Genomic DNA, 72,089 nt, shown 5'->3' with positions numbered 1-72,089 from the left:
TCTGATGCCAATTCACTATATTTTATAGTATTTTTATTCATTCATTCAATCGAATTAAGCCCTTACTGTGTGCAAAGCACAGTACTAAGTGGCATGGAAAGTACAATTCAGCAATAAGCGCTTGCTATGTGCCAGGCACAGTTCTAAATTTTGGAGTCTGTACACGTTAATCAGGTTGGAACAGTCCAAGTCCCACAAAGGACTCGCAGTCTTAACCCCCGTTTTCCAGAGAAATGAGGTCCAGAGAAGTAAAGAGACTGGCCCAAGGTCACACAGCACACAAGTGGTAGAGCTGGGACTAGAACCCAGGTCCTGCAGACTCCCAGGCCTGTGATCTAGCTATTAGGCCCTGCTGCTTTACTTTTTAGCCAGCTCTTGATGCAGTGGAAAGAGCACTGCTCCAGGAATCAGGAATCCTGGGATCCAGTCTTGGCTTTGCCCGCAACTGACTCAAAGCATGTACTACATGAAACATGCTGGACTCCTCCCTGCCTATTAGCTCTTTGCGTTCAGTGTCCCAGAGGGAAAATGAGTGGCAGGGATGAGAAACTGTGAATATCACTGTAAAATCAATTAATAAATTGTATTTATTGTGCACTTACTGTGCGAAGAGCACTGTAGTAAGCATTTGGGAGAGTACAACACAGAGTTAGTACAGTATAACAAAGTAAATCGTAACTAGTACTAAGATCAACCAGAAGTAAACAACTAGAAACAAATACTTGCATTGGGGGAAGCGGGAAAAACGAAGCATCGGTGCTTAGCTGTTCAGGTGACTTGAACAAATGGAAAGAAAACTGATAACTTCCCAGATCATTTTTCTGAACAAAAAGTTCAGTCCATTTCTTCCCTCACCTCTAAAACCTCCAGGGGTTGCTCATTCACCTCTGCATTAAACAGAACTTTGACTTTAAGGCACTCAGTCAGCTCTCCCCTCCACTGCCTTTTTTTTTTTCCCCAAGTGGTATTTGTTAAGTGCTTAACATGTATGTGCCAGGCTCTGTACTAAGCGCTGGGGAAAATATAAAATAATCAAATTGGACACAGATGATGTCCCACATGGAACTTAGAGTCTTAATACCCATTTTACACATGAGATAAGTGAGGCATAGAGAAGTGAAATGACTTGCCAAAGGTCACACACCAGACAAGAGGAGGCGCCCCACCCCACCCTCAATAATAATAATTGTGGTATTAGTTATGCACTAATTCCATGCCAAACACTATGTCAAGCATTGGAAAGAGCCCGGGCTTTGGAGTCAGATGTCATGGGTTCGAATCCCGGCTCTGCCACTTGTCAGCTGTGTGACTGTGGGCAAGTCACTTAACTTCTCGGTGCCTCAGTTACCTCATCTGGAAAATGGGGATTAACTGTGAGCCTCATGTGGGACAACCTGATTATCCTGTATCTACCCCAGCACTTAGAACAGTGCTCTGCACATAGTAAGTGCTTAGCAAATACCAACATCATTATTATTATTATAGATACAAGATAATCACATCAGCCATGTGGACTCAAAATCTTGGCCACTTGAGGAGCTTAATTCCATGAAATTTCAAGAAGGATACAAAGACATATATATATATATATGATTCAGTGAGGTGTGGCCAAGTGGAAAGAGCACAGGCCTGGGTGTCAGAGGATCTGGCTTCTAATCTTGGCTCTGCCACTTGTCTGCTTTGTGATCTTGGGCAAGTCACTTAACTTCTCTGTGTCTCAATTACCTCATCTGAAAAATGGGAAATCAATATGTGTTATCCCTCCTGCTTAGACTATGAACACCAAGTGGGACCTGAGTATCTTGTACCTACCTTAGTGCTTAGTTCAGTTCTTGGCACATAATATGCACTAAACAAATACCACAATTATTATTAAAGTATGTAAAATATATACAAAAGTGCTTGGGGGTGTTGTGAGCACATTGGTGGTTAGGTGTTTCCGCATATAATAGCAAAGGCCAAAATGTTAACTGTTATAGCTAGGACATAAAAGATAAGGAAAATGATAAATAGAAATGTATCTGAACAGTATGGGAATAAGATACCAGATATCAAACACAGTCGCTGCCTAAACAGGGCTCAAGTCAAAGGATACTAGTAATTGAATTCCACAGTCCATGTCTCACTTGGGGCTCACAGTGTTAATCCAGATTTTACAGATGAGGTAACTGAAGCACTAAGAAGTCAAGTGACCTTCCCAAGGTCACCCAGCAAGCAAGTGGTGGAGCCAGGATTAGAATCTGATTAAGAAACAATGGATAAAACTTGGATCTGTGGGTCAAAAGGACCTGCGTTTCAATACTGGCTGTGTAACCTTGCACAAGTCATTTGATTTTTCTGGGCCTCAGTTACCTCATCTATAAAATAGGAATTAGTACTGCGAGCGCCAAGTGAGACATGGGCTGTGGAATTCAGTTCCTAGTCTCCTTTGGGGATTAAGACTATAAACCCCATGTGGGACATGGGCTGTGTCCCCCCTGTTAGCTTATATGTACCCCAGCACTGATCACAATGCCTGGCATATAGTAAGAGCATAACACATACCATTAAAAAGAAAACAAAAATAAGATCTTGCTGGTTGCAAAGGAAAACGTTGGCACGAGTGGCTAACACACATCCTTGTGCCTAGTGGCAGTCTCTCCAAGGGGCATGAAATAATTTATCTTTTTAAAAATGGCAGTATTCTTGCATTGGGGCGAGCGGGAAAAACGAAGCATCGGTGCTTAGCTGTTCAGGTGACTTGAACAAATGGAAAGAAAACTGGTAACTTCCCAGTTATTACACAAGGTGGCAGATGAGAACAGACCAGTTTCCAATGACTGAACGGCTACAAACTCCTTTTCAGTCCGTTACCCGATAAAGCGTCACTTTGGTGTCTAGTTGGTGATTTGCATAAGATACCTTCATAATGCTCCCTATGACTTATAAATAAACATTGCTCATTATTCTCCTTTATAAATAAACACCATTTCTGGAAAAAAAAAAGAGAAACCCAGGAGTTAACGGCTTTACTCAAATGTACTTGTCTCTGAGAAGTGGGTATGAACCACACTTGAGAGATTCCTCAATTGTACTTCACAGAGGAAATCAACTTTCTTGTTTGTGCTGCTCATATCCTTCTGCTTTCTTCTTTGGAAAGACATTTGGGTGATACGGATGGTAAAGCTAAATAGATCAGTAGTGTTATATTAAAAGAGAACTGGAAATCCGCAGATTAAATTCTTTTTAGGCAGAATCTAGGCAGACGGGGGAGTGGAGAAATGAGATAAATTCCAGGAACATTCAGGGGGTAAAGCCTTGATGCTTTCTCCAAATAAACTATCTGCAAGGATAAAATTAACTCAATAAGAATGCAACCTTGAAACATCCTGACTTTTCGAGATAGGTTGATGCCAAATTCACATCATGGAAGACAAGACAACTAAGGTCCTTCATTGAATTTTGATCTTCACTTTCCAAATATTTCAGGTCAGAGCAACCTTTTCCTGAAAGGCCTGGAGAAATCCATCAATCAATTGAATTTATTGAGTCCTTACTGTGGACTCAATAAATGATGATTGGTGCCAAAGTTCATTTTTCATCCCTTCTTTTAAAATGGTATTTGTTAAGACAGTTTAGTCCAAAATCTTCTTTTCTTGATGAGTATCAATTAATAGCCCCTACTTCCTCCCTTAATTATTTGGGTAATAGCCAATGGTTTCTAATTTTCATCAGGTGATAATTTGGCGGTAGAAGGATAGAAAGTAGCTAACTGAACTAGGCGTTGGGGTAGGTACAAGCTAATCAGGTTGGACTCAAACCATGTCCCAAATGGGGTTCACAGGTGCAATTGTCAGTTTACAGATGAGTTAACTTAGGCACAGAAGTGAAGTGACTTTCCCAAGATCACACAGTGGAGCTGGGATTAGAATTCAGGTCCTTCTGACTCCTAGCCCTATGTTCTATCCCCTAGGCCATGGTACTGATCCTGACTTGCCTTTATTCATCCCCACTTCCAGCCCCACAGCACTTATGTACATATCTGTAATTTATTTATTTATAATTATGTCTATCCCCCCCGGTAGAATAAAAGCTCATTGTGGGCAGGGAATGTGTCTGTTTTTTGTTACATTGTGTTTGCCCAAGTGCTTAGTACAGTGTTCTGTGTCCCGTGAGTGCTCAGTAAATGCGACTGAAGGATCAAATGAATGAATATCATTAATATTTATTGAGCAAACACTGAGTACTGAGTGCTTGAGAGAATGCAATATGGTTAGTCCACACAATTCCTTGTCTGCAAGGAACTTACAGTCAACCTGGACAGATATCTGGGAAACCTGTGTGTGCGTATCTAGTCAGAGGAAAAAGGAAGAAATATGTCTAATGAGTGAATTTCTTCCCTGACTAAGTCCTCCTCTCTTCTCCCACTCCCTTCTGTGCTGCTCTTACTTGCGCCTTCATTCATCCTCCCTCCCATCCCCACAGCACAAATGAATATATCTGTAATCCTCCAGTGGTTGCCTATCAACCTCCACACTAAACAAATAACTTCTCACTCTGGGCTTCAGAGCTCTCCATCAACTTGGCCCCTCCTTCCTCTCCTCCCTTCTCTCCTTCTACTGCCCACCCCACACACTCTGCTCCTCTGCTGCTCACCTCCTCACCGTCCCCCATTCACCCCATCCCACTGTCGACCCCTGGCCCACATCCTCTCTGGCTGTCCTGGAATGCCCTCCCTCCTCACCTCCACCAAACTAACTCTCTTCCCCTCTTCAAAGCCCTACTTAGAGCTCACCTCCTCCATGAGGCCTTCCCAGACTGAGCTACCCCTTTTCCCTCTGCTCCCTCTGCTGCCTCTCTACCCCCTGCTTCACCTCTCCTCAGCTAAGTCCCCTTTCCCCCTTTTCCTCTGCTCCTCTCCCTCTCCCTTCCCCTCCCCTCAGCACTGTGCTCATTTGTATATATTTTATTACCCTATTTATTTTGTTAATGAGGTGTACATCTCCTTGATTCTATTTATTGCGATTAAGTTGTCTGGTTTTTGTCCATTTGTCTCCCCTGATTAGACTGTAAACCCATCAATGGGCAGGGATTGTCTCTATCTGTTGCCAAATTGTACATTCCAAGCGCTTAGTACAGTGCTCTGCACATAGTAAGTGCTCAGTAAATGCTATTGAATGAATAATGTATTTATTTATCATAATAATAATAATAATGGCATTTGTTAAGCACTTACTATGTGCCAAGCACTGTTCTAAGCACTGGGAGGGATACAAGGTAATCAGGTTGTCCCCCATGGGGCTCACAGTCTTAATCTCCATCGTACAGATGAGGTAACTAAGGCTCAGAGAAGTGAAGTGACTTGCCCAAAGTCACACAGCTGACAAGTGGCGGGGCCAGAATTAGAACCCACAACCTCTGACTCCTAAGCCTGGGCTCTTTCCACTGAGTCACGCTGCTTCTCTATTTATCTAGAGCTATTTATTTAGCTATTTATTTACTTATATTAATGCCTATCATCTGCTCTAGACTGTGAGCTTTTTGTGGGCAGGAACCTGTCTGTTTGTAATTATTGTGTACTCTCCCAAGCATTTAGTACAGTGCTTTGCATACAGTAAGCACTCAATAAATATGATTGAATGAATGAATCAATGAATGGAAAATGGGATTAGAACCCTTGTCCTCTGACTCCTAGGCTCATGTTTTTTCTCCTAAGCCACACTGCTTCTAACCTACTAAGTACTTGTTGGAGGGCCTTGAATCTAATGTCTTTTTCTCGTAAAATTAAGGAATTTCAGTTCAAATTTCTCAACATGGTCCACAGCCAAACTGTCTCTCCAGGCAAAGGGACCAACACACTTCTATGCCACCAAAGTGACTTCATCCTGTTCTGCCTTCCACCACAGAGGAAAGAAAGAGACAAGCCGTTGGAAAGACATCATGTCGACTTTGGTACTAAAAATTTCATGGGACCCATCCTTTCTCTCCTTTGAAAATGTGTATTTTGTTTTCTCTTTCACACTCATCTGGATGGACACAATTTATCATTCTGTGCCTCCAATTCACTGATTGTTTGAATGGCAGGGGTTAAATATTCATATCCAAACATAGTTTTCTCATTTTAGCCTTTTGTGTATCATAGAAAAAGAGGACAAAATGAAGGTCACAGAAAACATCTATTTCCAGACAAGAGGATTAGGGAATGAAAAGGAAATGTAAGTGCAAGTATCAAAGAATGTTGTCTGAAGTCAGGATTGCTGTAAGAGAAGGTTTTTATTGGCAAAAAAAGGACAAACAGTAAGAGACCAGTGCTGGGAAAGCAGCAGGGAAGCATGCTGGGAGGGATGAAACACATTCTCTCAAAGGTGGGTCTAGGCCTAATTTGAACTCTATTGCTTCCATGCTGCCCATGAATTAGATATTGCTTGCAGGTGGGCTCAGTACTCACGACTGTAGACATTTCTGAGGGGATTTCTTAGTAGGCCTGGGCCAACCTCACAGGCTTTTTGCCTTCCTTTCCCTCACACCCAGGGTTTTTTGGGTAGGGCAGCCCCTTTTCCTCCATTTTCTTCACTTCCTGAGAAGCAGCAGCTACAGTGAGTCTTTGGAGAGCAACTACTATAGGCAGGTAAGTTTTGTTTTCAGGTTCAGTGGCTATCACCTGTACTATTCTCCTTCAAACTAAGCATGGTGTAATTAGTGCCTGTGTAAGGAATCAGATAACAGTTCCTGTGTAAGGAATTTAGACTGTATTCTTTATTTGGATTTAGTGGAGCAGGAATCCTGATGTTGATGGGCACCTAGTGGCTCAGGTTTTTTTTTTGTTGTTGCTTCAGAGAACTTAGATAATGAAATTAGGAATTTGTCAGAATCAGCAAATACACTTTGATTGCATTTATATCTATGGTTCTTTCCTTCCAATCACTTTACAAGTGAGAAGAGAGCTCTTTAAATGCACTTTGTAACTGCATTAGTTCCTGACTTACAGGACTGTTTCAATGTGTGGCATTTGAATAAGTTGACACTGAAATGGAATTTAAATTTAAAGGAGAGGCAAGTGTTCCTTTGTTGTTTAAGAGAAAACAATCTGTGGGAAAGATATTATTCTAACTTAAAGTCCAGGTTTATGGGAAAAAAAAGTCAAGCCATACTTATTGTAGTTATCTGTTTGGGCTTTATTTGGATTGAATATTCTTTTGAGTTGTAGCAAAAACTGTCTAAATTACTAGAACTCTCTCAAAATGACCAGAAGAAAAGTACACTTTTGATTTTTATTTACACTGGCTAAGAAAGAAAAGATGTTGTAGAAATTGTCCAGGAAATTTAGAGAAATATAAACTGCTACTCTGAGGAAATATAGTTTGTCTAAGCACTAAAATATTAAGGATTGAAACAGTGTGGCCTAATAGAGCACAGGCCTGGGCATCATTAGATCTGGGTTCTAATCCTGGCTCTTCCACTTTTCCGCTGTGTGATCTTGGGCAAGTTATTTCACTTCTTTCTGACTCAGTTACCTCATCTGTAAAATAAGGATTAAGACTGTGAACTCCATGTGGGAAAGGGATAGTGTCCAATGTGATTTGCTTGTTTCCACCCTAGTTCTTAACATAATGCCTGGGACGTATTAAGTCCTTAACAAATACCACAGTTATCATTGGTATTATGACTATTTTTCTTATCATGGCTCGGCCACTTGTCCGCTATGTGACTTGGAGCAAGTCATTTAATTGCTTAAGGTCATAAAGCAGACTCTAGCAGAGCCAGAATTAGAATCCAGGTCCACTGACGCTTAGGCTCACGCTCCATCTACTGGTCCATGCCACTCCTAATGCCTATATGTTTTTATTCAAGGATGTTTGCTATTTCCTGTAAATATGAAAATTTTTAAAGCCCACATTTGTGGAGCTCTATGAGGTTAAAAATATCCAATTCGATCTTTATTTTGGTTATGTGAAGGCTAAATAATCTCCAAATTGGAAAGCGTTTCCCTGAGACACTTGTAGAAATAATAAAAATTTTGGTATTTGTTAAGCGCTTACTAGGTGCCGAGCACTGTTCTTAGCACTGGGGGAGATACAGCGTAATCAGGTTGGCCCACGTGGGGCTCACCCACTTTTAATCCCCATTTTACAGATGAGGGAACTGAGGAACAGAGAAGTTAAGTGACGATTGGTAAGAGCCAGAAATTAAATGCCATAGTGGCAGGATTTAGACAGACCAGTGAAATTGCGACTTGAGGAATTATCTGGCTGATTCGACCAATGGTTGACCATCTTGGTTTGCTGTCTCACACTCCTAGGAGAATATTTTGGTTAGCAAGATGACTAGGTTGCCTCCAAGAGCAAATCAACATATTGAGCGCTTACTATTGTGCAGAGCATTGTACCAATTACTTGGGAGACTATTACTTAGGGAGAATACATCACAGGCGGGAGAAACAGCCGACAAGTGTCAGAATCAGGACTAGAACTCAGATCCTCTGCCTTTCAGGCCCATGCACTATCCACCTGCTCCTGTGTGACCCTGGATGAGTCACCTCTCTGTGCCTTGGTTCCCTTATCTGGAAAATGGGAATTTAGACTGTGAGCCCCATGTGGGCCATGGACTGTGTCCAACCTGATTAGCTGGTATTTAAGTCAGCGCTTAGTACAGGGCCTGGCACAGAATATGTGCTTAAGCACCATTAGAAAAATTAAGAAGTCTGACTATAGTGGATGGTGGATTTAGGTGGGTGGGTGGCAGTATCTCGATTTAAAGTTATAGGAAGCCTGAGGTCTTTACATCATTTCGTATATTCCTTTTAGCAAAGGTATTCAAAAATAGAGAAGCTGTGAGGCCTAGTTGACAAAGCATAGGCCTGGGGCTTAGATGATGATCACAATTTGCTTGTACCAAGCATTTAATATTGTAAATCAACACGTGAGAAAGTGTACATGTGCCACTAAAAACAGTCTGAGTGAAAATGTGTTTATTTCTGACTTTGCTTTAGTTCTACATAACACACCATAAATGACAGCCAAAGTACTCTGAGTCTATGAGAAACTTGGACCCAACAGTTTGATATTAGTTAGACCCAACAGTTATAGAAGCAGCGTGGCTCAGTGGAAAGAACACGGGCTTGGGAGTCAGAGGTCATGAGTTCGAATCCCAGCTCTGCAACTTGTCAGCTGTGTGACTGTGGGCAAGTCATTTAATTTCTCTGTGCCTCATTTACCTCATCTGTCAAATGGGGATTAACTGTGAGCCTCACGTGGGACAACCAGATTACCCTGTATCTACCCCAGCGCTTAGAACAGTGCTCTGCACATAGTAAGCGCTTAACAAATACCAACATTATTATTATTATATCATGTCTGCATTAATTATTTCTCAATTATAACATTAATTAACCACTGTGTTCCCAGAACTAGGAAGCAGCATAGCCTAGTGAAAGATCATGGACTTGGGAGTCAGAGGACCTGGATTCTAATCCCTGTTTTTCCACTTGCCTGCTATATGGATGCTCACCTCCTCATGGTGCCCTTGACCCCTGGCCCACGTCCTACCTCTGGCCTGGAATGCCCTCATTCATTCATTCAATAGTATTTATTGAGCGCTTACTATGTGCAGAGCACTGTACTAAGTGCTTGGAATGTAGAATTCGGCAACAGATAGAGGCAGTCCCTGTCCTTTGACGGGCATATGGTCTAATCGGGGGAGACAGGCAGACAAGAACCCTCCCTCCTCACATCCGCCAAACTAACTCTCTTCCCCTCTTCAAAGCCCTTCTGAACTCTCCAGAAGGTCTTCCCAAACTGAGCCCTCCCTTTCTCTCTGCCCCTCCTCCCCTCCCCATTGCTCCTACTCTCTCCCTCTGCTCTACCCCCTTCCCCTCCGCACAGCACTTGTGCATATTTGTATATATTATTTATTATTCTATTTTATTAATGATGTTTATATATCTATGATTCTATTTATCTTGATGGTATTGATGCCTGACTACTTGCTTTGTTTTGTTGTCTGTCTCCCCCTTTTAGACTGTGAGCCCGTTGTTGGGCAGGAATTGTCTCTGTTGCCGAATTGCACATTCCAAGCTCTTAGTACGGTGCTCTGGACACAGTAAGCGCTCAATAAATATGATTGAATGAATGAATAGTAAAAACTCACTATTATTAGGTAGGTGCAAGATGATTGTGGTGAGCCCACCACAAGCTGCCTTTTCAGTGACTGTGATCCCGTGAACAACAACAAGAAGGTACTGGAGAAGGCACTGATGGAATCTACCTGAGGAGAGGTGACTGTGGGCCTCTGGGGGTGAAGCATGAAGGGAGGTGGGGATTTCTCTCCCTGCTCTACCTGGTAAGGGGTCTGGACCCATCAATGACTGCCACATAGAGCCCCAGCTGCCACGCCTAAGGCAGATAAAAGGTGGTTGCTTTGAATCGTGATGGGTCATCTGGAGTCAGCACAGAAGTGCAGCAGCGGTGAAGCAGAAGCATGCAGAGAAGAAAGGAAGCTCGCTGAAAGCAACAGAAACAGCAGAAGATAGCAGCATTTGGCCAACAGAAAAAAGAAGCATTCATTCATTCAATAGTATTTATTGAGCGCTTACTATGTGCAGAGCACTGCACTAAGTGCTTGGAATGTACAAATCGGTAACAGATAGAGACAGTCTCTGCCCTTTGATGGGCTTACAGTCTAATCGGGGGAGATGGACAGACAAGAACAGTGACAATAAATAGAATCGAGGGGATGAACATCTCATTAAAACAATAGCAAATAAATAGAATCAAGGTGATCTACATCTCATTAACAAAATAAATAGGGTAATGAAAATATATACAGTTGAGTGGATGAGTACAGTGCTGAGGGGATGGGAAGGGAGAGGGGGAGGAGCAGAGGGAAAAGGGGGAAAAGAGGGCTTAGCTGAGGAGAGGTGAAGGGGGGTAGAGGGGGAGCAGAGGGAGCAGAGGGAAAGGGCAGCTGGGGGGAGGATTGGCAGAATGGGCTCCTTTGACCAGAGCCTGGTATTAGACCCTTGGTGGAATGGAGTGAGTGAGTGTCCCTTGCACAGTGGTAAGACTAAGTAACAAACTCTTCACAGTAGCCTGGTGATCAGAGGTGTGGTTTGAACTCTACTACTTGTCACTGAGGCTCCCCTGGTCCACTTAGGTCCTGGATGGTACAAACCGGGGGCTCGCAACAATGATCAGATCTGACCTTGGAAAGAGCAAGGGCTTGGGAGTCAGAGGTTATGGGTTCGAATCCCAGTTCTGCCACTTCTCAGCTGTGTGACTTTGGGCAAGCCCTTAACTTCTCAGTGCCTCAGTTCCCTCATCTGTAAAATGGGGATTAAGACTGTGAGCCCCAAGTGGGACAACCTGATGACCTTGTATCCCCAAAGCACTTAGAACAGTGCTTTGCACATAGTAAGTGCTTACCAAATACCATTATTATTATTATTATTATTATGTGACACAGTAGACCAGTGGCACAACCAGGTGTGCAATCTTAACTCCAAGTCCTGTGTCTCTTCCATTCATTCAGTTGTACTCATTGAGTGCTTTTTTTTGCAGAGTACTATGCTAAGCACTTGGGAGAGTACAGTATAACAATCAATGGACAGATTCCCTGTCCCTATTCCACCTTGCATTGCACCTTGAGAAGCAGCATGATGCAGTCATTAGAGCAGAAGATTGGAACTCAGAAGGTCATGGGTTCTAATCCCCTCTCCATTATATGCCTCCTGTGTGACCGTGGGCAAGTCACTTCACTTCTCTGTGACTCAGTTACCTCCTCTGTAAAATGGGGATTCAGACTATGAGTCCCCCCTTTGAGCAGAAACTGTGTCCAATCTGATTAGCTTGCATTCCCCCCCAACACTTTGTAATAATAATAATAATGTTGGTATTTATTAAGCGCTTACTATGTGCCGAGCACTGTTCTAAGCGCTGGGGTAGACACAGGGGAATCGGGTTGTCCCACGTGGGGCTCACAGTCTTAATCCCCATTTTACAGATGAGGGAACTGAGGCACAGAGAAGTTAAGTGACTTGCCCACAGTCACACAGCCGAAAAGTGGCAGAGCTGGGATTCAAACTCATGAGCCCTGACTCCAAAGCCCGTGCTCTTTCCACTGAGCCACGCTGCTTCTCAGTGTAGTACAGTACAGTAGTGTAGTACAGTACTTCTCAGCCTAGTACAGCGCTTGGCACATAGTAAGTGCTTCACAAATACCATCATCACTACTATTATTTATGCACTTCCCTTTTTCTTTAAGCAGCTTTAATTTAGTGACCTATTATTAGTGTGATGAAGTTTATCACTTTGGTCTGACCTTCAATTTGCTATTAAGGAGAATTTAGTGGCTGAATTTACTTTAGATATTTGTATTTTATGCTCATGTTTAGAGGAAGAGTGGAGTAATAGGCCCATTTTAAAGAAGAAGAAAAAAAGCCCCAATCTCATAGCTAAGCTAAATTTCCTCAAGATCTTTTATTCTTTGGGGCCATTTACAGATTCCTAACGAGAGCCACAGTTGTCACTAATGAGACAGATCATCTACTGGCAAAATAATTACTTTTTAGAGTAAATGAAAGCTAAGCTTTTCCTATTAAGGGGAAAATAAAGGGAAATAAAACCCAAGCTTTTAAAATTCCACTTTAGCCTCCGCCTTTCATTTTGCCAGCAAAAGCAATTAAAACACCACCTCATCTTCCAAGAAGTCACGAACAGTCTGCATGTTGTTAAATAATGTCGATAAAATAAATGTGAGGGATGGAAGATAATGGCTCAGTAACTATTGTGGAAATTTAAAAAATGGTCAATAGCTGTCTATTTCCAACACAGGTCCAAGAAGCGTTCACATCAGTGAGATCTTTTGAGGCCCCCATAATCCCACGTTTGCTTTATATTAACCCTTATTTGTTCCATCGCTCTCCTTCTCCCACTTTGGCACCCTTGCGCACTAAGCCCTTTCCCCTTCTCTCCCTAAGCAATTGTGGTATTTAAGTCTTTACTATAACTCTTAGGGTTTTTTTTTTGTTTTTATTTCTGTTTTTATGGTATTTAAGTGCTTACTATGTGCCAGGTAATAATGATAATAATGATAATTGGAGAAGCAACATGGAGTAGTAGATAGAGCACAGGCCTGGGAGTCTGAAGGTCACTGGTTCTAATCCTGACTCCGCCACTTGTCTGCTTGGTGTCCTTGGGCAAGTTACTTCACTTCTCTGGGCCTCAGTTACCTCATCTGTAAAAAGGGGATTGAGACTGTGAGCCTCGCATGGAACAGGGATTGTGTTCAACCCTATTTGCTTGTATCTACCCCAGCACTTTGTTTAGCACCAACACAAAGTGCTTTACAAATACCATAATAATAATAATGATGATGATAATTTGTGGTATTTAAGTGCTTACTATGTGCCAGGCACTAGTCTAAGCACTGGGGTAGATACAAGCTAAACAAGGTTCATTCACTTGTATTTACTGAGCACTTACTAGGTTAGACAGTGTCCCTGCCCATATGGGGCTCAGATTCTTAATCCCCATTTTACAGATGAGGGATTTGAGGCACAGTGAAGTGACTTATCAAGGTCACTGTTCTAACTGTTGAGGATGAAACAGGATAAACAGGTCAGACACAGCCCCTGTCTCACATAGGGCTCACAAACTAAGTAGGAAGGAGGACAGATATGGAATCCTTATTTTACTGATAATAATAATAATAATAATGTTGGTATTTGTTAAGCACTTACTATGTGCAGAGCACTGTTCTAAGCACTGGGGTAGGTACAGGGTAATCAGGTTGTCCCACGTGAGGCTCACAGTCTTAATCCCCATTTTACAGATGAGGTAACTGAGGCACAGAGAAGTTAAGTGACTAGCCCACAGTCACACAGCTGACAAGTGGCAGAGCCGAGATTCGATCCCATGACCTCTGACTCCCAAGCCCGTGCTCTTTCCACTGAGCCACGCTACTGATGAGAAAACTGAGGTACAGAATAGTTAAGTGACTTGCCTAAGGTCTCTTAGGTACAGGGTGGAGCTGGGATTAGAATCCAGTGCTCGGAATAGAATCCTCTTCCTCTGACTCCCAGGCCCATGTTTTTTCCACTAGGCTGCTCTGCTCCCCTAAGGCTGGGCTTACGGTTTGCGCTTCAGATGCACAAAGTGTTTAAGAAAAATCTTTGTCAAATTTCATAGTTGTTTTGAAGGGTAATACTATAAGAGAAAATCTCTCAGATGTCTGTAAATCTCATCAAATTCCATAAATTTGATACAAGGTAGTCAGGTTGGATACAATCCCTGTCCCACATAGGGCTCACATTCTTATTCCCCATTTTACAGATGAGGTAATGGAGGCCCATAGAATTGAGGTAACTTGCTCAAGGCCACACAGCAGACAAGTGGCAGAGCTGGAATTAGAACCTAGGTCCTTTGACTCTCCAGGTGCACTTTCCACTAGGTCATGTTGCTCTTCTTCTCAATTAGCCCTCTCCCTTGGGGAACTTCATCCTCTCTGAATGCTTTTTTTCCCTATAGGTGGGTGATTACCAATCCACCTCAAAATCAGTTAACAGAGTTTATTAAGTGCTTGCCCTGTATGGAGCAAGGTCAAGGAGCTTACGGTCTTATCCTGATGTCTTTTCTTCTCCACAATCTCACATTTCCTCCTGACTCCAGGACATGACCGTTGAATGAGCTGCTGCAGTCTGAAGCTCAAAGTGTTTAAAACTGAACTCGCCATCTTCCTACGATGCAATACTGACTCCCAAAATAGAGTTCCTGTGGAATCAAAATAGAGTTGAACTTCTTTGAATTAAATTATTAATTTATATTAAAAATTAATTATATTAATGTCTGTCTCCCCTTCCAGACTGTAAATTCATTGTGAGCAGAGACTGTTTACCAATTCCATTGTATTGTAGTCTCCCAACTACTTAGTACATAGCTCTGCACACAGTAAGTACTCAATGAATACCACTGATTAATACTTTATCGGTTCAGTCAAACTTATTTATTGAGTACTTACTTTGTGCAGAACAATGTATCAATTCCTCCTTTGGCAGTGTCCAGGCTAGGGCCATATTTTTGGGTCTTTTCTGCAGACTCTGGAGGGCAGGAGAGCTCGCTGGGGGCAGGAAATGTTTTGGTTCAGTCTTATACTCTCCCAACCACTTAGTACAGTGCTCTGCCCAGAGTAAATGCTCAATAAATATGACTGACTGAGGGCAGTGAACAACTCTGTGAATCTTTCTGGTTTCTTCCAAAGATAAATCCTAATGTAAAAGGAAGAACTGGCAGCAGTCCTTCCAGAATGTCGTTCCATATTTAGGACAGAGTTCCATATTTTTCTGTGCCAAATTACCTTGCAACATTTTGTAAGTTCTTTGAGTTGGAGAGGGCATTTTGCATGAGAATCTCTGCTATTTGTCATCTCCCCTGGAGGTTTAAATAGCAAATTGCATCAGATATTATCCTGCATCCGGTATTATCCTGAATGGTTTGGCAATGAGGTGCTCGAAGTTCATAGCGAATGCTTTTACACTGGCCTACCTTTGACATAAGACTGATATCATCTCTCTGAAATGAAAGTAGGTTTAATATCCTGGCATTCTCTCCACTTACTACAGTCAGAACTCCTTAAAGCCATCTATATCTTAAAGAAACTATTGAGAGAATAAAGCTGCTTTCTCTAATAAAGCTGCCCAGATTTAGAGTTATGCTCAGGCCATTCAATTGTTCTTTTCAGAACACTAATCTTTAATCAAGAGAGGGAGAGTGAAGAATATCTGGACCTCTATTGGCTGTATATCACCAGTAATGAAAACCTCTTTTTACCACACTTATCTCCTCCTCTTCTTATTGGTAAAGACTTAGTGTCAGTTGCTCTGTTGCATTAGTAGCCAAATGTGCTTGGTGGAAAGGGCCTCAGATTCTTCCAGCTGAATTTATTTGGACCTTAATTGTGATAAACCAGAGTGATAAAATAAAAAATACTGTTGGTTAGAGAGGAGGATCAAGATTTGTGTCCAACCTGATTAGCTTGTATCTTCCCAAGCACTTAGAAAAGTGCTTGACACATTTTAAGTGCTTAACAAATACCACAATCATTATTTTTATTCTTATTCGAACTTTAGCTACTTAACTTACAAAGCAAATTATTCATTTTTTTGAATAATTCCAAAGTGAACAAAATGCTTTACCTTGATGAGACAGCAGTTTTCCATTTCTAAATTCCAGCCAATAGTATTTGAGTATTAACTCTGCTTTGCACTATTAAAGCACTTGGGAGCGATCAATAATTTGATCGCCCTACACTTAAGGAGATTGCAATCTAGTTACAGGGGATAGACACTGAACTAAAATAATAATAATGATGGCATTTGTTAAGTGGTACCATGTGCAAAACACTGTTCTAACCACTGGGGAGGATACAAGGTGCTCAGGTTTTCCCACGTGGGGCTCACAGTCTTAATGCCCATTTTACAGATTAGTTAACTGAGGCCTAGAGAAGTGAAGTGACTTGCCCAAAGTCACACAGCTGACAAGCGGCTGAGCTGGGATTTGAACCCATGATTTCTGACTCCCCAGTCTGTGCTCTTTCCACTGAGTCACGCTGATTCTCTTAAAGCTTGGGAAAGTGCAATACATCAATAAACAGTGACATTTCCTGCCCACAACGAGCTCACAGTCTAGAGAGGGGGAGACAGTTATCCATAAACATAAATAAAATTTAAAATATATAGATAAGTGCTGTAGAGCTGTGGTGTGGAGAGCCAAGGAAGCAAGCCAAGTGGCAAAGAAGGGAGTGGGAGATGAGGAAAAGTAGAGCTTAGTCTAGGAAGGCTTCTTGGAGGAGATGTGCCTTCAGTAAGGCTTTCAAGAGAGGGAGAGTTATTGTCTGGTGGATTTGAGGAATGAGGGTGTTCCAGGCCAGAGGCAGGATGTGGGCCAGGTGTAGGTGGTGAGACATTCGAGATTGAGGTTGGCAGTGAGAAGCTTTGAACTAGAGGAGTGAAGTGCACGGGGTAGGTTGTAGAAGGAGAGAAATGAGGTGAGGTAGGAGTGGGCAACATGATGGAGTGCTTTAAAGCCAGTGATGAGGAGTTTTGGTTTGATAGGTTTTGTTTTGTTTGTTTTATTTGATAGGTAGATAGGCAACCACTGGAGATTTTTAAAGGGGGGAGCTGACATGTTTTGAATGTTTCTATAGAAAGGTGATCTGGACAGTGGAGTGAAGTATGGGCTGAAGTGGGGAGAGGCAGGAGGTTGGGGGAAGGAGACTGATGCAGCAATCTAGGTGGAGTAGGATGAGTGATTGTATTAACATGGTAGCTGTTTGGATGGAGAGGAAAGGGTGGATTTTAGTGATGTCGTGAAGGCGGGACAGGATTTTGTGATGGATTGAATATGTGGGTTGAATGAGAGAGAGAAGCGCCAAGAATAATGCCAATATTACGGACTTGTGCGAAGGGAAGGATGGTGGTGCCATTTACAGTGATAGAAAAGTGAGCGAGAGGACAGGGTTGGGGTGAGAAAATAAGGAGCATCTGTTTTGGATATGTGAGTTTGAGGTGTCGGAGTACATCCAAGTACAGAGATCTTGAAGGCAGGAGGAGATGCAAGCCTGGAGAGTGGGAGAGAGATCAGGGGAGGAGTTGTAGATTTGGATATCATCTGAACAGAGATGGTAGTTGAAGTCATGGGAGAGAAATCAGTTTTCCAAGGGAGTGAGTGTAGATGGAGAATAGAATGGGACCAAGAACTGAACCAATTACCCCTGTCCCACATAACCTTCTCAGCCTTAATTCACATTTTACTGATGAGGTAATTGAGGCCCAGAAAACCGAAGTGACTTGCCCAAGGTTACACAGCAGACAAGTGGGGAAGCCAGGCTTAGAATCCAGGTCCTTCTGACTCCAAGGCCTGTACTCTATCCACTAAGCTATGCTGCTATCGAGCTTAGGAGAGTGCAATGTAAGAGTTCTTAGAAAAGATCCCTGCCCTCAAGAAGCTTATCGCCTAGCCGTTTTCATGGGTCACATTCCTCCAAAGTGAATTCTCCCTTAAGGCCTCATCTGCTCATAAGTCTTGGCCCTTGCCGTAGTTTAGTGACCAACGTCTGGTCCCTAGTTGCCAGAGTCTATTCCCTAAGTTTCACCTATCCAGGACTCCAAGGGTCAGGTGAGCTGACCCCTCCTCTTCCATGATCTGCTGATGTACCACTAATCAGTCAATCAGCCTAGCATGCACGCTTTGGTCTTACTATGCTAACCTACTCAGTGTATCTCCATCTTATCTATCTTGCTGCTGACCTTTCACCCAAGTCATGTCTCTGGCTTGGAATGCCCTTCTTCTTCATATCCGACAAGCAATTACTCTCCCCCATTTCGAAGCCTTATTGAAGGCACGTCTCCTCCAAGAGGCTTTCCCTGACTGAGCCCTCTTCTTTTTCTTCTGCTTCTGTTCTGCATCACCCTAACTTGCTCCCTTATTCATCCCCTTTTCAGCCCCACAGAACTTGTGTCCATATCACTAATTTATTTAAATTAATGTCTCTCCTTCTAGACTGTAAACTTATTGTGGGCACACAGTAAGGGCTCAGTAATTATCATTGGTGATAGTACTCTCCATAATAATAATAATAATTATGATATTTGTTAAGCGCTTACTATGTGCCAAGCACTGTTCTAAGTAATGACGTAATCAGGCAACACTTGAGTGACAGACAACAAGGTAATCAGGTTGTTCTACATGGGGTTCCACAGTGTCAATCCCCATTTTACAGATGAGGTAACAGAGGCCCAGAGAAGTAAAGTGGCTTGCCCACGGTCACACAGCAGACAACTGTCAGGGCCGGGATTACTGCTTAGTAACGTGATCTGCACACATTAAGTGCTCAATAAATGCCTTCGGTTGATTGCTATCCTGGGGAAGAATGGCCTAGTTAATAGAGCACATTTCTTGAAACCTGAGGTCCAGACCTCATCCATCATTCTTGATGATATGACTTGGACTTCACCATCTTTGGACTTGAATAACCATAAATGTGGTGAACAGGAAAAACACAGGCCAAAGTTGTGGGTTCCATAGGTTTTCTCAATTTATCCCTTGTCTTTATTATTGGAAGGTGAAAACTTGGATATTTTCCCTCAGTTCTACTAATATAGAAAACAAAAGAATGGAGATGAAAAGGAGGAATTTCTTCCTCCAGTGTTGGAGGAAATGAGGATATATCTCGGTGTGGATATGGATGTTACTTTCTTTTCTATGAGGATTTTGTAAACCTAAGAATTAATAAATATGAAGTTGATAAAAAGTATTAATTATGAAGATAGTTATTTTTTAAAATCATAAATCGAGATGTCCATTAATGATGTGTTCTGCACAATCTTCTTCCTTGTCATCTTTGGAGTGATAGTAATTTGGTTGGCAGTAGAAGTGTATAAAATAATTACTGAACTTATCGCAAGAATAATTCAATTCAGTGAACATGCAGGGCATCCACTGATTGATTATCTGAGCAAGTTCCACTAAGACTGTTCCCAGCAGCAAGTATTCAAACTCACCTACATAGGCTCATTGTACTAAATTCTGCCTCTCTTTAAATCCTCTCCTCCACCTCTTGCATTCCCCTAAAGGCTCATTCATTTAATTTCCCACCTCCTACCTCTTATCTGCTAAATATGTGATGTCATCAGTGGAATTAATTAAACATTCCCTGAGGAGAAGTGGCATGGTCTAGGGGAAAGAGCAGAGGCCTGGAAGTCAGAGGGCCTGTGTTCTAGTACTGGCTCCACGATTTGCTTGGTGTGTGACCTTGGGGAATTCACTTTTTTGGACAACAGTTTCCTCATCTGTAAAATGGTGATTCCTGTTCTTCTTCCTTTTTAGACTGTGAGCCCCAGAAGGGATGGGGATGGTGTCTGCTCTGATCGCATTTTATGTCTTTTAATTTTTTTTAATGCTACTTAAGTGCTTCCTTTATGTCAAGCCATCTTTGATTTACAGAGCTTAACAGATACCATAAAAAAACACTGTTCTATGTGCTGGGTTAGATGCAAAATAATGAGGTTGGACACAGTCCCTGTCCTTCCAGGGGCTTATATTTTAAGTTGGAGGGAGAGCAGGTATTGATTTCCCCATTTTACAAGTGAGGAAACCGAGGCACAGAGAGGTTATGTAACTTACCCAAGGTCACATGGCAGACAAATAATAATGTTGGTATTTGTTAAGCGCTTACTATGTGCAGAGCACTGTTCTAAGCGCTGGAGTAGATTTACAGGGTAATCAAGTTGTCCCACGTGAGGCTCACAGTCTTAGTCCCCATTTTACAGAGGGGGTAACTGAGGCATAGAGAAGTTAATTGACTTGTCCACAGTCACACACCTGACAAGTGGCAGAGCTGGGATTTGAACCCAGGACCTCTGACTCCTAAACCCACGCTCTTTCCACCAAGCCATGCTGCAAATAGCAGAGCCAGTATTAGAATCTAGGTCTTCTGACTCCTTGACCTGCACTTTTATACACTAAAACATGCAGCTTATATTGATGTCTATCTCCCCACCTCTAGACTGTGACCTCGTTGTGGGCAGAGATTGTCACTGTTTATCGTTGTACTGCACACGGTAAACATTTACGAAATACGACTGAATGAATGAATGGTGCTTATTTCAGTGCTAGACACATAGAAAGTACTTAACAAATTACACTATTATTGTTAGTAGTTATAGTATATTAACAATTTGGGGAAAGTATAATGGAAGAAAAGCATCTAAGCATTGTGGTCCAGGAGCTAACTAGATCCTTCTTCTCCATTCCACTTGAGTTGCCCAGTGTCAAAAAAAAAAAAGCCCTAAGCTTTCGTGGATGAGACATCATCCTTCCTGTCCAGATGCTCGTTTCAGGCGTGAGCACTGGCTAAGAGCCAGTAACAGGTGTAAGTGGAGGGAGGAATCTGCATTGCTATAAAATCCATTTATTGCAGCCTGGAAGGGGTAGTCAGAAGACAGTGGGGAAGGGATGTTTTGGTGCAGAAATCCCACCTGTCTTCTTGGAGGATATAATGAGTTCAAGTCTCAGTCCTCCCCAACCTGCCCGGAGTTATGAGTCAGTGACCTGTTTCCTGCTCCTGATGTGAAAGCAGGTGTCAGGCATCACACCCTCAGTTTAACCACACTCTCCGTAGCTTCACTTCCGGGTGGGGAAATCAAAGCTAACTCCATTTATCAACAAATTCATCGCACTGACTGGAGAGCTAGGTATTCAAGGGCACAATGATCTGGTCTTTCAGACTCAAGATGGCATCTGGGCTAACCCCCTCCCAGGGCATTTAAAGATCTGAATTATTCAGAACGGATAGGTTATCTTCAACCACAAAAAAAAATAAAAATTATTTCACAGTGTCCCTCAGCCCACTCCAATGCCCGATCAACCTTCCAGTCAAGAAATTCTAGATTCTGTTTAATTTAACCTTCACTTGATGTAATTTGAATTAATTTTCTCTTCTTTCCTGAAACCTGTGACAGATGCCAGGGATAATGGGTCCCAGACAGTTTTTAGTAGAAATTTATTATCACAAACAACGTAGGGCTGGAATGTAGTCGATCTCGGGATCAAAGTTATGCTACCCTTAACTCAGACGGGATGGGATTTGTGAGAAGATTGAGTGACAGCCATAGACCCAAACAACTGCTGAAAGGAAGGCTTGAAACCGGGGAAACTCAATGCTGGGACAAAACAAGCACTTTAAGGACACAGTGAAACAGTCTCCGACAACGCCACATCCCAACTGAAAACCAGCATGGCCTAGTGGATGGTGTACAGGCCTGAGAATCAGAAGGACCTGGGTTCTAATCCCAGCTCCGCTACTTATCTGCTGTTGGTCCTTGGGCAAGTCACTTTTCTTCTGTGTGCCTGTTGCCTAATCTGAAAAATGGGGATTAAGACTTGAATCCCACGTGGGACATGGATGGTGTCCAACCTGATTAGCTTGTATCCTCCAGTGCTCAATACTGTGCCTGGCACATAGTAAATGCTCAACGAATACCATGAAAAAAACATGGAAAGACGATTTATGAGGACACATCAGCACAGTGCACTGCCGTAAGGAAGGCAGTGGCTCTTTGAGCAAAAGCTTTCCAAAATGCATCGTGCTTCACCCAATTGTATTTCTACATTTTGCTCCAATTTTCTTGGATTAAAAAGCTAATATGATATCTATCTTAACACAAATTCCCTCTGGACTGTAAGCTCACTGTGGACATGAATGCGTCTTCCAACTCTATTATATTCTTATGTTGTCCTTCCCCAAGTGCTTACTACAGTGCTCTGCACAATAAGCTCTCAGTAAGTACCTCTGATCTCTTGATTGAAGAGAAGAGGGAGCAGGGAGCAAAGAGAGAAAACCCCAAGCACTACTAGTATAAAGCACAACAAAACAAACAATCTTTCTGTGGCCAGGAATGTGGAACTTGCCTTGACCTTTTGAGTTAACTCATGGTTTAACCTATAATAATAATTGTGATTTGTTAGGCACTTACTATGTGCCAAGCACTGTTCTAAGTACTGGGGTAGTTACAAGATAATCAGGTTCCAGATGGGGCTCACAGTGTAAGAAAAAGAGAAAAGTATTGATTCTCCCTTTATCACTGAGGGAACAGCATTCATTCATTCAATCACATTTATTGAGTGCTTACTGTATGCAAATCATTGTACTAAGTGCTTGGAAAGTACAATACAGCAATGAAGAAAGACAATCCCTGTCCACTCTGGGCTTACAGTCTAGAAGTGGGAAGATAGACATCAAAACAAGAAAGCAGGCATCAATATAAATAAATACAATTATAGATATATATAAAATAAAATAAAATGTGGTATTTGTTACGTGCTTACTATGTGCAAAGTACCGTTCTAAGCGCTGGGGGATTCAAGGTGATCAGGTTGTCCCACATGGGGCTCACAGTTTTAATCCCCATTTTACAGATGAGTTAACTGAGGCACAGAGAAGTTAAGTGACTTGTCCAAAGTCACACAGCTGGCAAGTGGTGGAACCGGGGTTAGAACCCACAACCTCTGACTCCCAAGCCCGGGCTCTTTCCACTGAGCCACGCTGCTTCTCTACATCAAAGCAAGTAAACAGGCATCAATATAAATAGAATTATAGATATGTACATATATATACAAGTTCTGTGGGCCTGGGAGAGGAGGGAAGAACAAAGGGAGTGAGTCAGGGCGATGTGGAGGGGAGGGGAGCTGAGAAAAAGGGGGGCTTAGTCTGGGAAGTCCTCTTGGAGGAGGGGAGCCTTCAGTAGGGCTTTAAAGGGGAGTAGTATAATTGGCAGATTTGAGGAGGGAGGGTAGGACGTGGGCCAGGGGTCGAGGGCTGGACAGACGAGAACAAGGCACAGTGAGAAGGTTAGCACCAGAGGATTGGAGTGTGCCAGCTGAGCTGTAGAAGGAGAAAAGGGAGATGAGGTAGGAGGGGGCAAGGTGATGGACTGCTTGGAAGCCAATAATGAGGAGTTTTTGGTTCATGCCAAGATTGATAGGCAACCACTGGAGGTTTTTGAGAAGTGTGGTGATGTGCCCAGACCCTTTCTGTAGAAAAATAATCAGGGCAGCAGAATGAAGTATAGACTGAAGCGGAGAGAGACAGGAGGATGGGAGATCAGAAAGGAGGCTGATGTTGAAATCCAGTCGGGATATGATGATAGATTGTACCAACAAGGTAGCGGTTTGGATGGAGAGGAAAAGGTAGATCTTGGCGATGTTGTGAAGGTGAGACCGGCAGGTTTTGGTAATGGATTGGCTGTGTGGGGTGAATGAGAGAGCAGAGTCAAAGATGACACCAAAGTTGCGGACTTGTGAGACAGGAAGGATGGTAGTGCCATCCACAGTGACGGGAAAGTCAGGGAGAGGACAGGGTTTGGGAGGGAAGATAAGGAGCTCAGTCTTAGATGTGTTGAGTTTTAGGTGGCAGTTGAACACCCAGGTAGAGATGTCCTGAAGGTAGAAGGAAATGCAAGCCTGGAGGGAGGGAGAGCGAACAGGGGAGGAGATGTAGATTTGTATGTAATCTGCAAAGAGATGATAGCTGAAGCCACAGGAGCAGATCAGTTCACCAAGGGAGTGAGTATAGATAGAGAACAGGAAGGGACCAAGAACTGAGCCTTAAGGAACCCCTACAGTTAGGGGATGGAAGAGCGAGGAGGAGTCTGTGAAGCCAAGGCGGGATAATGTGTTGAGGAGAAGGGGATGGTCAACAGTGTCAAGGGCAGCTGACAGGTCAAGAAGGATGAGGATAGATTGGAGCCATTGGATTTGGCAAGAAGGAGGTCATTGATTACCTTTGAGAGGGCAGTTTTAGTGGAGTGGAAGTGACAGAAGCCAGATTGGAGAGGGTCCAGGAGGGAGTTGGAGGAGAGGACTTTGAGGTAGCGAGTATAGATGACCCGTTCTAGGAGTTTGGAAAGGAAGGGAGGGAGATGGGTTGGTAACTGGAGGGGGCAATAGGGTCAAGAGAGAGTTTTTTTAGGATGGGCGAGATGTGGGCCCTGGACATATCTGTAGAAAGATAATCTGGGAAGCAGGGTGAAGTATGGACTGAAGTGAGGAGAGACAGGAGGTTGGGAGGTCAAAAAGGAGGCTGATGCAGTAATCCAGTTGGGACAGGAAGAGTGATTGTAGTAACGAGGTAGCAGTTTGGATGGAGAGGAAAGCACTGATCTTGATGATTTTTTTGAAGGTGAGACAGGTAGACTTTTGTGACAGATTAGATTTGTGGGGTGAATGAGAGAGCAGAGTCAAGGATGACCCCAAGGTTGTGGGCTTGTGAGACGGGAATGATGGTTGTGCCTTCCTCAAAGATGGGAAAGTCAGGGAGAGGACAGGGTTTGCAAGGGAAAATAAGAAGCTCTGTCTTGGACATGTTGAGTTTTAAATGGTGGGAGGACATCCAAGTAGAGCTGTCCTGAAGATAGGAGGAAATGAAAGCCTGGAGGGAGGGAGAGAGAACAGCGGAGGAGATATAGATTTGGGTGTCATCCACATAGACATGATAGTTGAAGCTGTGGGGGCAAATGAGTTCTCCAAGGATGTGAGTGTAGATGGAGAATAGAAGGGGACCAAGGACTGACCCTTGAGGGACTTCTACAGTTAGGGGATGGGAGGGGGAGGAAGATCCTGTGAAGAAGACTTAGACTGAATGGCCAGAGAGATAAGAGGAGAACTAGAAAAGGATGGAGTCAGTGAAACCAAAGTTGGATAATGTGTTGAGGAGAAGGGGATGGTCAACAGTGTCAAAGGCAGCTGAGAGTTTGAAGAGGATTAAGATGGAGTAGGAGCCACTGGATTTGGCAAGAAGGAGGTCACTGGTGACCTTTGAGAGGGCAGTTTCAGTGAAGTAGAAGGGACGGAAGTCAGATTGTAGGGGGTCCAGGAGAAAGTTGGAGTTGAGGAATTCGAGGCAGTGAATGTAGATGACTCGCTCCAGGTGTTTGGAAAGGAAGAGTAGGAGGGAGATCGGGCGATAACTGGAGGGGGCTGTGGAATCAAGGAACGTTTTTTTTTTTTAGGATGGGGGAGACGTGGTCATGTGTGAAAGCAGGGGGGAAGAAGCCGTTTGAAGCAGTTGAAGATGGAAGTTAAGGAGAGGATGGAAGGGGCAAGAGTTTTTATAAGGTGCGAAGGATGGGGTCCAATGTGCATGTGGAGGGGGTGGCACTTGAGGGGAGGCAGAAGATCTCCTCTGAAGATACTTCTGGGAAGGATGGGAAAGTTGAACAGGGGGCCTAGATGAGGGGAAGGGAAGAGGGGGACAGGTGATTTGGGGGAGCTCAGACCTGATGGTTTTAATTTTCCTAATGAAGTTGGAGGCCAGATTGTTGGGGGTGAGGGATCGGGGAGGGACAATTGTGACATGCCCAAGGACACACAGTGGACAAGTGGTGAAGCCAAGATTAGAACTCTGGTCCTCTGACTCCCAGGACTATGCTCTATCCCCTAGGCTATGTTGCTTCTCACCTCCAAAGATGCCACTTCACCATCAGTGGCATCTTTAAATAAGGACACATATAATTAGCGAAACAGAGACTGTTTTAAACCTGATTATCTCGTATCTACCCCGGTGCTTAGTAGAGTGCTTAATCATATTTATTGAGTACTTACTGTGCCAGTGCCAAATTGTTCCTCTCATGCTCAAATTATTTCAACCAAATCTCTTCCCTCTCCTTCCCTTCGACTCGGTCTTACGGCAGGTACAGCAATATTTCAGGAAAATCTCAAATTTCTAATCCTCATTAAATATGATTCAGTCCCTAAAGACTGTCCCAACAATTATACCAACCAAACAAAAATATCCCTGGGCTCCTCAAATCTTCAATTTTATTGGGCCGAACCTGATGTCCCTTCTCTCAGAGCCAGTAACAACCCTTCTCCTGATGTTCTTGTGTCACAGTCCAAGCTGAAGGCAGACGGCACACTCTGTGGGAGGCAGTTGAGCAGTGACCACTAAACTGGACTTGTCTGAAAGCCAAAGTGCCATGCTGTAGCCCTTGAACTCGGACAAAAACCTAGGAAGATATATTAGCTATTCAAATGTGAGGCAAATGTCGAGACGCAGCACAGCTCTGGGAGTCAGAAAGACCTGGATTCTCAATCCAGCTTTGCCACTTGTCTGCTATGAGACTTTGGGAAAGTCACTTAACTTGTCTGTGACTTAGGTACTTCATCGGTAAAATGGGGATTTAGACCGTGACCCTTATGTTGGACAGAGACTGTGTCCAACTTGATTTGCTTGTGTTCTCCCTAACACTTAAGGGAAACTTAACACTATGAGCCTGACACATAGTAAGCACTTAACAAATACCACAATTATTATTATTATTTGGCAGACTAGTATCAAGCATATCAACTACCTAGACTACAAATGATAAAATCTGAAATAGCTCCATTAATACATAACAAGATCACATACTTGGAGAAGCAGCGTGGCTCAGTGGAAAGAGCATGGGCTTTGGAGTCAGGGCTCCTGAGTTCGAATCCCAGCTCTGCCACTTGGCTGTGTGACTGTGGGCAAGTCACTTAACTTCTCTGGGCCTCAGTTCCCTCATCTGTAAAATGGGGATTAAGACTGTGAGCCCCACGTGGGACAACCTGATTCCCCTGTGTCTACCCCAGCGCTTAGAACAGTGCTCGGCACATAGTAAGCGCTTAACAAATACCAACATTATTATTATTATACTTCATATTATCATCCTTCTATAGCTACTTCCCAAGTACTGTAGTGGATAGAGCATGGGTGTGGGAGTCATAAGGTCATGGGTTCTAATCCTGGCTCTGCCACTTGTCTGCTATCTGACCTTGGACAAGTAACTTAACTTCTCTGTGCTTCAGTTACCTAATCTGTAAAATGGGGACTGAGACTGTGAGCCCCATGTGGGAAAGGGACTGTGTCCAACTTGGTTTGCTTGTATCCACCCCAGCATTTTGTGCAGTGCCTGGATCATTGTAAGGGCTTAACAAATACCATCATTATACCTTCTGTTCAAATGAATATTTATTGAGTGCTTACTGTGTGCAGAGCTCTGTACTAAGTGCTTGGAAAGTACAATATAGCAATAAAGAGACAATACTTGCCCAAAACAAGCTCAGAGTTTAGAGGGGGGGAGACAGTCATCAATACAAGTAAACAGGTATCTATATAAATAAATAAAATTATAGATATATACACAAGTCCTGTAGGGCAGGGAGAGGGATGGGAAGAGCAAAGGGAATGAGTCACGGTGACCTGGAAGGAAGTGGGAGATGAGGAAAAGTGGGGCTTAGTCTGGGAAGCTGTAAGCTTGTTGTGGGCAGGAAATGTGTCCATTTATTGTTGAATTGTCCTCTCCCAAGCTATTAGTACAGTGCTCAGAACATATTAAGTGTTCCAGAAATTGAATGAATGAATGAAATCTCTGGAATGCTATGCCTGAAGCACAGTTTAAAATACAAAGAAAAAAAGACAATCCAGAGCTATTCTTTTACATGGTACTATATATAACTGATTTGCTCTCTGCATGACAATGTAAACACCCCTTCCATGGATGTCATCTGAACTATGCTGTCAAATATTATTTTCCCCCAAATCCTGGTTTATTTTTGCATTGGTCACACACAACTTGTGCTGAAACAGAGATTTGATCCAGGGGTTTTATTGCTTCTTCAAACAGTGGCATTTATTGAGTGCTTGCTGTGTGTAGAGGCCAGTAGGACAGCAAAGCAGCCTGGTCTAGTGGAAAGAACATGGACTTGGATTCTAGTCCTTCCTCTATTGTCTGCTGTGTGGGCTTAGGCAAGTCACTTCACCTCTCTGTGCTTTAGTTACCTTACCTGTAAAATGGGGATTCAACACCTGTTTTCCTTCCTTCTTAGACTGTGAGCCCATGGAGGACCTCATTATCTTGTACCTACAGCGTGGCTCAGTGGAAAGAGCCTGGGCTTCGGAGTCAGAGGTCATGGGTTCGACTCCCGGCTCTGCCACTTGTCAGCTGTGTGACTGTGGGCAAGTCACTTCACTTCTCTGTGCCTCAGTTACCTCATCTGTAAAATGGGGATTAACTGTGAGCCTCACGTGGGACAACCTGATTACCCTGTATCTACCCCAGCGCTTAGAACAGTGCTGTGCACATAGTAAGCACTTAACAAATACCAACATTATTAAGTACAGTGCTTGACACATAGTAAGTGCTTAACAGATACCATTATTATTATCATTATAGATAATAGAGTTGGTAGACACTATCCCTCCCTACAAACTGCTTACTCTCTACTCCCCCAAACATTTCTTTCCTCCCTTTTTTGAATGTATTAACATCCATAGTACAAGTCTCTCAAATCCTGCTTATGATAAGATTACAGTTCCCCAAACTGGGGTATATACAAAAATTTCTCACCCAAATCCCATTCCAATTGATCCTTAAAAGATAACTCTGAACCCACTTATTAATGATGGTTTGAACCAAGATATTCAACATTAAAACTGCCTGCTTTATTAGTGGAACCAGCAATGGAAGAATCAAACAGTGGAACTTGTGTGAAGTGTCCCCAGTCTATTCTCCACTCCCCAAACAACCCTGATGATTTCTTTAATTTGATTTACTTTTGCAAATTACTGAAAAAAAAGTCACAATATCCCTTTTTTTAACAAAGGCACTCATGCTCAATTAGTAATAATAATAATAATAATGTTGGTATTTGTTAAGCGCTTACTATGTGCCGAGCACTGTTCTAAGCGCTGGGGTAGACACAGAGGAATCAGGTGGTCCCACGTGGGGCTCACAGTCTTAATCCCCATTTTACAGATGAGGTAACTGAGGCACCGAGAAGTGAAGTGACTTGCCCATATGAGAAGCAGCGTGGCGCAGTGGAAAGAGCACGGGCTTGGGAGTCAGGGTTCATGAGTTTGAATCCCAGCTCTGCCACTTGTCAGCTGTGTGACTGTGGGCAAGTCACTTAACTTCTCTGTGCCTCAGTTCCCTCATCTGTAAAATGGGGATTAAGATTGTGAGCCCCACGTGGGACAACCTGATTCCCCTGTGTCTATCCCAGCACTTAGAATATGCTCTGCACATAGTAAGTGCTTAATAAATAGCAACATTATTATTATTATAGTCACACAGCTGACAAGTGGCCGAGTCGGATTTGAACCCGTGACCTCTGACTCCAAAGCCCGTGCTCTTTCCACTGAGCCACTAGTATGAGAAGCAGCTTGGCTTAGTGGAAAGAGCATGGGCTTGGGAGTCAGAGGCTGTGGGCTTTAATCCTGGCTCTGCCACTTGTCTGCTGTGTGACCTTGGGCAAGCCACTTAATTTCTCTGTGGCTCAGTTCCCTCATCTGTAAAATGGGGATTAAGACTGTGATCCTCATGTACGACAATCTGATTACCTTGTATCCACCCCAGAGCTTAGAACAGTGCTTCGCACATAGCAAGTACTCAACAAATACCATAATAATAATGATAATAATAATTATTATTACTATGAGCCAGGAACTGTACTACACACTGGGGTGGATGTGAGCATATCAAGTTGGACACAGTCCCTGTCCAACAAAGGACTCAGAGTCTTAATCCCATTTTACTGTTTAGGGAATTGAGGCACCGACAAGTAAAGTGACTTTCCCGTGACCACTCAGCAGACAACTGGCAGAGCCAATATTAAAACCCATGACCTTCTGACTCTCAGGCCTATGCTCTACTATGCTATGCCATGCTACTTCCCATATACTAGTAGTTGGCAATTAAATATGAGTACTGCTAAACCCTTAATCAAAGAGTCCCAAGACCCCTGGCTACACAAAATATTTCAGCCAAATTATTTTCTAATTGACCCAAGCGGACCGTGGAAGTCACATATTAAAAAACAAATAAAAGAAAAAAACTGAACTTGCTTTCCAAATCCCATTCACCATATTCAGAGCCAAAAAATTTTGCCTCACGAGTAACCCAGCCTAGGTTGGGTTGGTGAATAGGAGCGTTGCCTGGTTTAAAGCTCCATTGTCAATAGTGGCCTTATGGCTTAGAAACACCATGGCCTACTGGCTACGACATAGAGCTGGGAGTCAGAAGGACCTGGGTTCTAATCCTGGCTCCGCCACTTGTCTGCTATGGGACCATGGACAGATCATTTCACTTATCTGTACCTCCTTTCCCCCATCTGTAAAATAGGAATTAAAACTCTGAGCCCTGTGTTGGGCAGGGACTGTGTCCAACCCCATTTGCTTGTATTCACTCCGGTGCTTTGTAGAGTTCCTGGCACATGGTAAGCACCTAACAAATACCACTATTATCATTAAAATTTCAAACTGATTGTGCAGGGCGTTGCATGAAAAAGGCTATGTTTTTATCATCCCCTCTTTCACAAGGTGCCTTATCACCCCAGAAATGCCCCCTTTTCCCTGGAGGGAATGGGAAAACTGTTTTTGTGGAAGAGGGTTAGAACCTCTTGATCTCAGCCCCATTTTATCAATCATATCTATCCCAGTGACCCCAGTTCCTGGCATGTCAGGCTATCTCTCTTCAGTTCTTGTACTTTTGCATAAATTGATCTACCCAAATTTCTTCCTCTTCTCTCTTCATCTTCAAACATTCCCATCAAGGTTTTGAGTCTTTTTCAAAAAAATTTGCATAACACAGTAGGACTCCTGGTGTCTAACACACATTTCTCTCTTAATCCCACTTTGTGTTATCACCTCAGGGCAATTTCCCAAGTGAAATGCCAATGGAAAAATCCAGATTCAATTAACCTTAAAAGTTCTCACCTTCCAAACCTATTATTTCCTTTTCAACCAGCAGTGTGATATGGTGAGGTTGCTATAGGTAACAGTTTCCATAAATTCCATATTCCAATTTATCCAAAATTATATAGAAAAGGAATGCATTAGTTTCCATATGTATGTGTATATATCTTACAAATATATATATATATGTATATATATACACATTCACCATACATTAATATCCATAGAAGAAAATTCCAAGGTGAGTTTGACTTTATTCTAGTCATGACATTTATATAGGCCAGTTATGAAGATGATAGTCCTTACCCAACTTGTTTTTATACCTTATTAACCGATTTAGAACACCCACAGTGTGAGTACAATTCACACTTAGTTATTCGAGGCCTGGATTCCTGCATTCCCACATTTAGTCAGATGAGTTGTGCTTCCTATACAGAAGAGACCCTTTCTCACTGGTGGGGGAGGTGGGAGAAGGGGCGAAATGTTAAACGTTCGCCTTCCCTCATAAATTCTATGGATCCATTAACAGAATGATTGCAGATGGAGGTGGGGCGTTCTGGGAGAGATGCATCTATGGTGTCGCTATGGGTCGACTCCACAGTGTTAAGACTTCAGCAACAACAAACAAGTAGAACTTTATTAGAAATAAAATGACCATTTTTTCCCCTTGTAAAATAATAGCTCCATAACCCCTAGAGGTCTTATCCTTATCCCAAGGAGACCTTAAAGGAAGCAAATGATTGCTTAGATTCACTGTTTTTCTGCAACTAACCAGATAATTTCAAGAATTGCTGAGAAAAGGGAAACAGATTAGAAGCATCAAACCAAATAGATTTGCATCAACCTGTGAAGCTACCTGAGAAGCTACTCAAGAAGCAGCCTGGCCTAGTGGAAAGAGCAAAGACTTAGGTTCCAATATCAGGTCCATCATTTCTCTACTGTGTGATCTTCCTATCCCACCGACAACCCCTGGGCCACGTCCTCCCACTGTCCTGGAATGCCCTCCCTCCTCACCTCCGCCAAACTAATTCTCTTCCCTTCTTCAAAGCTCTACTTAGACCTCACCTCCTACAAGAGGCCTTCCCATACTGAGTTTCCCCTTTTCCCTCTACTCCCTCTGCTGCCCCTCTACCCCCCCTTCACCTCCCCTCAGCTAAGCCCCCTTTCCCCCCCCCTTTCCCTCTGCTCCTCCCCATCTCCCTTCCCCTCCCCTCAGCACTGTGCTCATCCACTCATTTGTATATATTTTTATTACCCTATTTATTTTATTAATGAGATGTACATCCCCTTGATTCTATTTATTGCTATTGTTTTTGTCTGTCTCTCCCAATTAGATTGTAAGCCCATCAATGGGCAGGGACTGTCTCTATCTGTTGCTGATTTGTACATTCCAAGTGCTTAGTAAAGTGCTCTGCACATAGTAAACGCTCAATAAATACTATTGAATGAATCTTAGGCAAGTCACTTAACTTTTCTGTGCCAGTTACCTCACCTGTAAAATGCAGATTAAGACTGTGAGCCCCATGTGGGGCATGCATTGTGTCCAACCTGATTCTCTTGTATCTACACAGTGCTTAGATAGTGGCTGGCATATAGTAAGTGTTTAACAGACACTGCAGAAAAAAAAAATTATGAACTTCTCCCCTCAAAAAATACTTTTTCACCACCAAGGCCAGTGCATCTCAACTTAACCCATTTTGCACACAAACTTATGCAAACAGGAAGGTGCAGCCCAAACCAGAACATTCATAACATTTGAGCACCTTGAAGAAGAATCCAGATATTCACTTGTCATTTTGAGACCCTCTCTTCATTTTGGTGAGGCTAAAGGAATCTCCAACACTCTCTGTTGAGGGATGTATCAGGTTTAAGTACAAAATGTCAGCTCTAAACAGATGCTGATTTCTCAAATGAGGCCAGTCTGGTGCCTGCAACTTAAACTTGGTAAATGCTAATTTAATAAAAATAACAATAATAATTGTGGCATTTTTTTTAAGTGCTTACTGTAGTGTTCCTTCAAGAAACCATTTTATTGGCTAAGAAGCCATTTCATGAGTGGCTTCTTGAGAGAAGCAGCGTGGCTCAGTGGAAAGAGCCTGGCCTTGAGAGTCAGAGGTCATGGGTTTGAATCCCAGCTCCTCCACTTGTCAGCTGTGTGACTGTGGGCAAGTTACTTCACTTCTCTGTGCCTCAGTTACCTCATCTGTAAAATGGGGATGAAGACTGTGACCCTCATGTGGGACAACCTGATGACCCTGTATCTACCCCAGCGCTTAGAACAGTGCTTTGCATGTAGTAAGCGCTTAACAAATACCAACATTATTATTATGAGTGGGTTTTTGCTTTTTGTTTTTTTAACTCAGGGAACAACAATATTGAGGAAGGAATTTGAGAAGGAACTAGGCTGTTCTGAATAGGGCAGATCTTTGCAAAAACAGTGATGTGGAGGGAGAAGTAGAGAAGCACCGTGGCTCAGTGGAAAGAGCACGGGCTTGGGAGTCAGAGGTCATGGGTTTGAATCCCGGCTCTGCCACTTGTCAGCTGTATGACTGTGGGCAAGTCACTTAACTTCTCTGTGCCTCTGTTACCTCATCTGTAAAATGGGGATTAAGACTGTGAGCCTCACGTGGGACAAACTGATGACCCTGAATCGACCCCAGCGCTTAGAACAGTGCTCTGCACATAGAAAGCGCTTAACAAATACCAACATTATTAAGTAGCCTTCCCTTCCTATTTTGCCCAGGAACGGGCCTGGAGCGATCAACTGCCACAGTGCCCGAGGCAGAGAATAAGGAATCTCTGTGATGCCCTGAGGAAGAGTCAGATTAAAAAGGCAGTTACCTTGAATAACCAGAAATGAGCTAGAGATGAGATGATCCAGGGAGAGAGTGGTTGCCCCAAGCTAAGAACTGGATCATGTGCATGGCTGAACCATCTAGGACTTGCACCACAGAGGGGTTAAACCAGCACACGGCCACACCACCCAAGTGCCGGGACACCCATGATGTGGTCACCACCAAACCTGAGCTGGCTGAGGCTTGAGGCAGGAGTCTGTGCCTCCGATCGCAGTCGTAGTGCGGTGGTGCGGCTGCCCTGAGCCAGCCAAACTCCTCCAACTCCACCAACGTGCAACTATCTGGATGAACCTGGGGCAAAACCATCAGATGCATAGCTAAGCGATTAGTACAGTGCTTTTCACATAGTAAGTGCTCAAAAAATACCACTGAATGAAAGAATGAATGTTGTCATCTTTGTGGGTGTGTGTGTATGCATTTCCGCTTCAGTTAGATTGAGTTGAATAAAGCTTTCACTTTTTTGAAATGGAATGCCTGGTCTACTAATGCCTGATCATTATAATACTAATTGTATTTGTTAAGTGCTTGTATGTGCCATGTACTGTTTTAAGTGCTGAGCACTGTTCTAAGAAGTGGGCACTGTTCTAAGCGTTAGATGAGGATCTGTCTCAGATGTAGCAAGCCAGTTAGGAGACTTCAGGCCATTGAGGTCAGGATAGTGGATATTCCCACCTTGGGCTGGTTTGGAACCCAGGGCCCGGGGTTCATGACATTAAATTGGTGACTAGGATTTGTTACTGATTGCCTGAAATTAGGGGAAGTTGAATCCCGGAGATGGGCTAATTAAACGTTAGAGGTGAATCGCTAATGGACCTCGGACAGAGACGGGGCTCATGAAGCTACGTGACAGGCTCTGTACTAAACACTGAGGTAGTTGGAAGATAATCGGGTTCCTGAAGCTATGTGGCTTAGTGGATAGAATGTGGGCTTGGGAGTCAGAAGGACCTGGGTTCAAATTCAGGCTCTGCCATTTGTCAGCGCTGTGACCTTGGTCAAATCACTTCACCTCTCTGGGCCTCAGTTACCTCATTTATAAAATGGGCATTAAGCTTGTGAGCCCCACGTGGGACAAGGACTGTGTCCAACCTGATTTAACTTGTATCTATCCCAGCACTTAGAACAATGCTTAGCACTTCATAAAAGCTTAACAGGTACCATTATTATTATTATTACTCCTATCACCATCCAGACCCCGTTATGCCCCAGGATTCCATGGGGTCCTCAGGACCCTATCCTATAGTTTCCCCTCCCCTTTGGATTGATTGTTCTCTGCCTCTCTCGAGGATCAGTAACATAGCTTCCATAGAGCCAGAGGAGGGGCTGCTTCTTTATTGAGCAAACCCAGTTCCCCCCAACAACAAATTTGTTACCCCGTGACCAATCATCCTGGTCCCTGAACTCACACTCCTCCTCTTGGCAGAGATGAATCAGATTCATTTTCAGGCCAAGAGATTGGGTCCTGGTGAACTCCTCAACTTTCAAACTTTCCTAAAACCCATTTCCTCAAAAGAAGCGTTCTCTAAGTGACTGCCCTTTAATCAATCAATCAATTGTATTTATTGAGTGCTGTGTGCAGAGCACTGTACTGAGTGCTTGGGAGAGCACAGTGGAACAATAAAACAGAGGTGGTAGACTCATTTCCTGTCCACAGTGAGCTTACACTCTGGGTCACCTATGCACTTGGCTGTGTACGATTTAAGCATTTTAATGCTCATCACACTGCCACGGTATTTATGTATAGATCTTACACTACTATTTTCCCCAGGTGTAATTTATTTTGATGTCTGTCTTCTGTAGACTGTAAACTCCTTATGGGTAGAGATTATATTGACCAACTCTGTTGTAATAATAACAGTAATATAGATATTTAAGTGCTCACTATGTGTCATGCATCGTTCTAAGTAATAGGGTAGATACAAGCTAACAGGTTGGACACAGTCCCTGTCCCACGTGGGGCTCACACTCTAAAAACCTCATTTTGTAGCTGAGGTCACCGAGGCCCAGTAAAGTGATTTGTCCAAGGTCCCACAGCAGACATGTGGTGGATACCAAATTAGAGCCCAGGTCCTCCAAGACTCCCAGACCCGTACTCTAACCACTTCCCAAGCAGACTTGTACTTTCCCAAGCACTTAATATGGTCCTCTGCACACAGTGAGTACTCAGTAGCACTCACTAGCACTTTTTTCTATGACTGATTGATTTGATAAGTGCTGGATCTGCTGGCAAGGTGTCAGTCTATGCCCACATGGCTTCAAACTTAAGCACGTAAGGTTCATCACAGCCCTGTTGGACATATTGGCATAAGGTCCAACCCTTTGTCCTGTCAAAAATCATTCTATGGAAAAGCAGTGCGGTCTAGCTGAAAGAACACCAACCTGGGAGTCAGAGAACATGGGTTCTAATTCTGATTTGTCACCTACTTCCTGTGTGACCTTGGGCAAATCACTCAACTTCTCTTTGCCTCAGTGTCCTCATCTGTAAAATGGGGAATCTGTAAAATACCTGTTCTCCCTTCCCCTTCCCCTGTACCCTGGGACCCTGTACCAATCTGCTTATCTTGATTCACCCTTGATGCCCAATACTGTATTTGGTATATAGTAGCCCTTAAAAAATACCTGTAGAAACTTCTTAATGTTGATTTTAAGCACTCAGTCAGCTCTTCCCCCTGCTACCTTACTTTGGTCACTTCCTTCTACAATCCAACACACTCAATTAGCTCCTCTAAGGACGACCTCCTGCCTGTGCCTCGATCTTATCTATCTCACATTCGACCCCTTCCCCACGGCCATCCTCTAGCCTGTAAATCTCTCCCCCTTCATATATGACAGACCAGCATTCTCCCTTCCTTCAAATCCTTATTAAAAACACATCTCTTACAAATGCCTTCGCCAACCAAACCCTCATCTTCCTTACTCCCTCTCCCTTCTGTGGAACAACCTGATTCCCCTGTGTCTACCCCAGCGCTTAGAACAGTGCTCTGCACATAGTAAGCGCTTAACAAATACCAACATTATTATTAGTATTACCTATGTACTTGGATATTCACCTCATCCCCACAGCACTTATGTAAATATCCATAAATTATTTTAGTGTCCTTCTCCCTCTTTAGACTTAATGTCTATATGGGGGAGGAACATTAAGCTCTCTTTGCGCAGGGGTCCCATCCCAAGTGCATAGTGGATAAAGCACAGGCTTGGGAGTCCAAGGTCATGGGTTCTAATCCCAGTCTGCCACTTGTCTGCTGTGTGACCCTGGGCAACTCACTTCACTTCTCTGGGTCTCAGTTACCTCATCTGTAAAATGGGGATTGAGATTGTTAGCCCCACTTGGGACAGGGACTGTGTCCAGCTTGATTTGCTTGTATCCAACTCAGCACTTAGTACAGTGTCTGGGACATAGTAAACACTTAACAAATACCATTATTATTATTATTATCATTGTTATTATTAATGCATCCAAGCATTTAGTGCTTTCCACAGTAAGCACTCAATAAATAACAGGGAATGAAATGCAGTTGACTGACTAACTGACTGACTTCTTTAGACTTACAGTCTACAGGGGGAAGGGTCTTTAAGCTCCCTGTGGGCAGGGAGTGCATCCCACGTGCTTAATATACCCAAGCACTTAGTGCTCTGCTCAAAGTAAGAGCTTAATAAATACGATTGATGGATTTATTGAAATAATAAATACTGTTGATTGTGGACAAGGAATGTGTCTACCATCTCTGTTGTATTATACAGTGCTCTGCATTCAGCAAGTGCTCAATAATTACGGTTGAATGATGGTTAAAAGTAAAAGTAGTCCTTTGGCTAGGAGCTTTTTGGCAGCCTTAAAGTCCACATGCCTTATTTCAAAGCCTAAGTGTTTCTTGAGTTGCTGAAAAAATCGACAGCACAAAACCAGGACACCCCCGCTATCTAGCTCAGGGTTTTAACGTCTCACTTCCTCAACTAAGCTGGTTCCCATCTTTGATTTTCATTACAGGTTGCTCAATAGGAACGACTTCTTCGTGCCTGAGGGATTAGACTGTCGCTTATAATCAGGATATGAAGTAATTAGCAAGGGATTAACCAGGGAAAAGTATGACACCCCCATGACCTCTTGTTCCGTGTTCGTCTTTAATACTGCTTCAACTTCTACTGCCGCCTAGCTTGATTTTTTAATTAATAATGAATCACACTAAATTAGATATTTCAGCTTTGTTGACATGAGGCAAGGAAGTCTTTCCCTGTTGCAGGTTTCACTGCCTCCACAACCTTCAAACAGAAGTTAGAACTACAGAACCAACGGTGGGTAGGCTTTCCTGATATGTTTTGAATAGTTCAGGTTTTAGATTCATAGCTTCAAAGATATTAATGAGCAACGAATCAAAGGATCCATGGGGTGTGATGGAGAGTGCTAAGGAAATGGAGGACCAGGAGGTGGAAAAAGTATCTGACAGCCTAGAAATCAATGAATGGTATTTATTGAGAGCTGCAGTGTGGTCTAGTGGATACATCATGGGTCTAGGAGTCAGAAGGGCATGGGTTCTATTCCTGACTCTACCACTTATCTTCTGTGTGACCTTGAGCAAGTCACTTCACTTCTCTGTGCTTCTGTTCCCGCATCTGTAAAATGGGGATTAAAACTACAGCCCCATGTGGGACAGGGGACTGTGTCCAACCTGACAAATTTGTATCTACCCCAGCGCTTAGTACAGTGCCTGGCACATAGTAAGCACAGTTATCATTACTACTGTGTGCAGAGCACTGTATAAAGTACTTGGGAGAGTACAAAACAACAATACAAAAGACACATTCCTTGCCTGCAGAGAGATAACAATCTAGAGGACGGCAGTAAATCCATTTAATTTTCCCATCGCACTTGACACCACCACCATCCTCCACATTTCTGAAATACATAACTTTAGCGTATCCTTAATCCTGTCATTAAACCCCTGTATTCAATCTGCCATCAATTTCTGTCCATTATGCCTTCACGAAATTACTATGATCCCTCCTTTTTTCTCTTCCCGAACAGTCACAGTGCTATTACAGGTTTTTAAACAGTGAATATGTAACTATCCCAGTAGCTTAGCATGGTGCTTGGCAAATGGTAGGAACCATTATTATCGGTCATTATTATTTTCTGAAAACAAAGATCACACAATCATTTCAAAGTCCTTATTCCCTGAAGTCCTTTTTTTTTGGTGATCCCTCTGACATTTAGTAGAGACTACTAAGTTTTAAAATTCTATTCATTTATGTACAGATATTGTGGGTTTTATTGATGTATAAAGTGGAATGAAATAATTGAAAGTAGCAGGCTTTGCTCTGAGAATCACAATATCACTAAATTGGAGCAGGGAGATAATTATGTGCACCTAAAAATTGCACTTTGATGGAGTGATGGACTTAGTTCAAAATTAACCTTATTGGTATTCATCTCAATGTAGAATTTTTTTTCTCTTTTCATGGCTCCAAATCCATTACAAGTAAATTGGGCAGCTTTAATAGTTCCAGAAGATCTGGATTATCGGTCACTTGGTTTAAAATATCAAGAAACCTTTTCATATCTATAGTAGGTCTGAAGTTTTTAAAGGTTTCTTTGACTCTGTGTGCTTTAATTATAACCATGCTGTTCCTTTTGATGAATTTTCTTTCCACTTCTGAAATGTATCCTAACTCTTTGAAAACAGATATTAAGTTATCATAAGGCTTATTGTAGTAGGTTCCTTTCTATCGGTCAATAGTACTTGGTTTTCTTCTCCTGTGGACAGTGAATTGGAATATTCCAGGAAGACACAGTTGGGATGACATGAGTATTTTTGCTCTGGGAATCACCCCTGACTCCAGGGACAAAATGAAACTCTAATATACTCCATCAATCAATTGATAGTATTTTTTGAGTGCTTTACTGTGTGCAGAGCACTGAACTACGCATTTGGGAGAGTACAATAAAAGAGAGTGGGTAGAACACGTTCCTTGAACACAGTGAGCTTGGAGTCTAAAGGGGGAGACAGACATTGATATAAATAAATTGCACATATGGACAAAAGTGTTGTGGGGCTGAGGGAGGAGTGAATAAAGAGAGAAAATCCGAATGCAAAGGTGACAGATGGGGGTGGGAGAAGAGGAATTGAGGGCTTGGTTGGGGAAGGCCTGTTGAAGAAGTTGTACTTTTACTAAGGCTCTGACGATAGGGAGAGTGAACATGTGTTGGTTATGAAGAGGGAGGGACTATAAGCAGCTTCTAGTCCTTATCAGCACATCTGGTGGGTTTGAATTTGAAGGGCTATTAGCAGAGCTGTGTCTGACCTGGGATCTCCCCTGGCTCATTCATTCATTCATTCGATCATATTTAAATAAATAAATAAATGTTGATATTTGTTAAGCGCTTACTATGTGCAGAGCACTGTTCTAAGCGCTGGGGTAGACACAGGGGAATCAGGTAGTCCCACGTGGGGCTCACAGTCTTAATCCCCATTTTACAGATGAGGGAACTGAGGCACAGAGAAGTTAAGTGACTTGCCCACAGTCACACAGTTGACAAGTGGCAGAGCTGGGATTTGAACTCATGAGCCCTGACTCCAAAGCCCATGCTCTTTCCACTGCGCCACGCTGCTATTGGGTGCTTATTGTGTGCAGAGCATTGTACTAAGCACTTGGAAAGTACAATACAACAATAAACAGACACATACCCTGCCTGCAATGAGCTTACAGTCTAGAGGGTGGAATTCACTCTCCATATTTGTTTCCAAACAGGGTCTACTGGGCATGCCGGGGGCCAGGTTGCTTCCACAGTTCTCTCCCCAACTACTCAGGGTACTTATAGGAACCCTGGGACAATTGTTTTCTTTGCGTCAAGCTATAGAGAGTCCAAGTTGACAGGACAGGGCTGGCCTGGGTTCCATGTGCTCCTCCCCCTCTCCCTTCCCATCCTCTCAGCACTGTACTCGTCCGCTCAACTGTATATATTTTCATTACCCTATTTATTTTGTTAATGAAATGTACATCGCCTCAATTCTATTTAGTTGCCATTGTTTTTACGAGATGTTCTTCCCCTCGACTCTATTTATTGCCATTGTTCTCGTCTGTCCGTCTCCCCCGATTAGACTGTAAGCCCGTCAAACGGCAGGGACTGTCTCTATCTGTTGCCGACTTGTTCATTCCAAGCGCTTAGTACAGTGCTCTGCACATAGTAAGCGCTCAATAAATACTATTGAATGTGAGCTCATTGTGGGCAGGGAATGTGTCTGTTTCTTGTTTTATTTACTCTCCTAAGTGCATAGTACAGTGCCCCACACACAGTGAATGCTCAATAAATAGGACTGACTGACTGACATTCCCTGTTTCAGAATTTGAGGCTGTAAAGCATAACATTTCAGGATGAAGTTACAGGTTTGTCTGCTCGCCCCAGGCAAGCCTGGAGGAGGAAGGACAGGCTGAGGCTGTAGGGGCCTGGCCTGTGGGAGAGAAGGAAGAGGAAGCAGCGTTAGCAGGTTTGCAGCAGGCCATGGTAAGGCAATGACAGAGTTGGGGCCAGGACAGTCCCTGGACTCTGAGTAGAAGGCGCTTCCAGCAGACATTAAGTTTGCTTGGGGGAACAATAATAATAGTGGTATTTGTTAAGCACTTACTACGTTCCAGGCACTGTACTAAGCACTGGGGTGGATACAAGCAAATTGGGTGAGGCACAATCTCTGTCACACGTGGGGTTCACAGTCTCTGTCCCCATTTTCCAGAAGAGGTAACTGTGGCACAGAGAAGTAAAGAGACTTGGCCAAGGCTACACTGCAGTCTAGTAGCAGAGCAGGAATTAGAACTCATGATCTTCTGACTCCCAGGCCTGTGCTTTATCTGCTTTGTCATGCTGCTTCCCTATGGATCTGGGGCCTGGGGGAGCTTAAGAGCTCTAGACTGAAAACTACCTGTGGGATGCAAACGTGTCATTCAACTCTTTTTTTTTCTGTTTAATTGGACTTGTTAAGTGCTTATTCTATGCTAGGCACAGTACTAAGCGCTGGGAAGCAGTATGGTCTAGTGGTTAGACCACAGGCCCGGGAGTCAGTAGGTCCTGGGTTCTAATCCCAGCTTTGCCACATGTCTGTTGTGTGACCTCGGGCAAGTCACTTCACTCCCTGTGCCTCAGTTCCCTCATCTGAAAAAGGGGGATTAAGACTGTAGGACAGGGACTGTGTCCAACCTGATTATCTTGTATCTACCCCAGTGCTTGGAACAGAGCTTGGCACTTGAGTAAGTGCATAAGAAATACCACAATTATTATTATCATTAGATCCAAGATAATTAGGTTCAGCATAGTCGCTATCCCCCATGGGGTTCACAGTCTACGTTGGAAGAAGGAGAATTTAATCCCCATTTTACAGATGAGATAACCGAGGCACAAAGAAGTCAAGTGACTTGCCGAAAGTCACAGAGCAGGCAAGTTACAGAGCCGGGTTTAGAACACAGGCCCTCTGACACACAGGTCCCTGCACTTTCTACTAGACCACACTGCGTCCCCAGCATTCGTACTCTCCCAAGTCCTCAGTAGAGTGCTCTGCATATAGAAAGTGCTCAACGAATCACATCTCCTGGGGGACTGGGCGTCTGGGGGCCAGGCTACGTAATTCAGGTGCCCCAGCAGCAGCGAGTGAAGCAGTGGGAGGAGTAGGAAGGTTGGATGTCTGGAAGGACCCATGTCTCCTTGAAAACCCCCCATTCCCTGCTTTGGCCACACAAGGGAAAAATGGAAGGCTGGGCTGAGAGTGACTCCTTGACTCCATGATGCTGGGGGAACTGGACAGAACCTATCCAGCTTCCCCACTCTTCTGGCCAAGAGGCAAAGAGAGGAGTTTGGGCTGAGATGGGCTCTCCACTGGAGCTGGTCTGGAATGCCCTCCCCCATCACCTCAGCTAAACTAACTCTTTTCCCCTCTTCAAAGCCCTACTGAGAGCTCACCTCCTCCAAGAGGCCTTCCCACACTGAGACTGAGCTTCCCTTTTTCCCTCTGTTCCCTCTGCTGCCTCTCTGCCCCACCTTCACCTCACCTCACCTCAGCCTCCTTTCCCCCTTTCCCTCTGCTCTTCGCCGTCTCCCTCCCCCTCCCCCAGCACTGTGCTCATTTGCTCATTTGTATCTATTTTATTGCCTTATTTATTTTGTTAATGAGGTGTACATCCCCTTTATTCTATTTATTGCTACTGTTTTTGTCTGTCTCCCCCAATTAGACTGTAAGCCCGTCAATGGGCAGGGATGGTCTCTATCTGTTGCTGAATTGTACATTCCAAACACTTAGTACTATTGAATGAATGAATTATTAATTTATCTGTTAACTTATATTAATGTCTGTCTCCCCTTCTAGATTGTGAGCCTGTCATGGGCAGGAATGTGTCTGTTGTTATATTGTAATAATAATAATGTTGGTATTTGCTAAGCATTTACCATGTGCAGAGCACTTTTCTAAGTGCTGGGGAAGATGCAGGGTGATCAGGTTGTCCCATGTGAGGCTCGCAGTTAATCACCATTTTACAGATGAAGTAACTGAGGCACAAGTAAGTTAAATGACTTGCCCACAGTCAAACAGCTGACAAGTGACAGAGCTGGGATTCGAACCCAAGACCTCTGACTCCAAAGCCTGGGCTCTTTCGTATTCTCCCAAGCGTTGGGTACAGTGCTTTGGACACAGGAAGCACTCAATAAATATGATTGAATGAATGAATGAATGAATGAATGGTCAGGAAGTCTGTCACCCAGGACTAAGCCCCCAGGCTTCTGGGACTTTCTTCCTTGGTCCTCATGGCCACAGGGAGAGGAGTCAACTTCCCACACTGAGCACAGCTGGGTTAAAAGTGGGAGGTGTTTGAGCAGGGAGAGGCTCACTGTCTCAAACCCCATTTTACAAATGAAGTAACTGAGTCACAGAGAAGCGAAGTGAATGGCCCAAGGTCACACAGTAGATGAGTGGCAAACTGGGATAAGAACGACTCCTAGGCCTGTGCCCTATGCACTATGTCTTGCTAACAAATTAATTTCACAAATCTCACTTTTTCTCAAGTCCACTCTGGACTATTTCTTGACTAATACTTAGTACAATGCTCTTCACAGAGTAAGGGCTCAAAGACCATTGAATGATTTAATATTTGGGCGGTGCACATTGATTGATCTTACTGTATGGCAGTGACATGTTTTGGAATCAAAAGGTACCAAAAAGTAGCCTTTTAAATTTGTTCCCTATTTGAGTGAAGTGAGGGGTTCCACCACTTGTTTGCCATGTGACCTAAGATAAATTATGCCTCAGTTAGCTCATCTGTAAAATGGGCATAAAGACTGTGATCCCCAAGTAGGTCCTGGATCAGATTTGCCTCTACCTTCCACAATTCTCCGTGTAATAATAATGATGGCATTTGTTAAGCGCTTACTATGTGCAAAGCACTGTTCTAAGTGCTGGAGGGATACAAGGTGATCAGATTGTCCCACGTGGGGCTCACAGTCTTAATCCCCATTTTACAGATGAGGTAACTGAGGTTCTCTGGTCATGTCACTCCCCTCCTCAAAAACCTCCAGTGGTTGCTTATTAACCTTCGCATGAAACATAAACTCCTCACCCTTGGCTTCAAAGCTCTCCATCATCTTGCCCCCTCCTACCTCACCTCCCTTCTCTCTTTCTATTGCCCACCCCATACACTCCGATCCTCTGCTGCTCACCTCCTCACGGTTCCCCATTCTTGCCTATCCCACAGTCGACTTCTGGCCCACATCCTACCACTGTCCTGGAATGTCCTCCCTCCTCACATCTGCCAAACTAACTCTCTTCCCCTCCCCAAAGCCCTACTGAGAGCTCACCTCCTCCAGGAGGCCTTCCCAGACTGGGCCCCCCTTCCCTCTGCTCCCCCTCCTCTACCTTCCCCCCCACCCTCTGCTCTTCCCCCTTCCCCTCCCCTCAACACTCTGCTCATTTGTATATATTAATTACCCAATTTATTTTGTTAATGAGGTGTATATCTCCTTGATTCTATTTATCTTGATGATTTTGTCTTGTTTTTGTTTCGTTTTGTTGTGTTCTCTTTTGCTTTGCTGTCTGTCTCCCCCGTTTAGACCGTGAGCCCGTCATTTGGCAGGGATTGTCTCTGTTGACGAATTGTACATTCCAAGCACTTAGTACAGTGCTCTGCACATAGTAAGTGCTCAATAAATACCATTGAATGAATGAATGAATGAGGCACAGAGAAGTTAAGTGACTTGCCCAAAGTCACAGAGCTGACAAGCGGTGGAGCCAGGATTAGAACCCATGACCTCTGATTCCCAAGCCCGTGCTCTTTTCACTGAGCCACGCTCCTTCCTGTGCATAGTAAGTGCTTAACAAATACCACACATTATTATTATTGTTGTTATTAGTATTATTTATGTGAGCCAAACCATTTCCCCACTAAATGAGATTCCTCCTGAATTTGTTGTCATAGATGGGAGGCCGAAAAAACCCTAGTAGATCGGCCTGATTAGGTTAGGTGCTAATGTTCAAAGCCAATGTGTGGATACGTTAATGAAAATCAATAAAGAGTAATGGATTTGTTGGGGAAGCAGAAACAGGGATTAAATCAATTAAGGATGTTGTCTCTATGCAAATTAGAGGCTCTAACTAAATTAAACTGTCAAAAATAGAAGAGTAAAAGCATATTAATGAGTTGAGGTAGTCTTGACAAGATTTCCAAGACATCTGTTTTACATTCACTAAATCAAATGCAAGTTCAAAGTATTTTTGAAAGAGGATTCAAGTATTCTGCTTGTTTTAAAGATTCATCTTACTTGAGGGTGCCAAGTAGAAATCAGCATGAAACATAATTGTGGTATTTATATACTTACTACATGCCAAGAAGCAGGGTAGATACGACACGATCGGATGAGACCCAGTCCCTATCCAGCATAAGACTCCCATTTCTACAAATGAGGAAACTAAGTCACAGAGAATTGTCAGTTGCCTGAGGTCACATAACAAGCATATGGTAGAACCAGGATTAGAACTCAGGCCTCCTCACTCCTTGGGCCTTTCATTATTCCACTAGGCCATGTTGCCTCATAGTCATTATATCTGCGATTGTTAAGCGGCTCAATTATTTCCCAATGTCTTCATTCTTTCCATTCAGACTACTCATGACATGATCTGCTTGACAGCTAGACACTGTGATACATCAACAAATATCATACTATTTTCCTTCTCAGTAGGCCACTTTCAATCACTATACAGAGGAAACAAAAAAAATACCGACCCCAGTTCTGTGTTCCTTTTTCATCCACCTGCTTGATGGATCTGGTGCTGTATTCAATCAATCAATCATACTTCATTCATTCAATAGTATTTACTGAGTGCTTACGATGTGCAGAGCACTGTACTAAGTGCTTGGAATGTACAATTCGGCAATAGATAGAGATAATCCCTGCCCAATAACGGGCTCACAGTCTAAATGGGGGAGACAGCAAAGCAAAACAGAACAAAATGAAGCAAAACAAGACAACATTATCAAGATAAATAGAATCAAGGAGATATACACTTAATTAACAAAATAAATTGAGTAATAAATAATATATACAAATAAGCACAGTGCTGAGGGGAGGGAAAGGGAGAAGAGCAGAGGGTTGTGGGGGGGACAAGGAGGGGAGGAGGAGCAGAGGGAAAGGGAGGGCTCAGTCTGGGAAGGCCTCCTGGAGGAGGTGAGCTCTCAGTACGGCTTTGAAAAGGGGAAGAGAGTTAGTTTGGTGGATGTGAGGATGTAAGTAATCATACTTTCTTAGCACTTACTATGTGCACTGTACTAAGCTTGGGAGAGTACAATACAACAGAATTAGTAGACATGTTCCCTATCCATAACCCTTACAGTTTAGAAGGGGAAACAGACATTAATACGAATAAATAGGTAATTGTCCTTAAACTTGCATGTTATGATTTCCAGTCAATGATATATTATTCTTCTGATTCCTTAAGCAGCAGTAGACAGCAAACACAAAGGAGCAGAAGTTCATAGAAAGGTGAAAGCCCAGATTGGCCACATACTTACCTTGCAAGCATTTAAAATTATGAAGATAACTGAGAAATGATACAAGAGGACCAGCATAGCCTAGTGGGAAAAGCATGGGACTGGTAGTCTGAAGACCTGAGTTCTAATCTCAGCTCTGCTGTATGACCACGGGTAAGTCACTTAACTTTTTTATCTCTCAGTTTACTCATCTGTAAAATGGGGATTCAATGCTTGTTCTCCCTCCTCCTTAGATTGTTGGCCCATGTGGGACAGGGGCTGAGAATGACTAGATGAACCAGTAACTCTCCCAGCATTTAGAAAAGTACTTGACATAGTGTGTTTAATAATACCATAAAAATAATAGCGAACCAAAAAATATAGACTATTGGATCTACCACTTATTGCCCATGAATTCTGCCTATTGTTTTCCAGAATCATAAAAGTTCAACCAAATTACAAATCGACCACTTTCTATGGGAGATACTTTTGACATTTAAATCTGAAGGAGTTGTAATCCAGAATTTTCTTTACCACTGAAGCAGTAAATCATTTCTTAATCAAAACTGAGGAAAGTTGCCCATCCAAAGCTGTTGGTAATGTGTATTTATGAAATATCTTGTGTTTTTGTAAACTAAGTGAATCTAACCTTTAGTGAGTCTTCCTTAATTTGATCTTTTCTTTCACTTTGCTCGAGCACTACTAATATGCCATGTGATTGGCATAACATACTCTGGCCCGAAATCCATTTTAGTTTCAAATCCCAAACATGGCTGCTCTAGTTCAGTCCCAGGACACGGGGGAAATCAGGGAAAAACCATAACAAAAGTTCAGTGTTAACTCCTGAAAGAGGTCTTAATAAGGTCACTTTTCTGGTATAATCCTCAGGGTGTGGAGTAAAATTATTTTCTCAGCCGATAGTCTACTCTTCCTCCCTATTTCCCAGAGCCAGTAGGATATGAAAGCTGAATTAACAGTTCCAAGCACAGAACTTCAGAGTTCGTTTCAAAATAATTTACCTGGAATCATCACAGATAGATGATAGACTGTGAGACTCTGGTGGGACAGGGACTGTGTCTTTCCTGGTTAACTTAAATCTACTCCAGTGCTTAGAGAAGTGCTTAACAAAATAAGCACTAAACAAATGCCATAATTATACATCTCCTTTCCTGTTCTTGTCCTCTTGTAGATTTTTCAACCTAACAGCAGGGCAGAGACCTTAGAGAGAGAGAGATATCCTTCTATGTGGATTCATCACAGTGACTTAAACTGCTTTTAGCCTTGGAAGTATTCAACGAATACAATTTTTTGACTAAGTAATGTGTGGCCACTACTTTGAATTAGGCTCAAACTGTCTAGCACTGAGGTACTAGAAATGACATTTGTTAAGCACTCACTAGGTACAATGTACTATACTAAACACTTGGGAACTAAAAGACAAAGTGAAATTTTTTTTTTAAGGTATTTGTTGCTCACTTTCTATGTGCCAAGCACTGTATTAAGTGCTGGGGTAGAGACATCCATTCATTCAAGCATATCTGTTGAGTGCTTTTTGTGTGCAGAGCACCGTACTAAACACTTGGGAGAGTACAATATAACAATAAACAGATTCCTTGCCCATAATGAGGTTACAGTCTAGTGGGGGAGACAGACATTAATATAAATACATTACAGATATAATGTTGGTATTTGTTAAGCGCTTTCTATGTGCAGAGCACTGTTCTAAGCACTGGGGTAGATACAGGGTAATCAGGTTGTCCCACATGAGGCTCACAGTCTTAATCCCCATTTTACAGATGAGGTAACTGAGGCCCAGAGAAGTTAAGTGACTTGCCCACAGTCACACCGCTGACAAGGGACAGAGCTGGGATTCGAACCCATGACCTCTGTCTCCCAAGCCCGTGCTCTTTCCACTGAGCTACGCTGCTTTACATATGTACATTAATGTTATGGGGCTGGGGGTTGAATGAAGGGAGCAAGTCAGAGTGACACAGAAGGGAAAGGAAGAAGAGGAGAGGAGGGCTTATCCAGGAGGGAAGGCTTCTTGGAGGAGATGTGCCTTTAATAAGGCTTTGAAATGGGGAAGAGGAATTGTCTGTCTGATTTGAGGAGAGAGGGCATTCCAGGCCACAGGTGAGATGTGAGTGAGAGGTCGGCGGTGAGATAGACGAAATTCAGGTAGAGTGAGAAGGTTAGCAATAGCTAAACAGGTCACACACAGTCCATGACCCACAAGGGGCTCACGGTCTCAATCCACATGTCACAGGTGTGGTAACTGAGGCACAGAGAAGTTAAGTGACTTGCCCCAGGTCACGCAGTAGACAAGGTAGGCCTTCTGACTCCCAGGTCTGTGCTCTATCTACTGAGCCATGCTATTTCCCTATGGAGCTCACACTCTTGGGAAGAAAGTTCTATCATTTCCAGTTCATATTTTCAATTCACTCAATTGACTTGCTCCCTCCTACCTTACCTCTGTTTCTCTACTAAAACCCAGGATACACACTTTGCTCCTCTAATGCCAATTTACTCACTGCTCCTCCATCTCATCTATCTAGCTGCCAACCTCTTGCCAATGTCCTACCTCTGGCCTGAAACTCTAACCCCCTTCATATTCTATAGATGATCACTCTCTCCATCTTCAAAGACTTGAATAAAGCACATCAACTAGACTCTAAGCTCACTGTGGGCAGAGGAACTCGTTCCTTTTTCTTTGGAGCAATGATAAATAACGTGGAAGTGGATAGTCAGCACATGGTCAGCGTTCAGTCAGTTCCATTGATAGAATAGGCAGTTGGGGACCAGGGCAGGTGGCTTGTCTATGGAACTTGATTCTTCTGTGTTTTACTTGAAAACATGAACGGTTCGAGGAGCGAGATCTTCCCGTAATGGTGGTGGGTTTGAGGGGGGATAAGCTTGATCGGCAGGGATTGCTTGAGCCTGAGCATTTAGAGATGAACATTTCCGTAAGGGAGAAATGGTATCTCTGGCTCCATTTTAATAAAAGCCCATCAAAGTGCTGCTTCACTCTCTAGTAAAATGAAGGCAGCTCTGTGACTTGCTCCCACCCTCCAAGCGTGCTCTGTTTAAGAGGTCATGGGGATCCCAGCCCCCCGTCAGAAACGAGCCTTTTCATCCTGCTCTGCGGCAGCCGGTTAAATCTGGCCCGAGCCAGCCAGCCGCCCCGCCGCCCCGTGAATGACGCAGAGGGACTACGGCGCTTTGGTCTCTAGTGCCGACGGGAATGAAAACTTGGCTCGGGGCGGGCGAACAGCGATGAGATTTCACATCACGAGAGGCCCTGGATGGTTCCAGAGGGTGGACCCTTTTCATTCCTTCATTCAATCGTATTTATTGAGCGCTCACTGTGTGCAGAGCACTGTAGTAAATGCTTGGAAAGTACAATTCAGCAATAAAGAGAGACAATCCCCATCCCTGGCCTGGCCGGGATGCTTCCAGCCCACCTCTGGCCGCAGCACGAGAGTCCGTTGCTCATATTTTCTCCGGGTTTGGCCCACGTAATAGTATTAAAGTAGTAGTACACAGTAGTAGCTTTTGTTGAGCGTCCACTCGGTGCGGTGCACTGTAAAATGGGGATTAACTGTGAGCCTCACGTGGGACAACCTGATGACCCAGTATCTCCCCAGCGCTTAGAACAGTGCTCTGCACATAGTAAGCGCTTAACAAATACCAATATTATTATTATTATTATTAGCAGTTTGGAAAGTACAGAATATGGTCCAGAAAGCCTAGCCACACAAAGTGCCCATCAGCTGGAGACATTTTGACTTCCGCAATTTGGGGCTTCCTCTAAAAATCAAAACAAAACAAAAACCCCTCAGGGCACGAGTCCAGCTTTGTCACGTAGTCGAGAAGTTCAAAGCGTGACATTTGAGCAGCAGAAGGGTCATCCAAAAGGTCTGGTGACTTTCCAGTGCTTGAACGCGGTGTCAGTGTGATCAGAGCTTTGAACCAGAATTCATTCATTCATTCAATTGTATTGAGCGCTTCCCGTGTTCAAATCACTGTAGTAAACATTTGGGAGAGTACAATATAACAACAGACGCATTCCTGCCCACCTAAGGGGCCCACATACTCTGTCTTCAGTAGCCCCTTACTATCTGTAAGAGCCCTCTGTCTCTTTCCAGAGGTTTTTTTTGGAGGGGGGTGGGGATGGGGATGTTTCTTAATTGTGTTCATTTAGAAACTGAGTGTGTTTCTGGAGACATTTGCAGGGAGTCTTCTTGAGAAGCGATCTTCCCCCACCTCCTTCTCCGAGTGCCGGCAAGAAAGCCGCGGTCGGACTGCAGGCTCCTCGTGGAACGGGCTTTACCTTGGGAGGTTCATGGGACCCAGCCGCATCCTGCCCCGAACTCTTGCTCTCTGGAGAACTGGGCCCCGGGTGGGATCGGCCAAGGAGTCATCGAACGGCGAGTCCGAGGCAGGCCTGCGCGGTGACTAGTGCCTAGCGACGAGAACGCCAGCGCTCGGTCCGTGACTAAGCTTTCTGCGGGCACTCAGCAAACAAAGAAGTTCCTACTTTCCCCTCTGTCTCCATCTCTTTCCAGCCGGCTCGATTCCCGTCCCCCTTTTATCTTCGGAGATCTGTGGCAACGAGAGCTGCTCTCAGGGGGCCTCGCCCGGGTTTTAGGCTGCTTGTGGCAACCTGGGCTACGTGGGACACGGGCGAGACCGTTCCGGGTCAGACTCACGAGTCTGAACAGCCCAGTGGCAGCAAAGGAACGGAGAAACCTTGTGGCGGTTGCCCTTCCTCAGGTTTTCTAACACCTCCTAACTTTTCCTTGTAATAATCCGTCGGGGATGTATCCCATCAGGAATTTGCCTAAACCTATCCTGAATTTTTCACTACTTTCTACCTTGCCAATTGCGGAGGGTCCTCGCTTGTGAGAACAGAGACACCCTGAATTCAATCCCACTGGACAGGAGACTCCTAGAGGGACAGGGATCGTGTCCAACTGCGTTGTCTTGTACTCTCCCAAGGGCTCGGTACAGTGCTATGCACAAAGGAAGCGCGCAATCGGTACCACTGATTGGTGGACTAGTAGTCTTGATCTCGGTTGTATTCGCGACACTGCCTTGATAAGGGCCAAGGAGTTCACTTTTGCCAGTCTTGACCACTGGCCCTGTCTGTCTGGCAACCCCAGTGAGCCCCCCCCCCAAAAACAGAGTCAAATAATGAAGAAAGAAATGTCAAGATTGAAAATATAGTTTGTCTAGGTACCCTTGGGTTCAGCAGTCATCGTTTTAAACTTGATTTTAATTTTGAAGGGGTGGGGCCACCAGAAGAGACAAAATTGTATGGAAGCCATCTTCCCCAAAAGCCACCTAGGAAAGGAGCAGGTCTACTGGAGGTCAGGGGAGAGGGTTGGAGAAGCAGCGTGGCTCAGCGGAAAGAGCACGGGCTTTGGAGTCAGAGGTCATGGGTTCGAATCCCGGCTCGGCCACTTGTCAGCTGTGTGACTTTGGGCAAGTCACTTAACTTCTCGGTGCCTCAGTTACCTCATCTGTAAAATGGGGATGAAGACTGTGAGCCCCACGTGGGACAACCTGATTCCCCTGTGTCTACCCCAGCGCTTAGAACGGTGCTCGGCACATAGTAAGCGCTTAACAAATACCAACAAATACAAAAAGAGTCCATGTCTAAAGACTCTGGATCCTCTTAAATTCTCCATCTACACTCAATTCCTTGGAGAACTCATTTGCTCCCATGACTTCAACTACCATCTCCATGTGGCTGATTCCCAAATCTAAAGCTCTAGCCCCAATCTCTCTCCTCTGCAGTCTAACATTTCCTCCTGCCTTCAGGACATCACTACTCGGATGTTCCGCCAACACTGCAAACTTAACATGACAAAAGTGGAATTCCTCATTTTCCCACCCTCTCCTGTTCTCCCCCTGCCTTTTCCATCAGCACCACCATCTACCCTAATCCCCTTGACTTTTCCATCACTGTAGACAGCACCACAAACTTCCCTGTCGCACAGGCCCGCACCCTTGGTGTTATCCTAGAATCATCTCTCTCATTCAGTCTACATAGTCAATTTGTCACCAAATTCTATTGGTTCAACCTTCAAAATATTGCTAAAATCCACCCTCTCCTCTCCAACCAAACTGCTACCATGTTAATCCAAACACCTATCCTATCCCACCTTGATTACAGCATCAGCCTCCTCACTGACCTCACCGCTTCCTGTCTCTCCCCACTCCACTCCATACTTCCTTCTGCTGCCCAAATCATTTTTCTATAAAAACTTTCTGAGCATGTTTCCCCACTCCTCAAGAACCTCCAGTGGTTGCCCATCCACCTCCACATCAAACAGAAACTCGTAAACATCACCTTGTCCCCTCCTATTTTACCTACCAGATTTCCTACTATAACCCAGCCTGCACACTTCACTCCTCTAATGCCAACCTTCTCACCGTACTCATTCATTCATTCATTCAATAGTATTTATTGAGCGCTTACTATGTGCAGAGCACTGTACTAAGCACTGGGGATGAACAAGTCGGCAACAGATAGAGACAGTCCCTGCTGTTTGACGGGCTTACAGTCTAATCGGGGGAGACGGACAGACAAGAACAATGGCAATAAACAGCGTCAAGGGGAAGAACATCTCGTAAAAACAATGGCAACTAAATAGAATAGAGGCGATGTACAATTCATTAACAAAATAAATAGGGTAACGAAAATATATACAGTTGAGCGGACGAGTACAGTGCTGTGGGGATGGGAAGGGAGAGGTGGAGGAGCAGAGGGAAAAGGGGAAAATGAGGCTTTAGCTGCGGAGAGGTAAAGAGGGGATGGCAGAGGGAGTAGAGAGGGAAGAGGAGCTCAGTCTGGGAACGCCTCTTGGAGGAGGTGATTTTTAAGTAGGGTTTTGAAGAGGGAAAGAGAATCAGTTTGGCGGAGGTGAGGAGGGAGGGCGTTCCAGGACCGCGGGAGGACGTGACCCAGGGGTCAACGGCGGGATAGGCGAGACCGAGGGACGGTGAGGAGGTGGGCGGCAGAGGAGCGGAGCGTGCGGGTTGGGCAGTAGAAAGAGAGAAGGAAGGAGAGGTAGGAAGGGGCAAGGTGATGGAGAGCCTTGAAGCCTAGAGTGAGGAGTTTTTGTTTGGAGCGGAGGTCGATAGGCAACCACTAGGGTTGTTTAAGAAGGGGAGTGACATGCCCAGATCGTTTCTGCAGGAAGATGAGCCGGGCAGCGGAGTGAAGAATAGACCGGAGCGGGGCGAGAGAGGAGGAAGGGAGGACAGAGAGAAGGCTGACACAGTAGTCTAGCCGGGATATAACGAGAGCCCGTAATAGTAAGGTAGCCGTTTGGGTGGAGAGGAAAGGGCGGATCTTGGCGATATTGTAGAGGTGAAACCGGCAGGTCTTGGTAACGGATAGGATGTGTGGGGTGAACGAGAGGGACGAGTCAAGGATGACACCGAGATTGCGGGCCTGCGGGACGGGAAGGATGGTCGTGCCATCCACAGTGATGGAGAAGTCTGGGAGAGGACCGGGTTTGGGAGGGAAGATGAGGAGCTCAGTCTCGCTCATGTTGAGTTTTAGGTGGCGGGCCGACATCCAGGTGGAGACGTCCCGGAGGCGGGAGGAGATGCGAGCCTGAAGGGAGGGGGAGAGGACAGGGGCGGAGATGTAGATCTGCGTGTCATCTGCGTAGAGATGGTAGTCAAAGCCGTGAGAGCGAATGAGTTCACCGAGGGAGTGAGTGTAAATGGAGAACAGAAGAGGGCCAAGAACTGACCCTTGAGGAACTCCAACAGTTAAAGGATGGGAGGGGGAGGAGGCTCCAGCGAAGGAGACCGAGAATGATCGGCCAGAGAGGTAAGAGGAGATCCAGGAGAGGACAGAGTCCGTGAAGCCAAGGTGAGATAAGGTATGGAGGAGGAGGGGATGGTCGACAGTGTCAAAGGCAGCAGAGAGGTCAAGGAGGATCAGAATGGAGTAGGAGCCATTGGATATGGCAAGAAGGAGGTCATGGGTGACCTTAGAGAGAGCAGTCTCGGTAGAGTGGAGGGGACGGAAGCCAGATTGGAGGGGGTCTAGGAGAGAATGGGAGTTAAGGAATTCTAGGCATCGATTGTAGACGACTCGTTCTAGGATTTTGGAAAGGAAGGGTAGTAGGGAGATAGGACGATAACTGGAGGGGGAAGTGGGGTCAAGAGCGGGTTTTTTTAGGATGGGGGAGACGTGGGCATGTTTGAAGGCAGAGGGGAAGGAGCCCTTGGAGATTGAGTGGTTAAAAATAGAAGTTAAGGAAGGTAGGAGGGCAGGGGCGATGGTTTTAAGAAGGCGAGAGGGAATGGGGTCCGAGGCGCAGGTGGAGGGGGTGGCACTTGCGAGGAGGGAGGAGATCTCCTCTGAGGATACTGCAGGGAAGGATCGGAAAGTAGGGGAGAGGGTTGGTGGGGGGGAGGGGAGAGGCGGAGGGGTGACTTTGGGGAGCTCAGACCTGATCGTGTTGATTTTCGTGAGGAAATAGGTGGCCAGATCATTGGGGGTGAGAGATGGGGGAGGGGGAGGAACAGGGGGCCTAAGGAGAGAGTTAAAGGTCCGGAACAATCGGCGGGGGTGACGGGCATGGGTGTCGATGAGGGAGGAGAAGAAGCTTTGCCTGGCGGAGGAGAAGGCAGAGTTAAGGCAGGAAAGGTTAAATTTGAAGTGTGTGAGGTCGGCTTGGTGCTTGGACTTTCGCCAGCAGTGCTCAGCAGCTCGAGCATAGGAGCGTAGGAGGCGGACGGAGGAGGTGATCCAGGGCTGTGGGTAAGTGGAGCGAGAGCGGCGGAGGGAAAGGGGGGCGAGAGAGTCGAGATGAGTAGAGAGGGTGGAGTTGAGAGCGGAGACCTGATCGTCGAGAGTGGGAAGAGAGGACAGAGCGGCAAGGTGAGGAGAGATGCTATTGGAAAGACGGATGGGATCGAGAGAGCGGAGGTCTCTGTGGGGCAGTAGCGAAGATTTGCAGGGGGAGGGAGTGTGAGAGATGAGGCAGGTGAGAAGGTTATGGTCAGAGAGAGGGATTTCAGAGTCGGTGAGGGAGGAGATAGTGCAGCGGTAGGAGATGACGAGGTCGAGGGTGTGACCGAGTCGGTGAGTGGGCGCGGTACGGTGGAGGAGGAGGTCGGCAGAGTCGAGGAGGGATAGCAGGCGGGCGGCAGAGGAGTCGTTGGGTACATCCGTATGGATGTTGAAGTCTCCAAGGATCAGAGTGGGCAGAGAGAAGGAGAGAAGGAAGGTGAGAAAGGGGTCAAGGTGGTTGAAGAAGTCGGAGGTGGGACCGAGAGGGCGGTAGATGACGGCGACAAGTAACTGGAGTGGGTGGTAGAGGCGAATGATATGGGCTTCGAAGGAGGGGAAGGAGAGGGAGGGGGGAGGAGGGATAGTGCGGAAGCGGCATCGGGGCGAGAGGAGGAAGCCGACGCCTCCTCCCTTACCGGTGAGTCTGGGGGAGTGGGAGAAGGAGAGGCCTCCGCTGGAGAGAGCGGCGGCGGAGACCGTGTCTTCGGGAGAGAGCCACGTTTCCGAAAGGGCGAGGAGGAGGAGAGAGCGGGAGAGGAAAAGGTCATGGATGAAAGGTAGCTTGCCTGTAATAGAGCGGGGGTTCCAGAGGCCACACTTGAAAGTAGCTGTGGGTGCAAGGGCAGGAGCGGGGGGAAGGGCGGGGGGAGGGGAGGGTTTGGATGCGAAGGAGGTGGCGGGGCCCTGGACGGGGAGAGGGGGATGAGGGGTGGCGGTGGGACAAGAGGACTGGGATGGGGCATGGGTGGGGAAGAGAGAAGGGGGAAGGGGGTGAAGAGGGGGTTTGGTGGGGGGAAGAGTAGGGGGAGGGGGAAGAGGGGTCTTGTCTATTTTGCCCCCTACCTCATGCCCACTTCCTGCCTCTTTCCTGGAATGCCTTCCCCAGTCATATCTGAAAGAAAGTTACTCTCCTCATCTTTAAGGCCTTATTGAAAGCACTTCTCCAGAACACTGTACTTTCCTAAGTGCTTAGTCCTCTGCTCACAGTATGCGCTCAATAAATATGATTAAATACTCTCAACTGTCCACTTAAATTGGTGTTGTTCAGAACTACACCAAGTTTTGTCTAATTCACAAATTACCTTTTAAAAATCAACCCCACTGACAATCTAGTTCCCTACAGGGTCATAAAATAAACAAGATAGCATCTTATCACATTCTTTTTATAGTGGAATGACTGGCTGCTCATATTCATAGTATTTTATATTTTTAATGATAATTTTGTTTTGGTTATTTGTTTTTTAGTTATGGTTTTTGATAAAGGCTTAATATGTGCCATACAAGCTAATCAGGTTAATCGCCATCTGCCCCACTTGTGGCTCAAAGTCTTAATCACCATTTTACAGCTGAGGCACAGAGAGGTTAAGTGACTTGCCAGAGGTCACACAGCAGAACCTCTTATGCACAGGGAATGTGTCTGTTTACTGCTGAATTGTTCTATCTCAAACACTTAGTACAGTGCTCTGCACACAGTAAGGGCTCAATGAATGCAAATGACTGACAAATGGCAGAGCTGGAATTAATAATAATAATAATAATTGTAATTATAGTACTTGTTAAATACCTCTCTCAGGGTGACACCTAAAGAGTTTCCAGTACTCTACCATTCTCGACTTCAGACGGGAGAGGCAAACAGAGGCATATCCATTCCATTCCTAGGTTGGCCAGTGGCTAGCGAGTGACAGGTAATCTGCTAAAATCAAAAGTCCCATGTGCTGGGCAGCAGCAGCATGGGAGGGAGTCGAGGGTGGAGACTCAGGTTTACTGCGTGGAAGGACGCAATGGTAAACCACTTCCATACTTTTACCAAGAAAACTCTCTGGATCCACTACCAGAATGATTGCTGATGCAGGTGGGGCATTTGGGGAAGCAGCGTGGCTGGGGAAGCAGCGTGGCTCAGTGGAAAGAGCCTGGGCTTCGGAGTCAGAGGTCTTGAGTTCGACTCCCAGCTCTGCCACTTGTCAGCTGTGTGACTGTGGGCAAGTCACTTAACTTCTCTGTGCCTCAGTTACCTCATCTGTAAAATGGGGATTAACTGTGAGCCTCACATGGGACGACCTGATTACCCTGTATCTCCCCCAGTGCTTAGAACAGTGGTCTGCACATAGTAAGCGTTTAACAAATACAACATTATTATTCGGGGAGACATGTGTCCATGGCATCACTATGGGTTGGAGAGGACTCAATGGCATAAGACTTATTAAGTGCTTACTATGTGCCAAGCACTGTTCTAAACATTTACTAATTGCTAAACACTGTTCTAACCACTGGAATAGACACAAATTAATTGGGTTGGACACAGTCCTTGTCCCACATGGGGCTCATACTCCTAATCCCCACTTTACAGATGAGCAAACTGAGGACCAGAGAAGTGAAGTCATTCATTCATTCAATCTTATTTATTGAGCCTTTACTATGTGCAGAGCACTGTACTAAGACCTTAGAAAGTACAATTCGACAACAGAGACAATCCCTACCCAACAATGGGCTCACCCAAAGTCACCCAGCAAATGAGTGGCAGAGTCCTGGTCCTTCTTACTTCCAGGGCCATGCTTGTCCACTAAGCCATGCTGTTTGGATTAGAACCCAGGTCCTAGGACTCCCAGGACAGTGTTCTTTCCACTAGCCATGCTGCTTCTCTGTATCTCTCTCTCCCTAATTATCTCTCTCCCTAAAAAGCCCCAGATAGTTTCTCTTTGCTCTAACATATTTTATTCAGCCTAACTCTGTTTGAAATGAAAGACTCATTCTAGAGAGCCTTTCCAAGGCTATTACAAGAAGTTTCCAACAGGCCGGGCTCCATCATCAATGGCTTTCCTCAAAGATGTGTGGGAAGATTTCAGGAGGGAAAACCCATAAATCATTCACCAGGACCACAGAGAGAATTTAAAATTGAGTTAGTTTAGGCCATGAATTCCTTTGAAAATAATTGGGACTCATTTTTGGGAATGTATAATTTATAATTTAATTTTAATTAAATTATAATTTAAAAATTGGTAAATTTTTTGAGTTTAGTATTGGAGAAAGACCAAGGGAATTTTCACACATTAGTTAGTGGGACACTTTTAAGAATAGAAAACAAAACTGCAACTAAGATGACCAGGAGCAAAGCCAAAATGGGGGATATTAGCATTTTCTGTTCCAATTAAGCAGAACACTGGTAAAGTGGGGATATAAAGCCCCACTTACCAATTATTGTATGATGATGTAGTTATTACTGAATACTTAACACAACAGAAAATGCAATGAAAGATTCGGTTTAAAAGAAGCATCAGTCACTTGTATCTGAGTGCTTATTGTGTGCAAAACATTATATTATGCGCTTGGTAGAGTATAATGTAACCATAATAACAGACATATTTTCTGCCCATAATGAGCTTAAAGTCTAGAAGGGGAGACAGACATTAATACAAATAAATAATTTATAATAAAAAATTTAAAGATATGTACTTAAGTGCTAGGTGGGGTGAATATCAAATATCTAAAGGTCACAGATCAAAACGCATAGATGACGGAGAAGGGAGAAAGAGCCAGGGAAATAAAGGACCTAATCAGGGAAGGCGTCGTGGTGGAGATGTGACCTTATTAATGCTTTGAAAGTGGAAAGAGTAGTGAACTGACGTACATGGAAGGGGAGGGAGTTCCAGGCTAGGGGGATGCTGTGGGAAAGGGGTTGGCAAGGAGAGAGAGAAGAGTTTGGTGCACAGTGAGTAAATTGATACTAGAGGAGTGGAGTGTGTGGGTTCAGTATAATGGAGTTTGTGAACACATTCTGTGCTCACAGTGAGCCTACAGTCTATATTATTATTAGTGCATTGCCTGAGGTTCTGTTTTACTGTGACTTCAAAGACTTTCTCTGCCCTCCTGGCTTTTAGTTTCTCAAGTTTCAGCTTTCCATTCAGCAACTGTTTGGGTACCCTGCTGACACACACATTCTCCTTACCTAGCTTTGTTAAGGTGAACATTGATAACTTAGATGCCATAAAGAAACATTCTATCTTCCCTTCCAATTTTCATTTCTGTACATTTGTGCCCATCTCCTCCATCAAACTTATAGGAACTTGAGAGCAAGGATCACATATTCTGTGTTCTACTCTCCCAAGGGCTTAATACAGTATAATGCTTACAGTAAGCATTCAATAAATATGATTCAGTGAATACAATGTGATGAGAAGAAGCATGACCTAGTGGGTAAACCAAGGACCTGAGAGTCAGAAGATCATGGACTGCAATCCTGATTCTATCACACTGCTTACTGTGTGACCTTGGACAAGCCACTTCACTTCTCTGTGCCTCAGCTACCTCATCTGTAAAATTAATTAATTAATTCAATCTTATTTATTGAGCCGTTATCATGTGCAGGGCACTGTATTAAGTGCATGAAAAGTACAATTCAGCAATAAAGAAAGCCAGTCCCTGCCCACACCGGGTTTACAGTCCATTCATTCATTCATTCAATCGTATTTATTGAGCACTTACTGTGTGCAGAGCACTATACTAAGCACTTGGAAAGTACAATTTGGCAACAGATAGAGACAATCCTTACCCAAAAATGGGATAGAAGGGGGAGACAGACAACAAAACAAAACAAGAAGACAGGCATCACTACTATCAAAATAGATTAATAGAACCATAGATAAATGCACATGATTAATAAAATGAATAGAGCAATAAATATGTACAAATATATACCAGTACTGTGGGGAGGGGAAGGGGGTAGAGCAGAGGGAGGGAGTCAGGGCAATGGGGAGGGGAGGAGATGCCGATGGAAAGGGAGCGCTCAGTCTGGGAAGACCTCCTGGAGGAGGTGAGCTCTCGGTAGGGCTCTGAAGAGGGGAAGAGAGCTCATTTGGTGGATTTGAGGTGGGAGGGCATTCCAGGGCGGAGGTAGGACGTGGGCCAGGGGTCGATGGCGGGACAGGTGGGAACAAGGCACAGTGAGGAGGATTAGAAGAGGGAGGCAGACATCAAAACAAGTAAAGAGACATCAATATAAAGAAAGAGAATTATGGATATGTATGCACTAAAACAAGTAATCAATATAGAGTTATATTTATGTATGTAATACATATATATAATTACATGCATAAGTGCTGTGGGGCGGGGTTGGGGGGAAGGGCAAAGGGAGTGGGACGAGAGGGGGGAGCTGAGGAAAAGTGAGGGGCTTAGTCTGGGAATTATCCATTCTTAGTCTGGGCTTAAAGTGGGGTTTGAGACTGTGAGCCCCACTAAGGAACAGGGACTGTCTCCAACCCAATGGACTTGTATCCACCCCACTGCTTAGTACAGTGCCTGGCACATAGTAAGTGCTTAATAAATACCTTAATTATTATTGTTATAGTCTTCACACGAGGGAATCAAATACTTAAAAAAAACCTTACAGGTTTTAAGTTTTCCTGAGTGCTTTTTTGTCCGATGTTTGTCTTCTCTATTTGATTTTTAGCTTGTAGAGAATTGCATTAAAAGGATCCAAGCATCTTGACCTCAAGTTTGGTAATATTTTGCTCCTTAATTACTAATTAAACACGTTTGGTTAGGGATATTCACGTTTCTGGGTTTTTTTACTGCTTTGGAAAATCACCCAACTTTTCTGGAAATCAACAAAGACCATGTGTTCAGGATTATAGTTTCCTTTTCTAACATCCAGATTTGTCACTGACAGGATATTGCTTGTTCAGCTTTCAACCTCAAATCTTAAAAAAAATTCATATGTATTAGTTTGTCTAGGCATTCTACAAAATGAACTAGGCTGCCAGAATTGTCTGGCTATCTACAAACCTACATCTGTTATGGAAGAAAAACTTCATGGACTCTGCGTTGTGTTTAAAAATGGTATGTCAGAGACAAGTTTATTACTACGAGGACTTCTTCTAACACTAGAAGAGAGAGCTGGTTGACAGGTAGACTTTCCTCTGCTAGTCAAGGCCAGTTCGACTTCTAGCAAAACTGAATTTCTTGCACAGTTGGCTCAGCATTCACAATGATCAAAAGAATACAATTCAAGAAAAATACTTTAAAATAGAAAACAGTAAGTCCCATGGGGATTTCCATCCTGCTTGGACCTATTTTGTTGTAGGTGATCTGATACTAATGATAAGCAGGACCAGGGGTCTTGATTAGTTCAAAGGAGTAGTTGCATCTTGTCTAGAACATGTTGTATTGTGCTTCGCTACTCAAGTTGATTCACTTGAATGACGAGGTTGTTCAAATAAGCCAATCAAATAATAATAATAATAATGCTGGTATTTGTTAAGCGCTTACTATATGCAGATCACTGTTCTAAGCACTGGTGTAGGTACAGAGTAATCAGATTGTCCCACGTGGGGCTCACATTTTTTAATCCCCATTTTTACAGATGAGGTAATTGAGGCACAGAGAAGTTAAGTGACTTGCCCAAGGTCATACAGCAGACACGTGGCGGAGTTGGGATTAGAACCCACAACCTCTGACTCCCAAGCCTGTGCTCTTTCCACTAAGCCATGCTGCTTCTCAATAATCAAGCTTGGCCTGAGTAAATCAAGTCATCAAGCTTGACTTGAGTCAGTCAAATCATCAAGAACTCCCGGAGTGGGCAAGCAGTCCCAAGTCTGAAATAGCTGAGCAGGGAAAGTAGGAAAGAAAAGGGGACAAATTCAGGGCCTTGACCATTGTGCATCTACACTATATGGCATTTAATGCATGGATTATTGTGTAGCCAAATACGGTTGATTCATCTTCTCTCAATGTCTTGTATATATTGGGTTGGGAACATTACTTTGCTTGTTTTCCAGTTATCAGTAACTCATAGACTCACCAAAGAGGATGAGCATTATTACTACTACTACTACATAATAACTGGTGGCATTTGTTAAGCGCTTACTATGTGCCAGGTACTGTACAAAGCACTTGAATGGATAAAAGCAAATGGGTTGGACACAGCCCCTGTCCCACTTGGGGTTCATCAGTCTTAATCCCCATTTTACAACTGAGGTAACTGAGGCATAGAAGTGAAGTGACTTGCCCCACGTCACACAACAGATAAACGGTGGAGGCGGCATTAGAACCCATGTCCTTTTGACTCCCAAGCTGATGCTCAATCCACTAGGCCACTTTAGCGTGGCTAGGGAAGCAGCGAGGCTCAGTGGAAAGAGCACGGGCTTGGGAGTCAGAGGTCATGGGTTTGAATCCCAGCTCTGCCACTTGTCAGCTGTGTGACTGTGGGCAAGTCACTTAACTTCTCTGTGCCTCAGTTATCTCATTTGTAAAATGGGGATTAAGACTGTGAGCCTCACGTGGGACAACCTGATGACCCTGTATCTACCCCAGTGCTTAGAACAGTGCTCTGCACATAGTAAGAGCTTAACAAATACTAACATTATTATTATTATTCTCTTCTACACCCTCCTTTCTTTGCCGCTTCTTTACTGCTAGAAGGTTGAGGACTTTTAGACTGGTTAACACTCCAACAAGGTTCTGTAGCTCTACGACATCATTTGGTCCCCTCCTACCTATCCTCACTCCTCTCCCACTGCAACCCAAGCCACCCATGTCACTTCTCTAGTAGAGAAGCAGCATGGACCAATGCCTACATCCCGGGCCTGGGAGTCAGAAGGACCTGGGTTCTAATCCCGGCTATGCCACATGTCTTCTGTGTAACCTTGGGAAAATCACTTCACTTCTCTGGCCCTCAGTTACATCATCTGTGAAATGGCGATTAACAGTGTGAGCCCCAAATGGGACAGGGACTGTGTCCAACCTGATCAACTTGTATCCACCCAATGTTTAGAACGGTGCTTGGCACATTTAACAAGTGTCTTAATGATGGTGTTTTGTTTTGTTCTGTTTTGCTTTGCTTTCTGTCTTCCCTGTTGAGATGGTGAACCTGTCATTGGACAGGGATTGTCTCTATATGTTGCCGAATTGTACATTCTAAGCACTTAGTACAGTGCTCTGCACATAATAAGTGCTTAATAAATACTACTGAATGAATGAATGAAGTACCATGATTATTATCGCTGTTATTATTCTCTAATACGCCCCACTTGCTGTGCCTCATTTTCGTCTCAAGCCATTGATCCTTTGCTCACTCCTTCCATCCTGTAGGCCGCCGCTCTCCCAGTCTTTCACAGGCCTACTAAAATCACATCCCTCTCAGGTAGTCTTTCCTGATTAATCTCTCAGCCGCCCATTCTATTCTCCATTCTCTTGGGAGAAGCAGCCTGGCTTAGTGGAAAGAGCACGGGCTTGGGAGTCAGAGGTTGTGAGTTCTAATCCCGGCTCCACCTCTTGTCAGCTGCGTGGCTCTGGGGAAGTCACTTGACTTCTCTGTGCCTCAGTTCCCTCATCTCTAAAATGGGGATTAAGATTGTGAGCCCCATGTGGGACAACCTGATAACCTTGTATCTACCCCAGCTCTTAGAACAGTGCTTGGCACATATTAAGGGCTTAACAAATACCATCTTTATCATTATTATTATTTGCCTTGCCTCCTGCCTCATCTATGCACTTATCTACGAAAAATATTGATAGCCAACCCAACCTCATGACATAAATTTATATGCTTTTACTCTTCTACTTCCCTTATCTGTAATGCGTTTTATTGTCGGTTTTCCCCACTAGATTATAAACACTCTAATGGCAGTGTGGCTTAGTGGAGAAGCAGCCTGATTTAGTGGGGAGCATCAGCCTAGAAGTCAGAAGGACCTAATTTATGATCCTGCTCCACCACTTATCTGCTGTGTGATCTTGATTGAGGCACCTCACTTCTCTATGCTGCAGTTACCTCATCTGTAAAATGGGGATTAAGACTGTGAGCCCTTTGAGACAGAGACTGTGTCCTACCTGATTATCTTGTAATGATAATAATAATAATGATAGTATCTGTTAAGAGCTTACTATGTGCAAAGCACTGTTCTAAGTGCTGGGGTAATAATAATAATAATAATGTTGGTATTTAAGTGCTTACTTTGTGCAGAGCACTGTTATAAGCACTGGGGTAGATACAGGGTAATCAGGTTGTCCCACGTGAGGCTCACAGTTAATCCCCATTTTATAGATGAGGTAACTGAGGCACAGAGAAGTTGTGACTTCATTCATTCATTCATTCAATAGTGTTTATTGAGCTCTTACTATGTGCAGAGCACTGTACTAAGCACTTGGGATGTACAAATCGGTAACAGATAGAGACAGTCCCTGACCTTTGACAGGTTTACAGTCTAATCAGGAGAGATAGACAGACAAAAACAATAGCAATAATAGAATCAAGGGGATGACATCTCAATTAAAACAATGGCAAATAAATAGAATCAAGGTGATGTACATCTCGTTAACAAAATAAATAGGGTAATAAAAATATATACACTTGAGTGGACTAGTACAGTGCTGAGGGGAGGGGAAGGGAGAGGGGGAGGAGCAGAGGGAAATGGGGGGAGAGAGGGCTTAGCTGAGGAGGAGGTGAGAGGGGGTTAGAGGGCGAGCACAGGGAGCAGAGGGAAAAGGGGAGCTCAGTCTAGGAAGGGCCTCTTGGAGGAGGTGAGCTCTCAGTAGGGCTTGAAGAGGGAGAAGAATTAGTTTGGCGGAGGTGAGAAGGGAGGGCATTCCAGGACAGCGGGAGGACGTGGCCCAGGGGTCGATGGCGGGATAGGCGAGAACAGGGCACAGTGAGGAGGTGGGCGGCAAAGAAGCGGAGCGTGTGAGGTGGGCAGTGGAAAGAGAGTAGGGAGGAGAGGTAGGAGGGGAACAGGGATGGAGAGGCTTGAAGCCTAGAGTGAGAAGTTTTTGTTTTGGGCAGAGGTGGATAAGCAACCACTGGAGGTTTTTAGAAGGGGAGTGCAATGCCCAGAGTGTTTCTGCAGTAAGATAGCCGGAAAGCGGAGTGAAGAATAGACTGGAGCGGGGAGAGCAGAAGGAAGGGAGATCAGAGAGCAGGCTGACACCGTAATTCCAGCTGGGATATTATGAGAGCCTGTAGCAGTAAGGTAGCTTTTGGGTGGAGAGGAAAGGGTGGATCTTGGCGATATTATAAAGGTGAGACCGGCAGGTTTTGGTGATAGATTGGATGTGTGGGGTGAACAAGAGAGCCAAGTTGAAAATGAGACTGAGGTTGTGGACCTGAGAGACGGGAAGGATGGTCTTACCAACCACAGTGACAGGGAAGTCAGGAAGAGGACAGGGCTTGAGAGGGAAGATAAGGAGCTCAGTCTTGCTCATGTTGAGTTTTAGGTGGCGGGCAGACATCCAGGTAGAGACGTCTTGGAGGCAGGAGGAGATACGAGCCTGAACGGAGGGGGAGAGGACGGGCAGAGATGTAGATCTGTGTGTCATCTGCATAGAGATGATAGTTGAAGCCGTAAGAGCGAATGAGTTCACTGAGGGAGTGAGTGTGTATGGAGAACAGAAGAGGGCCAAGGACTTGCCCACAGTCACGCAACTGAGACGTGGCAGAGCAGGGATTCGAACCCAAGACTCTGAACTCCTCCAAGCCAGGGCTCTTTCCACTGAGCAAGGGCGATCAGGTTGTCCCATGTGGGGCTCACGGTCTTAAGTCCCGTTTTACAGATGAGGTAACTGAGGCACAGAGAAGTGAAGTGACTTGCCCAAGGTCACATAGCAGACGGGTGGCAGAGCTGGGATTAGAACTCACGACCTCTGACTCCCATGCCTGTGCTCTTTCTACTAAGCCACGCTGCTTCTCTAACCCAGAGTTTAGTACAGTGTCTGCACAGAGTTAGTACAGTAAATCTTCAAAGGGGTCACTCCCAAGGGCTTAATTCACTACTCTGCACATAAGTGCTCAATAAATATTACTTATTGATCGATTATGATCCTGTTCAATGTTTATAGAGCTAAGCAACCATTTCACCTATAGAGCAAACCTGAAAAATTTGCATCCGTGCAGATGATATAGTGCTGTTGCGTTTTTCCTTTTGCAGCCTCATTGGAAATCTATTCAGAAATATTAGGTTGCTGTACGAAGAGCCTGGATTTCTGATGATGCCGTGAGTCATATTTTAATGAGTTCTCCTCCGTTCTTCTCCATTCTGTAGCCTTGAGGCCCATCTATCACTGCATCGTTACGGAAGGGTGGATTGGAAGCCAGCACTTCCGAGTTGTGTTGTTGAGTTGTTGAAAGTAGAATAGGGTGCTTTATTAAAGCATTGATTTCACAGGGGAATATTGAGATAACCCTAGAGGATGAAATCCTTTGCATTTAAATGTCAGATGTTCCTTCCCTGATCTGTGAAGAGAGCGAGGTAGTAATGGAAGTCTCAGTATTTTCCTATTTTGAATTTTCATGTTACCTTCCATAGACAATGAAGTCTCCAGGTCAGAAGCGGCGTGGCCTAGTGAAAGGAACAGGGGCCTGGGAGATGGAGGAGCTGGGCTCTAACTCCAGACTTGCCACATGTCTGCTGTGTGACCTTGGGCGAGTCAATAGCAAATCTGTGCCTCAGTTACCTTGTCTGTAAAATGGAGATTAAAACACTGAGCCCCACATGGGACATGGACTGTATCCCAATTTAATTGTCTCTATCCCAGGTATTTAATTGCAGTGTCTGTCACATTGTAAACACGTTAACAAATAACAGTGAAGCTCACATGCACACACACGCACACACACTTCCCCCCCAAAAAACAACATTGGTGTTTGTCATACTAGATGTTGTTTGGTTGGATGGTCTGTCGGCTTTTCTCTCCTGTGGGTAGAGCATAGGCATGGGAGTAAGAAGGACCTGAATTCTATTTCCTGGCACTGACAATTGTTTGCTTGTAAGACCTTGGGTCAAGTCACTTCACTTCTTTTGCATTCATTTACCTCGTGTAAAATGGGGTTTAATAATAATAATAATGATAATAATGTTGGCAGTTGTTAAGTGCTTACTATGTGCAGAGCACTGTTCTAAGCACTGGGGTAGATACAGGGTCATCAGCTTGTCCCACGTGAGGCTCACAATCTTAATCCTCATTTTACAGATGAGGTAACTGAGGCACAGAGAAGTTAAGTGATTTGCCCACAGTCACACAAGTGACAAGTGGCAGAGCAGGGATTCAAACCCATGACCTCTGACTCCTAAGCCCGTGCTCTTTCCACTGAGCCAGACTGGGAGCCCCAAGTGGGGCATGGACTGTTTGAAACTTTTTACTTTCTGTCTACCCCAGCATATAGAACAGTGCCTGGCACCTACTTAGAGCTTAACCAATTCCATTAAAAATAATAGTAATAATATAATAATTATGGTCTTTGTTAAGCACTTACCTGGTGCCAGACAATCTACTCTGGTGCTGGGGTGGATACAAGCAATCAAGTTGGACACAGTCCCTGTCCCGTATGGGCTCAAAGTGCTACTTCCCATTTTACAGATGAGGGAACTGAGGGCCAGAGAAATGTAGTAACTTGCCATAGGTCATACAGCAGAGAAGTGGTAGAGTTGGGATTAGAACCCAGGTCCCTCTGACTCCCAGGCCTGGGCTCCATGCACTAGGCCATGCTGCTTCTCAAATGACAAACAGCAATGGGAGAGAAAAATTTTGTGTGTGGTATGAGCTCATTGTGGCCAGGGAAAGTGTCTGTATTATACCTCCCCAGTAGCTTAGTACCATGTTCTGCACACCTTAAGTGATCAATAAATTCAACTGACTGACTGACTAGATGCTCCAATCCGTCAGATCCTGTCTGCAGGGATCAATCAGGGAATGCGGGTCATTAGTGAGAAGCAGCGGGCTTAGTGGAAAGAGCAGGAGCTTGGGAGCTTGAAGCCGTGGGCTCTAATCCGGGCTCCACCACCTGTCAGCTGTGTGACCTTGGGCAAGTCACTTAACTTCTCTGTGCCTCAGTTCCCTCATCTGTAAATAGGGATGAAGATTGGTGAGCCCCACGTAAGACAACCTTGCATCTACCCCCAGCACTTAGAAGAGTGCTTGGCATATAAGCACTTAAAAAATACCATCATCATTATTATTATTATTATTAGTGGCTCATAAACCAACACCTCTGATGGGTGGAAGGCAATCAGATATGGGCACCAGGCATGCCTCCTTAATCTACTGGGAAGTGTCTTGATCAATTCACGGCCCAAATCCTGTACTTTTACAATGCTCAACACACAATATTATTCACTAAACCCCTACGGATGAGTTGATTCTCCTCAAGCTTGACTGTAGGTACAGATGAGAGTTCTGGGTATATCCAAAGATCACTCTCTGCCTATTTCGGGGGTGCAGTATTTGCATTTCATTCATTTATTTATTCAATCATATTAATGGTGCGTTTACTGTGTGCAGAGCCCGGTACTAAGTGCTTGCGAGAGAACAGTTCAACAATAAACAGATATATTCCCTGCCCACAATGAGATTACAGTCTTGCAGAACCCACGCTATTAATTCAAGACTTCTAAAACTGTAGCTAAAACTGCAAAAAATAACAATTCATCCCACAGTGGGCAAATCACAGAAGGGAAACCTTAGAGAGAGGCTAAAGGGAAGACTTTGGGAAAACTTAACAAATCGACTTTTTTCCAAATAAATATCTCCCACTCAGTCCGTTCCTCTCAGTAGGAGACTGTATCGAAGAAATGCACTATATAAAATAACCTTTTACTCAAACAGTCGTCCTAAGCAAATTTCAGTCAACCACAGGCTAAACTAATATGGCTTGACACTAATAATAAATTGCACAAATTCGGGAGACCTTCATCATTCTTATTTTGTATTAAATGTCATCTTGCTAGATGATGCATGAATGAATGAAGCAATATGATAGATAGTGTGAATTACTGTCCACTAATAGAGTCTGTTAAGACACGTCTCGACTCTCTGGGTTGGTCCTTGGAAAAGATGCTTCAAGTTATTCCCTGCCAGTACCTAAAAAGCATATGACAAGTGAGACTACTATTTCATTACTGGTCCAGAGCATGAGTTTTAGAATTGATTTTTTTTTCCATCCCCCTGTTACGCAGTCTTCTACTTCACATCAAAGCTTGGTTTTTGGTTGATTTTTTTTGTTTGTTTGTTTTATTTCAAAACATGAATTTCCATAAGGATTCTCTCGAAAGTCCCCAAATCAGACTTTGTCGGGTTCTGACAAGGATGACAATGAGTTCCAAGTTATAAATTTCTTCATCTGCTCTGGTAGTTTAAGCTGCTTGTGAGCAGGGAATGTGTCACTTTGTTCTGTGCTCACAAGAACCCAGGACTCTGTTCCCTAACTGAATGCCTTCTCAATGAATACTGCTGTTGTTACTATACTAGCTGCTGACCTCCAGCTAGCTTCCTCTCTAAAGCAGCCTGGTGTAGTGGATAGAGCCCGGGCCTGGGAGTCAGAAGGACATGGGTTCTAATCCCACCTCCACCGCTTATCTGCTCTGTGACCTTGGTGAAGTCACTTCACTTCTCTGGGCCTCAGTTTCCTCATCTGTAAAAGGGGATTAGACTGTTAGTCCCACGTGGGACAGGGACTGTGCTCAACCCAATTTGCTTGTAATCAAAACCCAGTGCTTAGTACAGTTCCTGGCACATAGTAAGCACTTAAAAAAATACCATTATTGTTATTAGTAGTAGTAGTAGAATTATCATTAAAACCAAAGACAAAGCAGCATGGAAAGAGTGTGGGTCTGGGAGTCAGAGGATCTGGGTTCTAATTCCAGCTCTACCACTTGTCTACTGTGTTACTTGGGTAAGTCACTTCACTTCTCTGGGCCTCAGTTTCCTCATCTATAAAATGGGGATTAAAAGCCCTATTTGGGACAGGGACTGTGACCAAATTTGCTTATCTTGTATCTACCCCAACACTCAGTACAGAGCCTGGAACATAGTAAGTGCTTAACAAATACCACTGGAAAAAAAAAAACATGGAACCCGAAGAGAAGCAGCATGTAATAATGACCTATTGCAAGGAGCACAGGCCTGTGAGCCACAGGACCTGGGTTTGAATCCCTGGCTACTCCATGTGCCTGCAAGTCATTTTACTTCTTTGGGCCTCAGTTTCCCCATTTATAAAATGGGGATTCAGTAGCCATTCTCCTAATTATGAGCTTCATGGGTGACAGGGAATGTGTCCACTCCAATTCATTTCTATCTTCCTTAAAGCTCATAGAGGAAGAGCTTAACAAATACCGTATTCATGTGAGCCTGTTGTGGGCAGGGATTGTCTCTCTTTGTTGCTGAATTGTACATTCCATGCACTTAGTACAGTGCTCTGCACACAGTAAGTGTTCAATAAATATGATTGAATGAATTGAGTGAATGAATGATATTAATCATTATTAATAAAAGTTGTTTTGTGGCTGGCTCTGCGACTGGCTCTGTGACCCCTCCCAGGAAGTTGAGATGGATGCTAGAGTTCAGAGGTGCTTTGGATTAAATACAGAGCAGGGAAGAATTTAACAAACTCTGGAGCCATTGATGAGAGCTGGCTGAGCCAGACAATTACTCTAGTTGGAGCGAGTTCCGGTGGAATCAGGCAGACTGCTGCAAAATGGCCACCATGTACAGTCATCATGTCGCACTGTGTGGCTAGTGTAATGTGTATACTGTCACATGCCACGTCACAGAAACTCCTCATCATTGGCTTTGAAGCCCTAATCTCCTTGCCCCTTCCTACCTCACCTTACCCGTTCTACTCTACATTTTCCTACTAGAACCCAGACGGCACACTTCACTCCTCTTGTGTCAACCCACTCGATCTCATCTGTCTTGCTTCCTTCCTCTCATCCACAACCTGCTTCTGCCATAGAACACTCTCACTCTTCATATGTGACAGACAGTTACTCTCCCTCCCTTCAAAAGCCTTACTGAAGGCACATGTCCCCCAAGAGGCCTTCCCTGCCTAAGCCCTCATTTCCTCTTCTTCCATTCCCTTCTATGTCATCTTGATTTGCTCCCTATAGTCACCCCATACTCAGCCCCACAGCACTTATGTACATATCTGTAATCTATTTTTAATAATAATTTTGGCATTTGTTAAGCGCTTACTATGTGCAGAGCAC

Source organism: Ornithorhynchus anatinus, chromosome 1 (assembly GCF_004115215.2).
Source record: "Ornithorhynchus anatinus isolate Pmale09 chromosome 1, mOrnAna1.pri.v4, whole genome shotgun sequence".
Classification (NCBI taxonomy): Eukaryota; Metazoa; Chordata; class Mammalia; order Monotremata; family Ornithorhynchidae; genus Ornithorhynchus; species Ornithorhynchus anatinus.
The sequence above is the reverse complement of the archived record's forward strand: the minus strand, read 5'-3'. Positions refer to the sequence as shown.